This window comes from Pongo abelii, chromosome 11 (assembly GCF_028885655.2).
Source record: "Pongo abelii isolate AG06213 chromosome 11, NHGRI_mPonAbe1-v2.0_pri, whole genome shotgun sequence".
Classification (NCBI taxonomy): domain Eukaryota; kingdom Metazoa; phylum Chordata; class Mammalia; order Primates; family Hominidae; genus Pongo; species Pongo abelii.
The window spans coordinates 2,212,017-2,284,105 of NC_071996.2; positions in this window are offsets into that span (position 1 = coordinate 2,212,017).

The following is a 72,089-nucleotide window of genomic DNA, read 5'->3' on the forward strand; positions in this document are numbered from 1 at the left end:
AAAAGTGGGCGAAGGACATGAACAGACACTCCTCCAAAGAAGACATTTATGCAGCCAAAAAACACATGAAAAAATGCTCACCATCACTGGCCATCAGAGGAATGCAAATCAAAACCACAATGAGATACCATCTCACACCAGTTAGAATGGCAATCATTAAAAAGTCAGGAAACAACAGGTGCTGGAGAGGATGTGGAGAAATAGGAACACTTTTACACTGTTGGTGGGACTGTAAACTAGTTCAACCCTTGTGGAAGTCACTGTGGCTATTCCTCAGGGATCTAGAACAAGAAATTCCATTTGACCCAGCCATCCCATTACTGGGTATATACCCAAAGGACTATAAATCATGCTGCTATGAAGACACATGCAGACGTATGTTTATTGCGGCATTATACACAATAGCAAAGACTTGGAAGCAACCCAAATGTCCAACAACGATAGACTGGATTAAGAAAAGGTGGCACATACACACCATGGAATACCAGGCAGCCATAAAAAATGATGAGTTCATATACTTTGTAGGGACATGGATGAAATTGGAAATCATCGTTCTCAGTAAACTATCGCAAGAACGAAAAGCCAAACACCACATATTCTCACTCATAGGTCAGAATTGAACAATGAGAACACATGGACACAGGAAGGGGAACATCACACTTCGGGGACTGTTGTGGGGTGGGGCGAGGGGCGAGGGACAGCATTGGGAGATATACCTAATGCTAGATGACGAGTTGGTGGGTACAGCGCACCAGCATGGCACATGTATACACATGTAGCTTACCTGCAAATTGCGCACATGTACCATAGAGCCTAAAGTATAATAATAATAATAATAATAATAATAATAATAATAATGATAAAAAGAAAAAAAGTTAAAAAAAAAAGAAAGGGATAAATTCCTCGACACATACACTCTCCCATGACTAAACCAGGAAGAAGTTGAATCTCTGAATAGACTAATAGCAGGAGCTGAAATTGTGGCAATAAACAATAGCTTACCAACCAAAAAGAGTCCAGGATCAGATGGGTTCACAGCCGAATTCTACCAGAGGTCCAAGGAGGAACTGGAACCATTACTTCAGAAACTATTCCAATCAATAGAAAAAGAGGGAATCCTTCCTAACTCATTTTATGAGGCCAGCATCATGCTGCTACCAAAGCTGGGCAGAGACACAACCAAAAAAGAGAATTTTAGACCAATATCCTTGATGAATATTGATGCAAAAATCCTCAATAAATTACTGGCAAACCGAATCCAGCAGCACATCAGACAGCTTATCCACCATGATCAAGTGGGCTTCATCCCTGGGATGCAAGGCTGGTTCAATATACGCAAATCAATAAATGTAATCCAGCATATAAACAGAACCAAAGTCAAAAACCACATGATTATCTCAATACGTGAAGAAAAGGACTTTGACAAAATTCAACAACCCTTCATGCTAAAAACTCTCAATAAATTAGGTATTGATGGGTCGTATCTCAAAATAATAAGTGCTATTTATGACAAACCCACAGCCAATATCATACTGAATGGGCAAAAACTGGAAGCATTCACTTTGAAAACTGGCACAAGACAGGGATGCAATCTCTCACCACTTCTATTCAACATAGTGTTGGAAGTTCTGGCCAGGGCAATTAGGCAAGAGAAGGAAATCAAGGGTATTCAATTAGGAAAAAAGGAAGTCAAATTGTCCCTGTTTGCAGATGACGTGATAGTATATCTAGAAAACCCCATTGTCTCAGCCCAAAATCTCCTTAAGCTGATAAGCAACTTCAGCAAAGTCTCAGGATACAAAATCAATGGACAAAAATCACAAGCATTCTTATACATCAATAACAGACAAACAGAGAGCCAAATCATGAGTGAACTCCCATTCACAATTGCTTCAAAGAGAATAAAATACCTAGGAATCCAACTTACAAGGGATGTGAAGGACCTCTTCAAGGAGAAAACTACAAACCACTGCTCAAGGAAATAAAAGAGGATACAAACAAATGGAAGAACATTCCATGCTCATGGGTAGGAAGAATCAATATCATGAAAATGGCCATCCTTCCCAAGGTAATTTACAGATTCAATGCCATCCCCATCAAGTTACCAATGACTTTCTGCACAGAATTGGAAAAAACTACTTTAAAGTTCATATGGAACCAAAAAAGAGCCCGCATGACCAAGTCAATCCTAAGCCAAAAGAACAAAGCTGGAGGCATCACGCTACCTGACTTCAAACTATACTACAAGGCTACAGTAACCAAAACAGCATGGTACTGGTACCAAACAGAGATCTAGATCAATGGAACAGAACAGAGCCGTCAGAAATAATGAAACATATCTACAACAATCTGATCTTTGACAAACTTGACAAAAACAAGAAATGGAGAAAGGATTCCCTATTTAATAAATGGTGCTGGGAAAACTGGCTAGCCACATGTAGAAAGCTGAAACTGGATCCCTTCCTTACACCTTATACAAAAATCAACTCAAGATGGATTAAAGACTTAAACGTTAGACCTAAAACCATAAAAACCATAGAAGAAAACCTAGGCAATACCACTCAGGACATAGGCATGGGCAAGGACTTCATGTCTAAAACACCAAAAGCAATGGCCACAAAAGCCAAAATTGACAAATGGGATCTAATTAAACTAAAGAGCTTCTGCACAGCAAAGGAAACTACCATCAGAGTGAACAGGCAACCTACAAAATGGGAGAAAATTTTCGCAACCTACTCATCTGACAAAGGGATAATATCCAGAATCTACAATGAACTCCAACAAATTTACAAGAAAACACCAAACAACCCCATCAAAAAGTGGGCGAAGGACATGAACAGACACTCCTCCAAAGAAGACATTTATGCAGCCAAAAAACACATGAAAAAATGCTCACCATCACTGGCCATCAGAGAAATGCAAATCAAAACCACAATGAGATACCATCTCACACCAGTTAGAATGGCAATCATTAAAAAGTCATGAAACAACAGGTGCTGGAGAGGATGTGGAGAAATAGGAACACTTTTACACTGTTGGTGGGACTATAAACTAGTTCAACCCTTGTGGAAGTCACTGTGGCGATTCCTCAGGGATCTAGAACTAGAAATTCCATTTGACCCAGCCATCCCATTACTGGGTATATACCCAAAGGACTATAAATCATGCTGCTATGAAGACACATGCAGACGTATGTTTATTGCGGCATTATACCCAATAGCAAAGACTTGGAAGCAACCCAAATGTCCAACAACGATAGACTGGATTAAGAAAAGGTGGCACATATACACCATGGAATACCAGGCAGCCATAAAAAATGATGAGTTCATATCCTTTGTAGGGACATGGATGAAATTGGAAATCATCGTTCTCAGTAAACTATCGCAAGAACGAAAAGCCAAACACCACATATTCTCACTCATAGGTGAGAATTGAACAATGAGAACACATGGACACAGGAAGGGGAACATCACACTTCGGGGACTGTTGTGGGGTGGGGCGAGGGGCGAGGGACAGCATTGGGAGATATACCTAATGCTAGATGACGAGTTGGTGGGTGCAGCGCACCAGCATGGCACATGTATACACATGTAGCTTACCTGCAAGTTGCGCACATGTACCATGGAGCCTAAAGTATAATAATAATAATAATAATAATAATAATAATGATAAAAAGAAAAAAAATTAAAAAAAAAAGGAAGGGATAAATTCCTCGACACATACACTCTCCCATGCCTAAACCAGGAAGAAATTGAATCTCTGAGTAGACTAATAACAGGAGCTGAAGTTGTGGCAATAATCAATAGCTTACCAACCAAAAAGAGTCCAGGATCAGATGGGTTCACAGCCGAATTCTACCAGAGGTCCAAGGAGGAACTGGAACCATTACTTCAGAAACTATTCCAATCAATAGAAAAAGAGGGAATCCTTCCTAACTCATTTTATGAGGCCAGCATCATGCTGATACCAAAGCTGGGCAGAGACACAACCAAAAAAGAGAATTTTAGACCAATATCCTTGATGAATATTGATGCAAAAATCCTCAATAAATTACCAGCAAACCGAATCCAGCAGCACATCAGACAGCTTATCCACCATGATCAAGTGGGCTTCATCCCTGAGATGCAAGGCTGGTTCAATATACGCAAATCAATAAATGTAATCCAGCATATAAACAGAACCAAAGTCAAAAACCACATGATTATCTCAATACGTGAAGAAAAGGACTTTGACAAAATTCAACAACCCTTCATGCTAAAAACTCTCAATAAATTAGGTATTGATGGGTCGTATCTCAAAATAATAAGAGCTATTTATGACAAACCCACAGCCAATATCATACTGAATGGGAAAAACTGGAAGCATTCACTTTGAAAACTGGCACAAGACAGGGATGCCCTCTCTCACCACTTCTATTCAACATAGTGTTGGAAGTTCTGGCCAGGGCAATTAGGCAAGAGAAGGAAATCAAGGGTATTCAATTAGGAAAAAAGGAAGTCAAATTGTCCCTGTTTGCAGATGACGTGATAGTATATCTAGAAAACCCCATTGTCTCAGCCCAAAATCTCCTTAAGCTGATAAGCAACTTCAGCAAAGTCTCAGGATACAAAATCAATGGACAAAAATCACAAGCATTCTTATACATCAATAACAGACAAACAGAGAGCCAAATCATGAGTGAACTCCCATTCACAATTGCTTCAAAGAGAATAAAATACCCAGGAATGCAACTAACAAGGGATGTGAAGGACCTCTTCAAGGAGAAAACTACAAACCACTGCTCAAGGAAATAAAAGAGGATACAAACAAATGGAAGAACATTCCATGCTCATGGGTAGGAAGAATCAATATCATGAAAATGGCCATCCTTCCCAAGGTAATTTACAGATTCAATGCCATCCCCATCAAGTTACCAATGACTTTCTTCACGGAATTGGAAAAAACTACTTTAAAGTTCATATGGAACCAAAAAAGAGCCCGCATCACCAAGTCAATCCTAAGCCAAAAGAACAAAGCTGGAGGCATCACGCTACCTGACTTCAAACTATACTACAAGGCTACAGTAACCAAAACAGCATGGTACTGGTACCAAACAGAGATCTAGATCAATGGAACAGAACAGAGCCGTCAGAAATAATGCCACATATCTACAACAATCTGATCTTTGACAAACTTGACAAAAACAAGAAATGGAGAAAGGATTCCCTATTTAATAAATGGTGCTGGGAAAACTGGCTAGCCACATGTAGAAAGCTGAAACTGGATCCCTTCCTTACACCTTATACAAAAATCAACTCAAGATGGATTAAAGACTTAAACGTTAGACCTAAAACCATAAAAACCCTAGAAGAAAACCTAGGCAATACCATTCAGGACATAGGCATGGGCAAGGACTTCATGTCTAAAACACCAAAAGCAATGGCCACAAAAGCCAAAATTGACAAATGGGATCTAATTAAACTAAAGAGCTTCTGCACAGCAAAGGAAACTACCATCAGAGTGAACAGGCAACCTACAAAATGGGAGAAAATTTTCGCAACCTACTCATCTGACAAAGGGATAATATCCAGAATCTACAATGAACTCCAACAAATTTACAAGAAAACAGCAAACAACCCCATCAAAAAGTGGGCGAAGGACATGAACAGACACCCCTCCAAAGAAGACATTTATGCAGCCAAAAAACACATGAAAAAATGCTCACCATCACTGGCCATCAGAGAAATGCAAATCAAAACCACAATGAGATACCATCTCACACCAGTTAGAATGGCAATCATTAAAAAGTCAGGAAACAACAGGTGCTGGAGAGGATGTGGAGAAATAGGAACACTTTTACACTGTTGGTGGGACTGTAAACTAGTTCAACCCTTGTGGAAGTCACTGTGGCGATTCCTCAGGGATCTAGAACTAGAAATTCCATTTGACCCAGCCATCCCATTACTGGGTATATACCCAAAGGACTATAAATCATGCTGCTATGAAGACACATGCACACGTATGTTTATTGCGGCATTATACCCAATAGCAAAGACTTGGAAGCAACCCAAATGTCCAACAACGATAGACTGGATTAAGAAAAGGTGGCACATATACACCATGGAATACCAGGCAGCCATAAAAAATGATGAGTTCATATCCTTTGTAGGGACATGGATGAAATTGGAAATCATCGTTCTCAGTAAACTATCGCAAGAACGAAAAGCCAAACACCACATATTCTCACTCATAGGTGAGAATTGAACAATGAGAACACATGGACACAGGAAGGGGAACATCACACTTCGGGGACTGTTGTGGGGTGGGGCGAGGGGCGAGGGACAGCATTGGGAGATATACCTAATGCTAGATGACGAGTTGGTGGGTGCAGCGCACCAGCATGGCACATGTATACACATGTAGCTTACCTGCAAGTTGCGCACATGTACCATGGAGCCTAAAGTATAATAATAATAATAATAATAATAATAATAATAATGATAAAAAGAAAAAAAATTAAAAAAAAAGAAAGGGATAAATTCCTCGACACATACACTCTCCCATGCCTAAATCAGGAAGAAGTTGAATCTCTGAGTAGACTAATAACAGGAGCTGAAATTGTGGCAATAATCAATAGCTTACCAACCAAAAAGAGTCCAGGATCAGATGGGTTCACAGCCGAATTCTACCAGAGGTCCAAGGAGGAACTGGAACCATTAATTCAGAAACTATTCCAATCAATAGAAAAAGAGGGAATCCTTCCTAACTCATTTTATGAGGCCAGCATCATGCTGCTACCAAAGCTTGGCAGAGACACAACCAAAAAAGAGAATTTTAGACCAATATCCTTGATGAATATTGATGCAAAAATCCTCAATTAATTACTGGCAAACCGAATCCAGCAGCACATCAGACAGCTTATCCACCATGATCAAGTGGGCTTCATCCCTGGGATGCAAGGCTGGTTCAATGTATGCAAATCAATAAATGTAATCCAGCATATAAACAGAACCAAAGTCAAAAACCACATGATTATCTCAATAAGTGAAGAAAAGGACTTTGACAAAATTCAACAACCCTTCATGCTAAAAACTCTCAATAAATTAGGTATTGATGGGTCGTATCTCAAAATAATAAGAGCTATTTATGACAAACCCACAGCCAATATCATACTGAATGGGCAAAAACTGGAAGCATTCACTTTGAAAACTGGCACAAGACAGGGATGCCCTCTCTCACCACTTCTATTCAACATAGCGTTGGAAGTTCTGGCCAGGGCAATTAGGCAAGAGAAGGAAATCAAGGGTATTCAATTAGGAAAAAAGGAAGTCAAATTGTCCCTGTTTGCAGATGACGTGATAGTATATCTAGAAAACCCCATTGTCTCAGCCCAAAATCTCCTTAAGCTGATAAGCAACTTCAGCAAAGTCTCAGGATACAAAATCAATGGACAAAAATCACAAGCATTCTTATACATCAATAACAGACAAACAGAGAGCCAAATCATGAGTGAACTCCCATTCACAATTGCTTCAAAGAGAATAAAATACCTAGGAATCCAACTTACAAGGGATGTGAAGGACTTCTTCAAGGAGAAAACTACAAACCACTGCTCAAGGAAATAAAAGAGGATACAAACAAATGGAAGAACATTCCATTCTCATGGGTAGGAAGAATCAATATGATGAAAATGGCCATCCTTCCCAAGGTAATTTACAGATTCAATGCCATCCCCATCAAGTTACCAATGACTTTCTTCACGGAATTGGAAAAAACTACTTTAAAATTCATATGGAACCAAAAAAGAGCCCGCATCACCAAGTCAATCCTAAGCCAAAAGAACAAAGCTGGAGGCATCACGCTACCTGACTTCAAACTATACTACAAGGCTACAGTAACCAAAACAGCATGGTACTGGTACCAAACAGAGATCTAGATCAATGGAACAGAACAGAGCCGTCAGAAATAATGCCACATATCTACAACAATCTGATCTTTGACAAACTTGACAAAAACAAGAAATGGAGAAAGGATTCCCTATTTAATAAATGGTGCTGGGAAAACTGGCTAGCCACATGTAGAAAGCTGAAACTGGATCCCTTCCTTACACCTTATACAAAAATCAACTCAAGATGGATTAAAGACTTAAACGTTAGACCTAAAACCATAAAAACCATAGAAGAAAACCTAGGCAATACCACTCAGGACATAGGCATGGGCAAGGACTTCATGTCTAAAACACCAAAAGCAATGGCCACAAAAGCCAAAATTGACAAATGGGATCTAATTAAACTAAAGAGCTTCTGCACAGCAAAGGAAACTACCATCAGAGTGAACAGGCAACCTACAAAATGGGAGAAAATTTTCGCAACCTACTCATCTGACAAAGGGATAATATCCAGAATCTACAATGAACTCCAACAAATTTACAAGAAAACACCAAACAACCCCATCAAAAAGACGGCGAAGGACATGAACAGACACTCCTCCAAAGAAGACATTTATGCAGCCAAAAAACACATGAAAAAATGCTCACCATCACTGGCCATCAGAGAAATGCAAATCAAAACCACAATGAGATACCATCTCACACCAGTTAGAATGGCAATCATTAAAAAGTCAGGAAACAACAGGTGCTGGAGAGGATGTGGAGAAATAGGAACACTTTTACACTGTTGGTGGGACTGTAAACTAGTTCAACCCTTGTGGAAGTCACTGTGGCGATTCCTCAGGGATCTAGAACTAGAAATTCCATTTGACCCAGCCATCCCATTACTGGGTATATACCCAAAGGACTATAAATCATGCTGCTATGAAGACACATGCAGACGTATGTTTATTGCGGCATTATACCCAATAGCAAAGACTTGGAAGCAACCCAAATGTCCAACAACGATAGACTGGATTAAGAAAAGGTGGCACATATACACCATGGAATACCAGGCAGCCATAAAAAATGATGAGTTCATATCCTTTGTAGGGACATGGATGAAATTGGAAATCATCGTTCTCAGTAAACTATCGCAAGAACGAAAAGCCAAACACCACATATTCTCACTCATAGGTGAGAATTGAACAATGAGAACACATGGACACAGGAAGGGGAACATCACACTTCGGGGACTGTTGTGGGGTGGGGCGAGGGGCGAGGGACAGCATTGGGAGATATACCTAATGCTAGATGACGAGTTGGTGGGTGCAGCGCACCAGCATGGCACATGTATACACATGTAGCTTACCTGCAAGTTGCGCACATGTACCATGGAGCCTAAAGTATAATAATAATAATAATAATAATAATAATAATAATAATGATAAAAAGAAAAAAAATTAAAAAAAAAAGGAAGGGATAAATTCCTCGACACATACACTCTCCCATGCCTAAACCAGGAAGAAATTGAATCTCTGAGTAGACTAATAACAGGAGCTGAAGTTGTGGCAATAATCAATAGCTTACCAACCAAAAAGAGTCCAGGATCAGATGGGTTCACAGCCGAATTCTACCAGAGGTCCAAGGAGGAACTGGAACCATTACTTCAGAAACTATTCCAATCAATAGAAAAAGAGGGAATCCTTCCTAACTCATTTTATGAGGCCAGCATCATGCTGATACCAAAGCTGGGCAGAGACACAGCCAAAAAAGAGAATTTTAGACCAATATCCTTGATGAATATTGATGCAAAAATCCTCAATAAATTACCAGCAAACCGAATCCAGCAGCACATCAGACAGCTTATCCACCATGATCAAGTGGGCTTCATCCCTGAGATGCAAGGCTGGTTCAATATACGCAAATCAATAAATGTAATCCAGCATATAAACAGAACCAAAGTCAAAAACCACATGATTATCTCAATACGTGAAGAAAAGGACTTTGACAAAATTCAACAACCCTTCATGCTAAAAACTCTCAATAAATTAGGTATTGATGGGTCGTATCTCAAAATAATAAGAGCTATTTATGACAAACCCACAGCCAATATCATACTGAATGGGCAAAAACTGGAAGCATTCACTTTGAAAACTGGCACAAGACAGGGATGCCCTCTCTCACCACTTCTATTCAACATAGTGTTGGAAGTTCTGGCCAGGGCAATTAGGCAAGAGAAGGAAATCAAGGGTATTCAATTAGGAAAAAAGGAAGCCAAATTGTCCCTCTTTGCAGATGACGTGATAGTATATCTAGAAAACCCCATTGTCTCAGCCCAAACTCTCCTTAAGCTGATAAGCAACTTCAGCAAAGTCTCAGGATACAAAATCAATGGACAAAAATCACAAGCATTCTTATACATCAATAACAGACAAACAGAGAGCCAAATCATGAGTGAACTCCCATTCACAATTGCTTCAAAGAGAATAAAATACCTAGGAATCCAACTTACAAGGGATGTGAAGGACCTCTTCAAGGAGAAAACTACAAACCACTGCTCAAGGAAATAAAAGAGGATACAAACAAATGGAAGAACATTCCATGCTCATGGGTAGGAAGAATCAATATCATGAAAATGGCCATCCTTCCCAAGGTAATTTACAGATTCAATGCCATCCCCATCAAGTTACCAATGACTTTCTGCACGGAATTGGAAAAAACTACTTTAAAGTTCATATGGAACCAAAAAAGAGCCCGCATCACCAAGTCAATCCTAAGCCAAAAGAACAAAGCTGGAGGCATCACGCTACCTGACTTCAAACTATACTACAAGTCTACAGTAACCAAAACAGCATGGTACTGGTACCAAACAGAGATCTAGATCAATGGAACAGAACAGAGCCGTCAGAAATAATGCCACATGTCTACAACAATCTGATCTTTGACAAACTTGACAAAAACAAGAAATGGAGAAAGGATTCCCTATTTAATAAATGGTGCTGGGAAAACTGGCTAGCCACATGTAGAAAGCTGAAACTGGATCCCTTCCTTACACCTTATACAAAAATCAACTCAAGATGGATTAAAGACTTACACGTTAGACCTAAAACCATAAAAACCCTAGAAGAAAACCTAGGCAATACCATTCAGGACATAGGCATGGGCAAGGACTTCATGTCTAAAACACCAAAAGCAATGGCCACAAAAGCCAAAATTGACAAATGGGATCTGATTAAACTAAAGAGCTTCTGCACAGCAAAGGAAACTACCATCAGAGTGAACAGGCAACCTACAAAATGGGAGAAAATTTTCGCAACCTACTCGTCTGACAAAGGGATAATATCCAGAATCTACAAAGAACTCCAACAAATTTACAAGAAAACACCAAACAACCCCATCAAAAAGTGGGCGAAGGACATGAACAGACACTCCTCCAAAGAAGACATTTATGCAGCCAAAAAACACATGAAAAAATGCTCACCATCACTGGCCATCAGAGAAATGCAAATCAAAACCACAATGAGATACCATCTCACACCAGTTAGAATGGCAATCATTAAAAAGTCAGGAAACAACAGGTGCTGGAGAGGATGTGGAGAAATAGGAACACTTTTACAGTGTTGGTGGGACTGTAAACTAGTTCAACCCTTTTGGAAGTCACTGTGGCGATTCCTCAGGGATCTAGAACTAGAAATTCCATTTGACCCAGCCATCCCATTACTGGGTATATACCCAAAGGACTATAAATCATGCTGCTATGAAGACACATGCAGACGTATGTTTATTGCGGCATTATACCCAATAGCAAAGACTTGGAAGCAACCCAAATGTCCAACAACGATAGACTGGATTAAGAAAACGTGGCACATATACACCATGGAATACCAGGCAGCCATAAAAAATGATGAGTTCATATCCTTTGTAGGGACATGGATGAAATTGGAAATCATCATTCTCAGTAAACTATCGCAAGAACGAAAAGCCAAACACCACATATTCTCACTCATAGGTGAGAATTGAACAATGAGAACACATGGACACAGGAAGGGGAACATCACACTTCGGGGACTGTTGTGGGGTGGGGCGAGGGGCGAGGGACAGCATTGGGAGATATACCTAATGCTAGATGACGAGTTGGTGGGTGCAGCGCACCAGCATGGCACATGTATACACATGTAGCTTACCTGCAAGTTGCGCACATGTACCATAGAGCCTAAAGTATAATAATAATAATAATAATAATAATAATAATGATAAAAAGAAAAAAAATTAAAAAAAAGAAAGGGATAAATTCCTCGACACATACACTCTACCATGCCTAAACCAGGAAGAAATTGAATCTCTGAGTAGACTAATAACAGGAGCTGAAGTTGTGGCAATAATCAATAGCTTACCAACCAAAAAGAGTCCAGGATCAGATGGGTTCACAGCCGAATTCTACCAGAGGTCCAAGGAGGAACTGGAACCACTACTTCAGAAACTATTCCAATCAATAGAAAAAGAGGGAATCCTTCCTAACTCATTTTATGAGGCCAGCATCATGCTGATACCAAAGCTGGGCAGAGACACAACCAAAAAAGAGAATTTTAGACCAATATCCTTGATGAATATTGATGCAAATATCCTCAATAAATTACTGGCAAACCGAATCCAGCAGCACATCAGACAGCTTATCCACCATGATCAAGTGGGCTTCATCCCTGGGATGCAAGGCTGGTTCAATATACGCAAATCAATAAATGTAATCCAGCATATAAACAGAACCAAAGTCAAAAACCACATGATTATCTCAATACGTGAAGAAAAGGACTTTGACAAAATTCAACAACCATTCATGCTAAAAACTCTCAATAAATTAGGTATTGATGGGTCGTATCTCAAAATAATAAGAGCTATTTATGACAACCCCACAGCCAATATCATACTGAATGGGCAAAAACTGGAAGCATTCACTTTGAAAACTGGCACAAGACAGGGATGCCCTCTCTCACCACTTCTATTCAACATAGTGTTGGAAGTTCTGGCCAGGGCAATTAGGCAAGAGAAGGAAATCAAGGGTATTCAATTAGGAAAAAAGGAAGCCAAATTGTCCCTGTTTGCAGATGACGTGATAGTATATCTAGAAAACCCCATTGTCTCAGCCCAAAATCTCCTTAAGCTGATAAGCAACTTCAGCAAGTCTCAGGATACAAAATCAATGGACAAAAATCACAAGCATTCTTATACATCAATAACAGACAAACAGAGAGCCAAATCATGAGTGAACTCCCATTCACAATTGCTTCAAAGAGAATAAAATACCTAGGAATCCAACTTACAAGGGATGTGAAGGACCTCTTCAAGGAGAAAACTACAAACCACTGCTCAAGGAAATAAAACAGGATACAAACAAATGGAAGAACATTCCATGCTCATGGGAAGGAAGAATCAATATCATGAAAATGGCCATCCTTCCCAAGGTAATTTACAGATTCAATTCCATCCCCATCAAGTTACCAATGACTTTCTGCACAGAATTGGAAAAAACTACTTTAAAGTTCATATGGAACCAAAAAAGAGCCCGCATGACCAAGTCAATCCTAAGCCAAAAGAACAAAGCTGGAGGCATCACGCTACCTGACTTCAAACTATACTACAAGGCTACAGTAACCAAAACAGCATGGTACTGGTACCAAACAGAGATCTAGATCAATGGAACAGAACAGAGCCGTCAGAAATAATGCCACATGTCTACAACAATCTGATCTTTGACAAACTTGACAAAAACAAGAAATGGAGAAAGGATTCCCTATTTAATAAATGGTGCTGGGAAAACTGGCTAGCCACATGTAGAAAGCTGAAACTGGATCCCTTCCTTACACCTTATACAAAAATCAACTCAAGATGGATTAAAGACTTAAACGTTAGACCTAAAACCATAAAAACCCTAGAAGAAAACCTAGGCAATGCCATTCAGGACATAGGCATGGGCAAGGACTTCATGTCTAAAACACCAAAAGCAATGGCCACAAAAGCCAAAATTGACAAATGGGATCTAATTAAACTAAAGAGCTTCTGCACAGCAAAGGAAACTACCATCAGAGTGAACAGGCAACCTACAAAATGGGAGAAAATTTTCGCAACCTACTCATCTGACAAAGGGATAATATCCAGAATCTACAATGAACTCCAACAAATTTACAAGAAAACACCAAACAACCCCATCAAAAAGTGGGCGAAAGACATGAACAGACACTCCTCCAAAGAAGACATTTATGCAACCCAAAAACACATGAAAAAATGCTCACCATCACTGGCCATCAGAGAAATGCAAATCAAAACCACAATGAGATACCATCTCACACCAGTTAGAATGGCAATCATTAAAAAGTCAGGAAACAACAGGTGCTGGAGAGGATGTGGAGAAATAGGAACACTTTTACACTGTTGGTGGGACTGTAAACTAGTTCAACCCTTGTGGAAGTCACTGTGGCGATTCCTCAGGGATCTAGAACTAGAAATTCCATTTGACCCAGCCATCCCATTACTGGGTATATACCCAAAGGACTATGAATCATGCTGCTATAAAGACACATGCACACGTATGTTTATTGCGGCATTATACCCAATAGCAAAGACTTGGAAGCAACCCAAATGTCCAACAACGATAGACTGGATTAAGAAAAGGTGGCACATATACACCATGGAATACCAGGCAGCCATAAAAAATGATGAGTTCGTATCCTTTGTAGGGACATGGATGAAATTGGAAATCCTCGTTCTCAGTAAACTATCGCAAGAACGAAAAGCCAAACACCACATATTCTCACTCATAGGTGAGAATTGAACAATGAGAACACATGGACACAGGAAGGGGAACATCACACTTCAGGGACTGTTGTGGGGTGGGGCGAGGGGTGAGGGACAGCATTGGGAGATATACCTAATGCTAGATGACGAGTTGGTGGGTGCAGCGAACCAGCATGGCACATGTATACATATGTAGCTTACCTGCAAGTTGCGCACATGTACGATAGAGCCTAAAGTATAATAAAAATAATAATAATAATAATAATGATAAAAAGAAAAAAAATTAAGAAAAATAGAAAGGGATAAATTCATCGACACATACACTCTCCCATGACTAAACCAGGAAGAAGTTGAATCTCTGAATAGACTAATAACAGGAGCTGAAATTGTGGCAATAATCAATAGCTTACCAACCAAAAAGAGTCCAGGATTAGATGGGTTCACAGCCGAATTCTACCAGAGGTCCAAGGGGGAACTGGAACCATTACTTCAGAAACTATTCCAATCAATAGAAAAAGAGGGAATCCTTCCTGACTCATTTTATGAGGCCAGCATCATGCTGCTACAAAAGCTGGGCAGAGACACAACCAAAAAAGAGAATTTTAGACCAATATCCTTGATGAATATTGATGCAAAAATCCTCAATAAATTACTGGCAAACCGAATCCAGCAGCACAACAGACAGCTTATCCACCATGATCAAGTGGGCTTCATCCCTGAGATGCAAGGCTGGTTCAATATACGCAAATCAATAAATGTAATCCAGCATATAAACAGAACCAAAGTCAAAAACCACATGATTATCTCAATACGTGAAGAAAAGGCCTTTGACAAAATTCAACAACCCTTCATGCTAAAAACTCTCAATAAATTAGGTATTGATGGGTCGTATCTCAAAATAATAAGAGCTATTTATGACAAACCCACAGCCAATATCATACTGAATGGGCAAAAACTGGAAGCATTCACTTTGAAAACTGGCACAAGACAGGGATGCCCTCTCTCACCACTTCTATTCAACATAGTGTTGGAAGTTCTGGCCAGGGCAATTAGGCAAGAGAAGGAAATCAAGGGTATTCAATTAGGAAAAAAGGAAGCCAAATTGTCCCTGTTTGCAGATGACGTGATAGTATATCTAGAAAACCCCATTGTCTCAGCCGAAAATCTCCTTAAGCTGATAAGCAACTTCAGCAAAGTCTCAGGATAGAAAATCAAAGGACAAAATTCACAAGCATTCTTATACATCAATAACAGACAAACAGAGAGCCAAATCATGAGTGAACTCCCATTCACAATTGCTTCAAAGAGAATAAAATACCTAGGAATCCAACTTCCAAGGGATGTGAAGGACCTCTTCAAGGAGAAAACTACAAACCACTGCTCAAGGAAATAAAAGAGGATACAAACAAATGGAAGAACATTCCATGCTCATGGGTAGGAAGAATCAATATCATGAAAATGGCCATCCTTCCCAAGGTAATTTACAGATTCAATGCCATCCCCATCAAGTTACCAATGACTTTCTGCACAGAATTGGAAAAAACTACTTTAAAGTTCATATGGAACCAAAAAAGAGCCCGCATCACCAAGTCAATCCTAAGCCAAAAGAACAAAGCTGGAGGCATCACGCTACCTGACTTCAAACTATACTACAAGGCTACAGTAACCAAAACAGCATGGTACTGGTACCAAACAGAGATATAGATCAATGGAACAGAACAGAGCCGTCAGAAATAATGCCACATATCTACAACAATCTGATCTTTGACAAACTTGACAAAAACAAGAAATGGAGAAAGATTCCCTATTTAATAAATGGTGCTGGGAAAACTGGCTAGCCACATGTAGAAAGCTGAAACTGGATCCCTTCCTTACACCTTATACAAAAATCAACTCAAGATGGATTAAAGACTTAAACGTTAGACCTAAAACCATAAAAACCCTAGAAGAAAACCTAGGCAATGCCATTCAGGACATAGGCATGGGCAAGGACTTCATGTCTAAAACACCAAAAGCAATGGCCACAAAAGCCAAAATTGACAAATGGGATCTAATTAAACTAAAGAGCTTCTGCACAGCAAAGGAAACTACCATCAGAGTGAACAGGCAACCTACAAAATGGGAGAAAATTTTCGCAACCTACTCATCTGAGAAAGGGATAATATCCAGAATCTACAATGAACTCCAACAAATTTACATGAAAACACAAAACAACCCCATCAAAAAGTGGGCGAAGGACATGAACAGACACTCCTCCAAAGAAGACATTTATGCAGCCAAAAAACACATGAAAAAATGCTCACCATCACTGGCCATCAGAGGAATGCAAATCAAAACCACAATGAGATACCATCTCACACCAGTTAGAATGGCAATCATTAAAAAGTCAGGAAACAACAGGTGCTGGAGAGGATGTGGAGAAATAGGAACACTTTTACACTGTTGGTGGGACTGTAAACTAGTTCAACCCTTGTGGAAGTCACTGTGGCTATTCCTCAGGGATCTAGAACAAGAAATTCCATTTGACCCAGCCATCCCATTACTGGGTATATACCCAAAGGACTATAAATCATGCTGCTATGAAGACACATGCAGACGTATGTTTATTGCGGCATTATACACAATAGCAAAGACTTGGAAGCAACCCAAATGTCCAACAACGATAGACTGGATTAAGAAAAGGTGGCACATACACACCATGGAATACCAGGCAGCCATAAAAAATGATGAGTTCATATACTTTGTAGGGACATGGATGAAATTGGAAATCATCGTTCTCAGTAAACTATCGCAAGAACGAAAAGCCAAACACCACATATTCTCACTCATAGGTCAGAATTGAACAATGAGAACACATGGACACAGGAAGGGGAACATCACACTTCGGGGACTGTTGTGGGGTGGGGCGAGGGGCGAGGGACAGCATTGGGAGATATACCTAATGCTAGATGACGAGTTGGTGGGTACAGCGCACCAGCATGGCACATGTATACACATGTAGCTTACCTGCAAATTGCGCACATGTACCATAGAGCCTAAAGTATAATAATAATAATAATAATAATAATAATAATAATAATGATAAAAAGAAAAAAAGTTAAAAAAAAAAGAAAGGGATAAATTCCTCGACACATACACTCTCCCATGACTAAACCAGGAAGAAGTTGAATCTCTGAATAGACTAATAGCAGGAGCTGAAATTGTGGCAATAAACAATAGCTTACCAACCAAAAAGAGTCCAGGATCAGATGGGTTCACAGCCGAATTCTACCAGAGGTCCAAGGAGGAACTGGAACCATTACTTCAGAAACTATTCCAATCAATAGAAAAAGAGGGAATCCTTCCTAACTCATTTTATGAGGCCAGCATCATGCTGCTACCAAAGCTGGGCAGAGACACAACCAAAAAAGAGAATTTTAGACCAATATCCTTGATGAATATTGATGCAAAAATCCTCAATAAATTACTGGCAAACCGAATCCAGCAGCACATCAGACAGCTTATCCACCATGATCAAGTGGGCTTCATCCCTGGGATGCAAGGCTGGTTCAATATACGCAAATCAATAAATGTAATCCAGCATATAAACAGAACCAAAGTCAAAAACCACATGATTATCTCAATACGTGAAGAAAAGGACTTTGACAAAATTCAACAACCCTTCATGCTAAAAACTCTCAATAAATTAGGTATTGATGGGTCGTATCTCAAAATAATAAGTGCTATTTATGACAAACCCACAGCCAATATCATACTGAATGGGCAAAAACTGGAAGCATTCACTTTGAAAACTGGCACAAGACAGGGATGCAATCTCTCACCACTTCTATTCAACATAGTGTTGGAAGTTCTGGCCAGGGCAATTAGGCAAGAGAAGGAAATCAAGGGTATTCAATTAGGAAAAAAGGAAGTCAAATTGTCCCTGTTTGCAGATGACGTGATAGTATATCTAGAAAACCCCATTGTCTCAGCCCAAAATCTCCTTAAGCTGATAAGCAACTTCAGCAAAGTCTCAGGATACAAAATCAATGGACAAAAATCACAAGCATTCTTATACATCAATAACAGACAAACAGAGAGCCAAATCATGAGTGAACTCCCATTCACAATTGCTTCAAAGAGAATAAAATACCTAGGAATCCAACTTACAAGGGATGTGAAGGACCTCTTCAAGGAGAAAACTACAAACCACTGCTCAAGGAAATAAAAGAGGATACAAACAAATGGAAGAACATTCCATGCTCATGGGTAGGAAGAATCAATATCATGAAAATGGCCATCCTTCCCAAGGTAATTTACAGATTCAATGCCATCCCCATCAAGTTACCAATGACTTTCTGCACAGAATTGGAAAAAACTACTTTAAAGTTCATATGGAACCAAAAAAGAGCCCGCATGACCAAGTCAATCCTAAGCCAAAAGAACAAAGCTGGAGGCATCACGCTACCTGACTTCAAACTATACTACAAGGCTACAGTAACCAAAACAGCATGGTACTGGTACCAAACAGAGATCTAGATCAATGGAACAGAACAGAGCCGTCAGAAATAATGCCACATATCTACAACAATCTGATCTTTGACAAACTTGACAAAAACAAGAAATGGAGAAAGGATTCCCTATTTAATAAATGGTGCTGGGAAAACTGGCTAGCCACATGTAGAAAGCTGAAACTGGATCCCTTCCTTACACCTTATACAAAAATCAACTCAAGATGGATTAAAGACTTAAACGTTAGACCTAAAACCATAAAAACCATAGAAGAAAACCTAGGCAATACCACTCAGGACATAGGCATGGGCAAGGACTTCATGTCTAAAACACCAAAAGCAATGGCCACAAAAGCCAAAATTGACAAATGGGATCTAATTAAACTAAAGAGCTTCTGCACAGCAAAGGAAACTACCATCAGAGTGAACAGGCAACCTACAAAATGGGAGAAAATTTTCGCAACCTACTCATCTGACAAAGGGATAATATCCAGAATCTACAATGAACTCCAACAAATTTACAAGAAAACACCAAACAACCCCATCAAAAAGTGGGCGAAGGACATGAACAGACACTCCTCCAAAGAAGACATTTATGCAGCCAAAAAACACATGAAAAAATGCTCACCATCACTGGCCATCAGAGAAATGCAAATCAAAACCACAATGAGATACCATCTCACACCAGTTAGAATGGCAATCATTAAAAAGTCAGGAAACAACAGGTGCTGGAGAGGATGTGGAGAAATAGGAACACTTTTACACTGTTGGTGGGACTATAAACTAGTTCAACCCTTGTGGAAGTCACTGTGGCGATTCCTCAGGGATCTAGAACTAGAAATTCCATTTGACCCAGCCATCCCATTACTGGGTATATACCCAAAGGACTATAAATCATGCTGCTATGAAGACACATGCAGACGTATGTTTATTGCGGCATTATACCCAATAGCAAAGACTTGGAAGCAACCCAAATGTCCAACAACGATAGACTGGATTAAGAAAAGGTGGCACATATACACCATGGAATACCAGGCAGCCATAAAAAATGATGAGTTCATATCCTTTGTAGGGACATGGATGAAATTGGAAATCATCGTTCTCAGTAAACTATCGCAAGAACGAAAAGCCAAACACCACATATTCTCACTCATAGGTGAGAATTGAACAATGAGAACACATGGACACAGGAAGGGGAACATCACACTTCGGGGACTGTTGTGGGGTGGGGCGAGGGGCGAGGGACAGCATTGGGAGATATACCTAATGCTAGATGACGAGTTGGTGGGTGCAGCGCACCAGCATGGCACATGTATACACATGTAGCTTACCTGCAAGTTGCGCACATGTACCATGGAGCCTAAAGTATAATAATAATAATAATAATAATAATAATAATGATAAAAAGAAAAAAAATTAAAAAAAAAAGGAAGGGATAAATTCCTCGACACATACACTCTCCCATGCCTAAACCAGGAAGAAATTGAATCTCTGAGTAGACTAATAACAGGAGCTGAAGTTGTGGCAATAATCAATAGCTTACCAACCAAAAAGAGTCCAGGATCAGATGGGTTCACAGCCGAATTCTACCAGAGGTCCAAGGAGGAACTGGAACCATTACTTCAGAAACTATTCCAATCAATAGAAAAAGAGGGAATCCTTCCTAACTCATTTTATGAGGCCAGCATCATGCTGATACCAAAGCTGGGCAGAGACACAACCAAAAAAGAGAATTTTAGACCAATATCCTTGATGAATATTGATGCAAAAATCCTCAATAAATTACCAGCAAACCGAATCCAGCAGCACATCAGACAGCTTATCCACCATGATCAAGTGGGCTTCATCCCTGAGATGCAAGGCTGGTTCAATATACGCAAATCAATAAATGTAATCCAGCATATAAACAGAACCAAAGTCAAAAACCACATGATTATCTCAATACGTGAAGAAAAGGACTTTGACAAAATTCAACAACCCTTCATGCTAAAAACTCTCAATAAATTAGGTATTGATGGGTCGTATCTCAAAATAATAAGAGCTATTTATGACAAACCCACAGCCAATATCATACTGAATGGGAAAAACTGGAAGCATTCACTTTGAAAACTGGCACAAGACAGGGATGCCCTCTCTCACCACTTCTATTCAACATAGTGTTGGAAGTTCTGGCCAGGGCAATTAGGCAAGAGAAGGAAATCAAGGGTATTCAATTAGGAAAAAAGGAAGTCAAATTGTCCCTGTTTGCAGATGACGTGATAGTATATCTAGAAAACCCCATTGTCTCAGCCCAAAATCTCCTTAAGCTGATAAGCAACTTCAGCAAAGTCTCAGGATACAAAATCAATGGACAAAAATCACAAGCATTCTTATACATCAATAACAGACAAACAGAGAGCCAAATCATGAGTGAACTCCCATTCACAATTGCTTCAAAGAGAATAAAATACCCAGGAATGCAACTAACAAGGGATGTGAAGGACCTCTTCAAGGAGAAAACTACAAACCACTGCTCAAGGAAATAAAAGAGGATACAAACAAATGGAAGAACATTCCATGCTCATGGGTAGGAAGAATCAATATCATGAAAATGGCCATCCTTCCCAAGGTAATTTACAGATTCAATGCCATCCCCATCAAGTTACCAATGACTTTCTTCACGGAATTGGAAAAAACTACTTTAAAGTTCATATGGAACCAAAAAAGAGCCCGCATCACCAAGTCAATCCTAAGCCAAAAGAACAAAGCTGGAGGCATCACGCTACCTGACTTCAAACTATACTACAAGGCTACAGTAACCAAAACAGCATGGTACTGGTACCAAACAGAGATCTAGATCAATGGAACAGAACAGAGCCGTCAGAAATAATGCCACATATCTACAACAATCTGATCTTTGACAAACTTGACAAAAACAAGAAATGGAGAAAGGATTCCCTATTTAATAAATGGTGCTGGGAAAACTGGCTAGCCACATGTAGAAAGCTGAAACTGGATCCCTTCCTTACACCTTATACAAAAATCAACTCAAGATGGATTAAAGACTTAAACGTTAGACCTAAAACCATAAAAACCCTAGAAGAAAACCTAGGCAATACCATTCAGGACATAGGCATGGGCAAGGACTTCATGTCTAAAACACCAAAAGCAATGGCCACAAAAGCCAAAATTGACAAATGGGATCTAATTAAACTAAAGAGCTTCTGCACAGCAAAGGAAACTACCATCAGAGTGAACAGGCAACCTACAAAATGGGAGAAAATTTTCGCAACCTACTCATCTGACAAAGGGATAATATCCAGAATCTACAATGAACTCCAACAAATTTACAAGAAAACAGCAAACAACCCCATCAAAAAGTGGGCGAAGGACATGAACAGACACCCCTCCAAAGAAGACATTTATGCAGACAAAAAACACATGAAAAAATGCTCACCATCACTGGCCATCAGAGAAATGCAAATCAAAACCACAATGAGATACCATCTCACACCAGTTAGAATGGCAATCATTAAAAAGTCAGGAAACAACAGGTGCTGGAGAGGATGTGGAGAAATAGGAACACTTTTACACTGTTGGTGGGACTGTAAACTAGTTCAACCCTTGTGGAAGTCACTGTGGCGATTCCTCAGGGATCTAGAACTAGAAATTCCATTTGACCCAGCCATCCCATTACTGGGTATATACCCAAAGGACTATAAATCATGCTGCTATGAAGACACATGCACACGTATGTTTATTGCGGCATTATACCCAATAGCAAAGACTTGGAAGCAACCCAAATGTCCAACAACGATAGACTGGATTAAGAAAAGGTGGCACATATACACCATGGAATACCAGGCAGCCATAAAAAATGATGAGTTCATATCCTTTGTAGGGACATGGATGAAATTGGAAATCATCGTTCTCAGTAAACTATCGCAAGAACGAAAAGCCAAACACCACATATTCTCACTCATAGGTGAGAATTGAACAATGAGAACACATGGACACAGGAAGGGGAACATCACACTTCGGGGACTGTTGTGGGGTGGGGCGAGGGGCGAGGGACAGCATTGGGAGATATACCTAATGCTAGATGACGAGTTGGTGGGTGCAGCGCACCAGCATGGCACATGTATACACATGTAGCTTACCTGCAAGTTGCGCACATGTACCATGGAGCCTAAAGTATAATAATAATAATAATAATAATAATAATAATAATGATAAAAAGAAAAAAAATTAAAAAAAAAGAAAGGGATAAATTCCTCGACACATACACTCTCCCATGCCTAAATCAGGAAGAAGTTGAATCTCTGAGTAGACTAATAACAGGAGCTGAAATTGTGGCAATAATCAATAGCTTACCAACCAAAAAGAGTCCAGGATCAGATGGGTTCACAGCCGAATTCTACCAGAGGTCCAAGGAGGAACTGGAACCATTAATTCAGAAACTATTCCAATCAATAGAAAAAGAGGGAATCCTTCCTAACTCATTTTATGAGGCCAGCATCATGCTGCTACCAAAGCTTGGCAGAGACACAACCAAAAAAGAGAATTTTAGACCAATATCCTTGATGAATATTGATGCAAAAATCCTCAATTAATTACTGGCAAACCGAATCCAGCAGCACATCAGACAGCTTATCCACCATGATCAAGTGGGCTTCATCCCTGGGATGCAAGGCTGGTTCAATGTATGCAAATCAATAAATGTAATCCAGCATATAAACAGAACCAAAGTCAAAAACCACATGATTATCTCAATAAGTGAAGAAAAGGACTTTGACAAAATTCAACAACCCTTCATGCTAAAAACTCTCAATAAATTAGGTATTGATGGGTCGTATCTCAAAATAATAAGAGCTATTTATGACAAACCCACAGCCAATATCATACTGAATGGGCAAAAACTGGAAGCATTCACTTTGAAAACTGGCACAAGACAGGGATGCCCTCTCTCACCACTTCTATTCAACATAGCGTTGGAAGTTCTGGCCAGGGCAATTAGGCAAGAGAAGGAAATCAAGGGTATTCAATTAGGAAAAAAGGAAGTCAAATTGTCCCTGTTTGCAGATGACGTGATAGTATATCTAGAAAACCCCATTGTCTCAGCCCAAAATCTCCTTAAGCTGATAAGCAACTTCAGCAAAGTCTCAGGATACAAAATCAATGGACAAAAATCACAAGCATTCTTATACATCAATAACAGACAAACAGAGAGCCAAATCATGAGTGAACTCCCATTCACAATTGCTTCAAAGAGAATAAAATACCTAGGAATCCAACTTACAAGGGATGTGAAGGACTTCTTCAAGGAGAAAACTACAAACCACTGCTCAAGGAAATAAAAGAGGATACAAACAAATGGAAGAACATTCCATTCTCATGGGTAGGAAGAATCAATATGATGAAAATGGCCATCCTTCCCAAGGTAATTTACAGATTCAATGCCATCCCCATCAAGTTACCAATGACTTTCTTCACGGAATTGGAAAAAACTACTTTAAAATTCATATGGAACCAAAAAAGAGCCCGCATCACCAAGTCAATCCTAAGCCAAAAGAACAAAGCTGGAGGCATCACGCTACCTGACTTCAAACTATACTACAAGGCTACAGTAACCAAAACAGCATGGTACTGGTACCAAACAGAGATCTAGATCAATGGAACAGAACAGAGCCGTCAGAAATAATGCCACATATCTACAACAATCTGATCTTTGACAAACTTGACAAAAACAAGAAATGGAGAAAGGATTCCCTATTTAATAAATGGTGCTGGGAAAACTGGCTAGCCACATGTAGAAAGCTGAAACTGGATCCCTTCCTTACACCTTATACAAAAATCAACTCAAGATGGATTAAAGACTTAAACGTTAGACCTAAAACCATAAAAACCATAGAAGAAAACCTAGGCAATACCACTCAGGACATAGGCATGGGCAAGGACTTCATGTCTAAAACACCAAAAGCAATGGCCACAAAAGCCAAAATTGACAAATGGGATCTAATTAAACTAAAGAGCTTCTGCACAGCAAAGGAAACTACCATCAGAGTGAACAGGCAACCTACAAAATGGGAGAAAATTTTCGCAACCTACTCATCTGACAAAGGGATAATATCCAGAATCTACAATGAACTCCAACAAATTTACAAGAAAACACCAAACAACCCCATCAAAAAGACGGCGAAGGACATGAACAGACACTCCTCCAAAGAAGACATTTATGCAGCCAAAAAACACATGAAAAAATGCTCACCATCACTGGCCATCAGAGAAATGCAAATCAAAACCACAATGAGATACCATCTCACACCAGTTAGAATGGCAATCATTAAAAAGTCAGGAAACAACAGGTGCTGGAGAGGATGTGGAGAAATAGGAACACTTTTACACTGTTGGTGGGACTGTAAACTAGTTCAACCCTTGTGGAAGTCACTGTGGCGATTCCTCAGGGATCTAGAACTAGAAATTCCATTTGACCCAGCCATCCCATTACTGGGTATATACCCAAAGGACTATAAATCATGCTGCTATGAAGACACATGCAGACGTATGTTTATTGCGGCATTATACCCAATAGCAAAGACTTGGAAGCAACCCAAATGTCCAACAACGATAGACTGGATTAAGAAAAGGTGGCACATATACACCATGGAATACCAGGCAGCCATAAAAAATGATGAGTTCATATCCTTTGTAGGGACATGGATGAAATTGGAAATCATCGTTCTCAGTAAACTATCGCAAGAACGAAAAGCCAAACACCACATATTCTCACTCATAGGTGAGAATTGAACAATGAGAACACATGGACACAGGAAGGGGAACATCACACTTCGGGGACTGTTGTGGGGTGGGGCGAGGGGCGAGGGACAGCATTGGGAGATATACCTAATGCTAGATGACGAGTTGGTGGGTGCAGCGCACCAGCATGGCACATGTATACACATGTAGCTTACCTGCAAGTTGCGCACATGTACCATGGAGCCTAAAGTATAATAATAATAATAATAATAATAATAATAATAATAATGATAAAAAGAAAAAAAATTAAAAAAAAAAGGAAGGGATAAATTCCTCGACACATACACTCTCCCATGCCTAAACCAGGAAGAAATTGAATCTCTGAGTAGACTAATAACAGGAGCTGAAGTTGTGGCAATAATCAATAGCTTACCAACCAAAAAGAGTCCAGGATCAGATGGGTTCACAGCCGAATTCTACCAGAGGTCCAAGGAGGAACTGGAACCATTACTTCAGAAACTATTCCAATCAATAGAAAAAGAGGGAATCCTTCCTAACTCATTTTATGAGGCCAGCATCATGCTGATACCAAAGCTGGGCAGAGACACAGCCAAAAAAGAGAATTTTAGACCAATATCCTTGATGAATATTGATGCAAAAATCCTCAATAAATTACCAGCAAACCGAATCCAGCAGCACATCAGACAGCTTATCCACCATGATCAAGTGGGCTTCATCCCTGAGATGCAAGGCTGGTTCAATATACGCAAATCAATAAATGTAATCCAGCATATAAACAGAACCAAAGTCAAAAACCACATGATTATCTCAATACGTGAAGAAAAGGACTTTGACAAAATTCAACAACCCTTCATGCTAAAAACTCTCAATAAATTAGGTATTGATGGGTCGTATCTCAAAATAATAAGAGCTATTTATGACAAACCCACAGCCAATATCATACTGAATGGGCAAAAACTGGAAGCATTCACTTTGAAAACTGGCACAAGACAGGGATGCCCTCTCTCACCACTTCTATTCAACATAGTGTTGGAAGTTCTGGCCAGGGCAATTAGGCAAGAGAAGGAAATCAAGGGTATTCAATTAGGAAAAAAGGAAGCCAAATTGTCCCTGTTTGCAGATGACGTGATAGTATATCTAGAAAACCCCATTGTCTCAGCCCAAACTCTCCTTAAGCTGATAAGCAACTTCAGCAAAGTCTCAGGATACAAAATCAATGGACAAAAATCACAAGCATTCTTATACATCAATAACAGACAAACAGAGAGCCAAATCATGAGTGAACTCCCATTCACAATTGCTTCAAAGAGAATAAAATACCTAGGAATCCAACTTACAAGGGATGTGAAGGACCTCTTCAAGGAGAAAACTACAAACCACTGCTCAAGGAAATAAAAGAGGATACAAACAAATGGAAGAACATTCCATGCTCATGGGTAGGAAGAATCAATATCATGAAAATGGCCATCCTTCCCAAGGTAATTTACAGATTCAATGCCATCCCCATCAAGTTACCAATGACTTTCTGCACGGAATTGGAAAAAACTACTTTAAAGTTCATATGGAACCAAAAAAGAGCCCGCATCACCAAGTCAATCCTAAGCCAAAAGAACAAAGCTGGAGGCATCACGCTACCTGACTTCAAACTATACTACAAGTCTACAGTAACCAAAACAGCATGGTACTGGTACCAAACAGAGATCTAGATCAATGGAACAGAACAGAGCCGTCAGAAATAATGCCACATGTCTACAACAATCTGATCTTTGACAAACTTGACAAAAACAAGAAATGGAGAAAGGATTCCCTATTTAATAAATGGTGCTGGGAAAACTGGCTAGCCACATGTAGAAAGCTGAAACTGGATCCCTTCCTTACACCTTATACAAAAATCAACTCAAGATGGATTAAAGACTTACACGTTAGACCTAAAACCATAAAAACCCTAGAAGAAAACCTAGGCAATACCATTCAGGACATAGGCATGGGCAAGGACTTCATGTCTAAAACACCAAAAGCAATGGCCACAAAAGCCAAAATTGACAAATGGGATCTGATTAAACTAAATAGCTTCTGCACAGCAAAGGAAACTACCATCAGAGTGAACAGGCAACCTACAAAATGGGAGAAAATTTTCGCAACCTACTCGTCTGACAAAGGGATAATATCCAGAATCTACAAAGAACTCCAACAAATTTACAAGAAAACACCAAACAACCCCATCAAAAAGTGGGCGAAGGACATGAACAGACACTCCTCCAAAGAAGACATTTATGCAGCCAAAAAACACATGAAAAAATGCTCACCATCACTGGCCATCAGAGAAATGCAAATCAAAACCACAATGAGATACCATCTCACACCAGTTAGAATGGCAATCATTAAAAAGTCAGGAAACAACAGGTGCTGGAGAGGATGTGGAGAAATAGGAACACTTTTACAGTGTTGGTGGGACTGTAAACTAGTTCAACCCTTTTGGAAGTCACTGTGGCGATTCCTCAGGGATCTAGAACTAGAAATTCCATTTGACCCAGCCATCCCATTACTGGGTATATACCCAAAGGACTATAAATCATGCTGCTATGAAGACACATGCAGACGTATGTTTATTGCGGCATTATACCCAATAGCAAAGACTTGGAAGCAACCCAAATGTCCAACAACGATAGACTGGATTAAGAAAACGTGGCACATATACACCATGGAATACCAGGCAGCCATAAAAAATGATGAGTTCATATCCTTTGTAGGGACATGGATGAAATTGGAAATCATCATTCTCAGTAAACTATCGCAAGAACGAAAAGCCAAACACCACATATTCTCACTCATAGGTGAGAATTGAACAATGAGAACACATGGACACAGGAAGGGGAACATCACACTTCGGGGACTGTTGTGGGGTGGGGCGAGGGGCGAGGGACAGCATTGGGAGATATACCTAATGCTAGATGACGAGTTGGTGGGTGCAGCGCACCAGCATGGCACATGTATACACATGTAGCTTACCTGCAAGTTGCGCACATGTACCATAGAGCCTAAAGTATAATAATAATAATAATAATAATAATAATGATAAAAAGAAAAAAAATTAAAAAAAAGAAAGGGATAAATTCCTCGACACATACACTCTACCATGCCTAAACCAGGAAGAAATTGAATCTCTGAGTAGACTAATAACAGGAGCTGAAGTTGTGGCAATTATCAATAGCTTACCAACCTAAAAGAGTCCAGGATCAGATGGGTTCACAGCCGAATTCTACCAGAGGTCCAAGGAGGAACTGGAACCATTACTTCAGACACTATTCCAATCAATAGAAAAAGAGGGAATCCTTCCTGACTCATTTTATGAGGCCAGCATCATGCTGTTACCAAAGCTGGGCAGAGACACAACCAAAAAAGAGAATTTTAGACCAATATCCTTGATGAATATTGATGCAAAAATCCTCAATAAATTATTGGCAAACCGAATCCAGCAGCACATCAGACAGCTTATCCACCATGATCAAGTGGGCTTCATCCCTGGGATGCAAGGCTGGTTCAATATATGCAAATCAGTAAATGTAATCCAGCATATAAACAGAACCAAAGCAAAAACCACATGATTATCTCAATACGTCAAGAAAAGGCCTTTGACAAAATTCAACAACCCTTCATGCTAAAAACTCTCAATAAATTAGGTATTGATGGGTCGTATCTCAAAATAATAAGAGCTATTTATGAGAAACCCACAGCCAATATCATACTGAATGGGCAAAAACTGGAAGCATTCACTTTGAAAACTGGCACAAGACAGGCATGCCCTCTCTCACCACTTCTATTCAACATAGTGTTGGAAGTTCTGGCCAGGGCAATTAGGCAAGAGAAGGAAATCAAGGGTATTCAATTAGGAAAAAAGGAAGTCAAATTCTCCCTGTTTGCAGATGACGTGATAGTATATCTAGAAAACCCCATTGTCTCAGCCCAAAATCTCCTTAAGCTGATAAGCAACTTCAGCAAAGTCTCAGGATACAAAATCAATGGACAAAAATCACAAGCATTCTTATACATCAATAACAGACAAACAGAGAGCCAAATCATGAGTGAACTCCCATTCACAATTGCTTCAAAGAGAATAAAATACCTAGGAATCCAACTTACAAGGGATGTGAAGGACCTCTTCAAGGAGAAAACTACAAACCACTGCTCAAGGAAATAAAAGAGGATACAAACAAATGGAAGAACATTCCATGCTCATGGGTAGGAAGAATCAATATCATGAAAATGGCCATCCTTCCCAAGGTAATTTACAGATTCAATGCCCTCCCCATCAAGTTACCAATGACTTTCTGCACAGAATTGGAAAAAACTACTTTAAAGTTCATATGGAACCAAAAAAGAGCCCGCATCACCAAGTCAATCCTAAGCCAAAAGAACAAAGCTGGAGGCATCACGCTACCTGACTTCAAACTATACTACAAGGCTACAGTAACCAAAACAGCATGGTACTGGTACCAAAACAGAGATCTAGATCAATGGAACAGAACAGAGCCGTCAGAAATAATGCCACATATCTACAACTATCTGATCTTTGACAAACCTGACAAAAACAAGAAATGGAGAAAGGATTCCCTATTTAATAAATGGTGCTTGGAAAACTGGCTAGCCACATGTAGAAAGCTGAAACTGGATCCCTTCCTTACACCTTATACAAAAATCAACTCAAGATGGATTAAAGACTTAAACGTTAGACCTAAAACCATAAAAACCCTAGAAGAAAACCTAGGCAATACCATTCAGGACATAGGCATGGGCAAGGACTTCATGTCTGAAACACCAAAAGCAATGGCAACAAAAGTCAAAATTCACAAACGGGATCTAATTAAACTAAAGAGTTTCTGCACAGCAAAGGAAACTACCATCAGAGTGAACAGGCAACCTACAAAATGGGAGAAAATTTTCGCAACCTACTCATCTGACAAAGGGCTAATATCCAGAATCTACAATGAACTCCAACAAATTTACAAGAAAACACCAAACAACCCCATCAAAAAGTGGGTGAAGGACATGAACAGACGCTCCTCCAAAGAAGACATTTATGCAGCCAAAAAACACATGAAAAAATGCTCACCATCACTGGCCATCAGAGAAATGCAAATCAAAACCACAATGAGATACCATCTCACACCAGTTAGAATGGCAATCATTAAAAAGTCAGGAAACAACAGGTGCTGGAGAGGATGTGGAGAAATAGGAACACTTTTACACTGTTGGTGGGACTTTAAACTAGTTCAACCCTTGTGGAAGTCACTGTGGCGATTCCTCAGGGATCTAGAACTAGAAATTCCATTTGACCCAGCCATCCCATTACTGGGTATATACCCAAAGTTCTATAAATCATGCTGCTATAAAGACACATGCACACGTATGTTTATTGCGGCATTATACACAATAGCAAAGACTTGGAACCAACCCAAATGTCCAACAATGATAGACTGGATTAAGAAAATGTGGCACATATACACCATGGAATACTAGGCAGCCATAAAAAATGATGAGTTCATATCCATTGTAGGGACATGGATGAAATTGGAAATCATCGTTCTCAGTAAACTATCGCAAGGACAAAAAACCAAACACCACATATTCTCACTCATAGGTGGGAATTGAACAATGAGAACACATGGATACAAGAAGGGGAACATCACACTTCGGGGACTGTTGTGGGGTGGGGGGAGGGGCGAGGGACAGCATTGGGAGATATACCTAACGCTAGATGACGAGTTGGTGGGTGCAGCGCACCAGCATGGCACATGTATACACATGTAGCTTACCTGCACGTTGCGTACATGTACCATAGAGCCTAAAGTATAATAATAATAATAATAATAATAATGATAAAAAGAAAAAAAATTAAAAAAAAAAGAAAGGGATAAATTCCTCGACACATACACTCTCCCATGACTAAACCAGGAAGAAGTTGAATCTCTGAATAGACTAATAACAGGAGCTGAAATTGTGGCAATAATCAATAGCTTACCAACCAAAAAGAGTCCAGGATCAGATGGGTTCACAGCCGAATTCTACCAGAGGTCCAAGGAGGAACTGGAACCATTACTTCAGAAACTATTCCAATCAATAGAAAAAGAGGGAATCCTTCCTAACTCATTTTATGAGGCCAGCATCATGCTGCTACCAAAGCTGGGCAGAGACACAACCAAAAAAGAGAATTTTAGACCAATATCCTTGATGAATATTGATGCAAAAATCCTCAATAAATTACTGGCAAACCGAATCCAGCAGCACATCAGACAGCTTATCCACCATGATCAAGTGGGCTTCATCCCTGGGATGCAAGGCTGGTTCAATATACGCAAATCAATAAATGTAATCCAGCATATAAACAGAACCAAAGTCAAAAACCACATGATTATCTCAATACGTGAAGAAAAGGACTTTGACAAAATTCAACAACCCTTCATGCTAAAAACTCTCAATAAATTAGGTATTGATGGGTCGTATCTCAAAATAATAAGAGCTATTTATGAGAAACCCACAGCCAATATCATACTGAATGGGCAAAAACTGGAAGCATTCACTTTGAAAACTGGCACAAGACAGGGATGCCCTCTCTCACCACTTCTATTCAACATAGTGTTGGAAGTTCTGGCCAGGGCAATTAGGCAAGAGAAGGAAATCAAGGGTATTCAATTAGGAAAAAAGGAAGTCAAATTGTCCCTGTTTGCAGATGACGTGATAGTATATCTAGAAAACCCCATTGTCTCAGCCCAAAATCTCCTTAAGCTGATAAGCAACTTCAGCAAAGTCTCAGGATACAAAATCAATGGACAAAAATCACAAGCATTCTTATACATCAATAACAGACAAACAGAGAGCCAAATCATGAGTGAACTCCCATTCACAATTGCTTCAAAGAGAATAAAATACCTAGGAATCCAACTTACAAGGGATGTGAAGGACTTCTTCAAGGAGAAAACTACAAACCACTGCTCAAGGAAATAAAAGAGGATACAAACAAATGGAAGAACATTCCATTCTCATGGGTAGGAAGAATCAATATGATGAAAATGGCCATCCTTCCCAAGGTAATTTACAGATTCAATGCCATCCCCATCAAGTTACCAATGACTTTCTTCACGGAATTGGAAAAAACTACTTTAAAATTCATATGGAACCAAAAAAGAGCCCGCATCACCAAGTCAATCCTAAGCCAAAAGAACAAAGCTGGAGGCATCACGCTACCTGACTTCAAACTATACTACAAGGCTACAGTAACCAAAACAGCATGGTACTGGTACCAAACAGAGATCTAGATCAATGGAACAGAACAGAGCCGTCAGAAATAATGCCACATATCTACAACAATCTGATCTTTGACAAACTTGACAAAAACAAGAAATGGAGAAAGGATTCCCTATTTAATAAATGGTGCTGGGAAAACTGGCTAGCCACATGTAGAAAGCTGAAACTGGATCCCTTCCTTACACCTTATACAAAAATCAACTCAAGATGGATTAAAGACTTAAACGTTAGACCTAAAACCATAAAAACCATAGAAGAAAACCTAGGCAATACCACTCAGGACATAGGCATGGGCAAGGACTTCATGTCTAAAACACCAAAAGCAATGGCCACAAAAGCCAAAATTGACAAATGGGATCTAATTAAACTAAAGAGCTTCTGCACAGCAAAGGAAACTACCATCAGAGTGAACAGGCAACCTACAAAATGGGAGAAAATTTTCGCAACCTACTCATCTGACAAAGGGATAATATCCAGAATCTACAATGAACTCCAACAAATTTACAAGAAAACACCAAACAACCCCATCAAAAAGACGGCGAAGGACATGAACAGACACTCCTCCAAAGAAGACATTTATGCAGCCAAAAAACACATGAAAAAATGCTCACCATCACTGGCCATCAGAGAAATGCAAATCAAAACCACAATGAGATACCATCTCACACCAGTTAGAATGGCAATCATTAAAAAGTCAGGAAACAACAGGTGCTGGAGAGGATGTGGAGAAATAGGAACACTTTTACACTGTTGGTGGGACTGTAAACTAGTTCAACCCTTGTGGAAGTCACTGTGGCGATTCCTCAGGGATCTAGAACTAGAAATTCCATTTGACCCAGCCATCCCATTACTGGGTATATACCCAAAGGACTATAAATCATGCTGCTATGAAGACACATGCAGACGTATGTTTATTGCGGCATTATACCCAATAGCAAAGACTTGGAAGCAACCCAAATGTCCAACAACGATAGACTGGATTAAGAAAAGGTGGCACATATACACCATGGAATACCAGGCAGCCATAAAAAATGATGAGTTCATATCCTTTGTAGGGACATGGATGAAATTGGAAATCATCGTTCTCAGTAAACTATCGCAAGAACGAAAAGCCAAACACCACATATTCTCACTCATAGGTGAGAATTGAACAATGAGAACACATGGACACAGGAAGGGGAACATCACACTTCGGGGACTGTTGTGGGGTGGGGCGAGGGGCGAGGGACAGCATTGGGAGATATACCTAATGCTAGATGACGAGTTGGTGGGTGCAGCGCACCAGCATGGCACATGTATACACATGTAGCTTACCTGCAAGTTGCGCACATGTACCATGGAGCCTAAAGTATAATAATAATAATAATAATAATAATAATAATAATAATGATAAAAAGAAAAAAAATTAAAAAAAAAAGGAAGGGATAAATTCCTCGACACATACACTCTCCCATGCCTAAACCAGGAAGAAATTGAATCTCTGAGTAGACTAATAACAGGAGCTGAAGTTGTGGCAATAATCAATAGCTTACCAACCAAAAAGAGTCCAGGATCAGATGGGTTCACAGCCGAATTCTACCAGAGGTCCAAGGAGGAACTGGAACCATTACTTCAGAAACTATTCCAATCAATAGAAAAAGAGGGAATCCTTCCTAACTCATTTTATGAGGCCAGCATCATGCTGATACCAAAGCTGGGCAGAGACACAGCCAAAAAAGAGAATTTTAGACCAATATCCTTGATGAATATTGATGCAAAAATCCTCAATAAATTACCAGCAAACCGAATCCAGCAGCACATCAGACAGCTTATCCACCATGATCAAGTGGGCTTCATCCCTGAGATGCAAGGCTGGTTCAATATACGCAAATCAATAAATGTAATCCAGCATATAAACAGAACCAAAGTCAAAAACCACATGATTATCTCAATACGTGAAGAAAAGGACTTTGACAAAATTCAACAACCCTTCATGCTAAAAACTCTCAATAAATTAGGTATTGATGGGTCGTATCTCAAAATAATAAGAGCTATTTATGACAAACCCACAGCCAATATCATACTGAATGGGCAAAAACTGGAAGCATTCACTTTGAAAACTGGCACAAGACAGGGATGCCCTCTCTCACCACTTCTATTCAACATAGTGTTGGAAGTTCTGGCCAGGGCAATTAGGCAAGAGAAGGAAATCAAGGGTATTCAATTAGGAAAAAAGGAAGCCAAATTGTCCCTGTTTGCAGATGACGTGATAGTATATCTAGAAAACCCCATTGTCTCAGCCCAAACTCTCCTTAAGCTGATAAGCAACTTCAGCAAAGTCTCAGGATACAAAATCAATGGACAAAAATCACAAGCATTCTTATACATCAATAACAGACAAACAGAGAGCCAAATCATGAGTGAACTCCCATTCACAATTGCTTCAAAGAGAATAAAATACCTAGGAATCCAACTTACAAGGGATGTGAAGGACCTCTTCAAGGAGAAAACTACAAACCACTGCTCAAGGAAATAAAAGAGGATACAAACAAATGGAAGAACATTCCATGCTCATGGGTAGGAAGAATCAATATCATGAAAATGGCCATCCTTCCCAAGGTAATTTACAGATTCAATGCCATCCCCATCAAGTTACCAATGACTTTCTGCACGGAATTGGAAAAAACTACTTTAAAGTTCATATGGAACCAAAAAAGAGCCCGCATCACCAAGTCAATCCTAAGCCAAAAGAACAAAGCTGGAGGCATCACGCTACCTGACTTCAAACTATACTACAAGTCTACAGTAACCAAAACAGCATGGTACTGGTACCAAACAGAGATCTAGATCAATGGAACAGAACAGAGCCGTCAGAAATAATGCCACATGTCTACAACAATCTGATCTTTGACAAACTTGACAAAAACAAGAAATGGAGAAAGGATTCCCTATTTAATAAATGGTGCTGGGAAAACTGGCTAGCCACATGTAGAAAGCTGAAACTGGATCCCTTCCTTACACCTTATACAAAAATCAACTCAAGATGGATTAAAGACTTACACGTTAGACCTAAAACCATAAAAACCCTAGAAGAAAACCTAGGCAATACCATTCAGGACATAGGCATGGGCAAGGACTTCATGTCTAAAACACCAAAAGCAATGGCCACAAAAGCCAAAATTGACAAATGGGATCTGATTAAACTAAATAGCTTCTGCACAGCAAAGGAAACTACCATCAGAGTGAACAGGCAACCTACAAAATGGGAGAAAATTTTCGCAACCTACTCGTCTGACAAAGGGATAATATCCAGAATCTACAAAGAACTCCAACAAATTTACAAGAAAACACCAAACAACCCCATCAAAAAGTGGGCGAAGGACATGAACAGACACTCCTCCAAAGAAGACATTTATGCAGCCAAAAAACACATGAAAAAATGCTCACCATCACTGGCCATCAGAGAAATGCAAATCAAAACCACAATGAGATACCATCTCACACCAGTTAGAATGGCAATCATTAAAAAGTCAGGAAACAACAGGTGCTGGAGAGGATGTGGAGAAATAGGAACACTTTTACAGTGTTGGTGGGACTGTAAACTAGTTCAACCCTTTTGGAAGTCACTGTGGCGATTCCTCAGGGATCTAGAACTAGAAATTCCATTTGACCCAGCCATCCCATTACTGGGTATATACCCAAAGGACTATAAATCATGCTGCTATGAAGACACATGCAGACGTATGTTTATTGCGGCATTATACCCAATAGCAAAGACTTGGAAGCAACCCAAATGTCCAACAACGATAGACTGGATTAAGAAAACGTGGCACATATACACCATGGAATACCAGGCAGCCATAAAAAATGATGAGTTCATATCCTTTGTAGGGACATGGATGAAATTGGAAATCATCATTCTCAGTAAACTATCGCAAGAACGAAAAGCCAAACACCACATATTCTCACTCATAGGTGAGAATTGAACAATGAGAACACATGGACACAGGAAGGGGAACATCACACTTCGGGGACTGTTGTGGGGTGGGGCGAGGGGCGAGGGACAGCATTGGGAGATATACCTAATGCTAGATGACGAGTTGGTGGGTGCAGCGCACCAGCATGGCACATGTATACACATGTAGCTTACCTGCAAGTTGCGCACATGTACCATAGAGCCTAAAGTATAATAATAATAATAATAATAATAATAATGATAAAAAGAAAAAAAATTAAAAAAAAGAAAGGGATAAATTCCTCGACACATACACTCTACCATGCCTAAACCAGGAAGAAATTGAATCTCTGAGTAGACTAATAACAGGAGCTGAAGTTGTGGCAATTATCAATAGCTTACCAACCTAAAAGAGTCCAGGATCAGATGGGTTCACAGCCGAATTCTACCAGAGGTCCAAGGAGGAACTGGAACCATTACTTCAGACACTATTCCAATCAATAGAAAAAGAGGGAATCCTTCCTGACTCATTTTATGAGGCCAGCATCATGCTGTTACCAAAGCTGGGCAGAGACACAACCAAAAAAGAGAATTTTAGACCAATATCCTTGATGAATATTGATGCAAAAATCCTCAATAAATTATTGGCAAACCGAATCCAGCAGCACATCAGACAGCTTATCCACCATGATCAAGTGGGCTTCATCCCTGGGATGCAAGGCTGGTTCAATATATGCAAATCAGTAAATGTAATCCAGCATATAAACAGAACCAAAGCAAAAACCACATGATTATCTCAATACGTCAAGAAAAGGCCTTTGACAAAATTCAACAACCCTTCATGCTAAAAACTCTCAATAAATTAGGTATTGATGGGTCGTATCTCAAAATAATAAGAGCTATTTATGAGAAACCCACAGCCAATATCATACTGAATGGGCAAAAACTGGAAGCATTCACTTTGAAAACTGGCACAAGACAGGCATGCCCTCTCTCACCACTTCTATTCAACATAGTGTTGGAAGTTCTGGCCAGGGCAATTAGGCAAGAGAAGGAAATCAAGGGTATTCAATTAGGAAAAAAGGAAGTCAAATTCTCCCTGTTTGCAGATGACGTGATAGTATATCTAGAAAACCCCATTGTCTCAGCCCAAAATCTCCTTAAGCTGATAAGCAACTTCAGCAAAGTCTCAGGATACAAAATCAATGGACAAAAATCACAAGCATTCTTATACATCAATAACAGACAAACAGAGAGCCAAATCATGAGTGAACTCCCATTCACAATTGCTTCAAAGAGAATAAAATACCTAGGAATCCAACTTACAAGGGATGTGAAGGACCTCTTCAAGGAGAAAACTACAAACCACTGCTCAAGGAAATAAAAGAGGATACAAACAAATGGAAGAACATTCCATGCTCATGGGTAGGAAGAATCAATATCATGAAAATGGCCATCCTTCCCAAGGTAATTTACAGATTCAATGCCCTCCCCATCAAGTTACCAATGACTTTCTGCACAGAATTGGAAAAAACTACTTTAAAGTTCATATGGAACCAAAAAAGAGCCCGCATCACCAAGTCAATCCTAAGCCAAAAGAACAAAGCTGGAGGCATCACGCTACCTGACTTCAAACTATACTACAAGGCTACAGTAACCAAAACAGCATGGTACTGGTACCAAAACAGAGATCTAGATCAATGGAACAGAACAGAGCCGTCAGAAATAATGCCACATATCTACAACTATCTGATCTTTGACAAACCTGACAAAAACAAGAAATGGAGAAAGGATTCCCTATTTAATAAATGGTGCTTGGAAAACTGGCTAGCCACATGTAGAAAGCTGAAACTGGATCCCTTCCTTACACCTTATACAAAAATCAACTCAAGATGGATTAAAGACTTAAACGTTAGACCTAAAACCATAAAAACCCTAGAAGAAAACCTAGGCAATACCATTCAGGACATAGGCATGGGCAAGGACTTCATGTCTGAAACACCAAAAGCAATGGCAACAAAAGTCAAAATTCACAAACGGGATCTAATTAAACTAAAGAGTTTCTGCACAGCAAAGGAAACTACCATCAGAGTGAACAGGCAACCTACAAAATGGGAGAAAATTTTCGCAACCTACTCATCTGACAAAGGGCTAATATCCAGAATCTACAATGAACTCCAACAAATTTACAAGAAAACACCAAACAACCCCATCAAAAAGTGGGTGAAGGACATGAACAGACGCTCCTCCAAAGAAGACATTTATGCAGCCAAAAAACACATGAAAAAATGCTCACCATCACTGGCCATCAGAGAAATGCAAATCAAAACCACAATGAGATACCATCTCACACCAGTTAGAATGGCAATCATTAAAAAGTCAGGAAACAACAGGTGCTGGAGAGGATGTGGAGAAATAGGAACACTTTTACACTGTTGGTGGGACTTTAAACTAGTTCAACCCTTGTGGAAGTCACTGTGGCGATTCCTCAGGGATCTAGAACTAGAAATTCCATTTGACCCAGCCATCCCATTACTGGGTATATACCCAAAGTTCTATAAATCATGCTGCTATAAAGACACATGCACACGTATGTTTATTGCGGCATTATACACAATAGCAAAGACTTGGAACCAACCCAAATGTCCAACAATGATAGACTGGATTAAGAAAATGTGGCACATATACACCATGGAATACTAGGCAGCCATAAAAAATGATGAGTTCATATCCATTGTAGGGACATGGATGAAATTGGAAATCATCGTTCTCAGTAAACTATCGCAAGGACAAAAAACCAAACACCACATATTCTCACTCATAGGTGGGAATTGAACAATGAGAACACATGGATACAAGAAGGGGAACATCACACTTCGGGGACTGTTGTGGGGTGGGGGGAGGGGCGAGGGACAGCATTGGGAGATATACCTAACGCTAGATGACGAGTTGGTGGGTGCAGCGCACCAGCATGGCACATGTATACACATGTAGCTTACCTGCACGTTGCGTACATGTACCATAGAGCCTAAAGTATAATAATAATAATAATAATAATAATGATAAAAAGAAAAAAAATTAAAAAAAAAAGAAAGGGATAAATTCCTCGACACATACACTCTCCCATGACTAAACCAGGAAGAAGTTGAATCTCTGAATAGACTAATAACAGGAGCTGAAATTGTGGCAATAATCAATAGCTTACCAACCAAAAAGAGTCCAGGATCAGATGGGTTCACAGCCGAATTCTACCAGAGGTCCAAGGAGGAACTGGAACCATTACTTCAGAAACTATTCCAATCAATAGAAAAAGAGGGAATCCTTCCTAACTCATTTTATGAGGCCAGCATCATGCTGCTACCAAAGCTGGGCAGAGACACAACCAAAAAAGAGAATTTTAGACCAATATCCTTGATGAATATTGATGCAAAAATCCTCAATAAATTACTGGCAAACCGAATCCAGCAGCACATCAGACAGCTTATCCACCATGATCAAGTGGGCTTCATCCCTGGGATGCAAGGCTGGTTCAATATACGCAAATCAATAAATGTAATCCAGCATATAAACAGAACCAAAGTCAAAAACCACATGATTATCTCAATACGTGAAGAAAAGGACTTTGACAAAATTCAACAACCCTTCATGCTAAAAACTCTCAATAAATTAGGTATTGATGGGTCGTATCTCAAAATAATAAGAGCTATTTATGAGAAACCCACAGCCAATATCATACTGAATGGGCAAAAACTGGAAGCATTCACTTTGAAAACTGGCACAAGACAGGGATGCCCTCTCTCACCACTTCTATTCAACATAGTGTTGGAAGTTCTGGCCAGGGCAATTAGGCAAGAGAAGGAAATCAAGGGTATTCAATTAGGAAAAAAGGAAGTCAAATTCTCCCTGTTTGCAGATGACGTGATAGTATATCTAGAAAACCCCATTGTCTCAGCCCAAAATCTCCTTAAGCTGATAAGCAACTTCAGCAAAGTCTCAGGATACAAAATCAATGGACAAAAATCACAAGCATTCTTATACATCAATAACAGACAAACAGAGAGCCAAATCATGAGTGAACTCCCATTCACAATTGCTTCAAAGAGAATAAAATACCTAGGAATCCAACTTACAAGGGATGTGAAGGACCTCTTCAAGGAGAAAACTACAAACCACTGCTCAAGGAAATAAAAGAGGATACAAACAAATGGAAGAACATTCCATGATCATGGGTAGGAAGAATCAATATCATGAAAATGGCCATCGTTCCCAAGGTAATTTACAGATTCAATGCCATCCCCATCAAGTTACCAATGACTTTCTGCACAGAATTGGAAAAAACTACTTTAAAGTTCATATGGAACCAAAAAAGAGCCCGCATCACCAAGTCAATCCTAAGCCAAAAGAACAAAGCTGGAGGCATCATGCTACCTGACTTCAAACTATACTACAAGGCTACAGTAACCAAAACAGCATGGTACTGGTACCAAACAGAGATCTATATCAATGGAACAGAACAGAGCCGTCAGAAATAATGCCACATATCTACAACAATCTGATCTTTGACAAACTTGACAAAAACAAGAAATGGAGAAAGGATTCCCTATTTAATAAATGGTGCTGGGAAAACTGGCTAGCCACATGTAGAAAGCTGAAACTGGATCCCTTCCATACACCTTATACAAAAATCAACTCAAGATGGATTAAAGAGTTAAACGTTAGACCTAAAACCATAAAAACCCTAGAAGAAAACCTAGGCAATACCATTCAGGACATAGGCATGGGCAAGGACTTCATGTCTAAAACACCAAAAGCAATGGCCACAAAAGCCAAAATTGACAAATGGGATCTAATTAAACTAAAGAGCTTCTGCACAGCAAAGGAAACTACCATCAGAGTGAACAGGCAACCTACAAAATGGGAGAAAATTTTCACAACCTACTCATCTGACAAAGGGATAATATCCAGAATCTACTATGAACTCCAACAAATTTACAAGAAAACACCAAACAACCCCATCAAAAAGTGGGCGAAGGACATGAACAGACACCCCTCCAAAGAAGACATTTATGCAGCCAAAAAACACATGAAAAAATGCTCACCATCACTGGCCATCAGAGAAATGCAAATCAAAACCACAATGAGATACCATCTCACACCAGTTAGAATGGCAATCATTCAAAAGTCAGGAAACAACAGGTGCTGGAGAGGATGTGGAGAAATAGGAACACTTTTACACTGTTGGTGGGACTGTAAACTAGTTCAACCCTTGTGGAAGTCACTGTGGCGATTCCTCAGGGATCTAGAACTAGAAATTCCATTTGACCCAGCCATCCCATTACTGGGTATATACCCAAAGGACTATAAATCATGCTGCTATGAAGACACATGCAGACGTATGTTTATTGCGGCATTATACCCAATAGCAAAGACTTGGAAGCAACCCAAATGTCCAACAACGATAGACTGGATTAAGAAAAGGTGGCACATATACACCATGGAATACCAGGCAGCCATAAAAATTGATGAGTTCATATCCTTTGTAGGGACATGGATGAAATTGGAAACCATCGTTCTCAGTAAACTATCGCAAGAACGAAAAGCCAAACACCACATATTCTCACTCATAGGTGAGAATTGAACAATGAGAACACATGGACACAGGAAGGGGAACATCACACTTCGGGGACTGTTGTGGGGTGGGGCGAGGGGCGAGGGACAGCATTGGGAGATATACCTAATGCTAGATGACGAGTTGGTGGGTGCAGCGCACCAGCATGGCACATGTATACACATGTAGCTTACCTGCAAGTTGCGCACATGTACCATAGAGCCTAAAGTATAATAATAATAATAATAATAATAATAATAATAATGATAAAAAGAAAAAAAATTAAAAAAAATAGAAAGGGATAAAATCCTCGACACATACACTCTCCCATGACTAAACCAGGAAGAAGTTGAATCTCTGAGTAGACTAATGACAGGAGCTGAAACTCTGGCAATAATCAATAGCTTACCAACCAAAAAGAGTCCAGGATCAGATGGGTTCACAGCCGAATTCTACCAGAGGTCCAAGGAGGAACTGGAACCATTACTTCAGAAACTATTCCAATCAATAGAAAAAGAGGGAATCCTTCCTAACTCATTTTATGAGGCCAGCATCATGCTGCTACCAAAGCTGGGCAGAGACACAACCAAAAAAGAGAATTTTAGACCAATACCCTTGATGAATATTGATGCAAAAATCCTCAATAAATTACTGGCAAACCGAATCCAGCAGCACATCAGACAGCTTATCCACCATGATCAAGGGGGCTTCATCCCTGGGATGCAAGGCTGGTTCAATATACGCAAATCAATAAATGTAATCCAGCATATAAACAGAACCAAAGTCAAACACCACATGATTATCTCAATACGTGAAGAATAGGACTTTGACAAAATTCAACAACCCTTCATGCTAAAAACTCTCAATAAATTAGGTATTGATGGGTCGTATCTCAAAATAATAAGAGCTATTTATGAGAAACCCACAGCCAATATCATACTGAATGGGCAAAAACTGGAAGCATTCACTTTGAAAACTGGCACAAGACAGGGATGCCCTCTCTCACCACTTCTATTCAACATAGTGTTGGAAGTTCTGGCCAGGGCAATTAGGCAAGAGAAGGAAATCAAGGGTATTCAATTAGGAAAAAAGGAAGTCAAATTGTCCCTGTTTGCAGATGACGTGATAGTATATCTAGAAAACCCCATTGTCTCAGCCCAAAATCCCCTTAAGCTGATAAGCAACTTCAGCAAAGTCTCAGGATACAAAATCAATGGACAAAAATCACAAGCATTCTTATACATCAATAACAGACAAACAGAGAGCCAAATCATGAGTGAACTCCCATTCACAATTGCTTCAAAGAGAATAAAATACCTAGGAATCCAACTTACAAGTGATGTGAAGGACCACTTCAAGGAGAAAACTACAAACCACTGCTCAAGGAAATAAAAGAGGATACAAACAAATGGAACAACATTCCATGCTCATGGGTAGGAAGAATCAATATCATGAATATGGCCATCCTTCCCAAGGTAATTTACAGATTCAATGCCCTCCCCATCAAGTTACCAATGACTTTCTGCACAGAATTGGAAAAAACTACTTTAAAGTTCATATGGAACCAAAAAAGAGCCCGCATCACCAAGTCAATCCTAAGCCAAAAGAACAAAGCTGGAGGCATCACGCTACCTGACTTCAAACTATACTACAAGGCTACAGTAACCAAAACAGCATGGTACTGGTACCAAACAGAGTTCTAGATCAATGGAACAGAACAGAGCCGTCAGAAATAATGCCACATATCTACAACAATCTGATTTTTGACAAACTTGACAAAAACAAGAAATGGAGAAAGGATTCCCTATTTAATAAATGGTGCTGGGAAAACTGGCTAGCCACATGTAGAAAGCTGAAACTGGATCCCTTCCTTACAACTTATACAAAAATCAACTCAAGATGGATTAAAGACTTACACGTTAGACCTAAAACCATAAAAACCCTAGAAGAAAACCTAGGCAATACCATTCAGGACATAGGCATGGGCAAGGAGTTCATGTCTAAAACACCAAAAGCAATGGCAACAAAAGCCAAAATTGACAAATGGGATCTAATTAAACTAAAGAGCTTCTGCACAGCAAAGGAAACTACCATCAGAGTGAACAGGCAACCTACAAAATGGGAGAAAATTTTCGCAACCTACTCATCTGACAAAGGGCTAATATCCAGAATCTACAATGAACTCCAACAAATTTACAAGAAAACACCAAACAACCCCATCAAAAAGTGGGCGAAGGACATGAACAGACACTCCTCCCAAGAAGACATTCATGCAGCCAAAAAACACATGAAAAAATGCTCACCATCACTGGCCATCAGAGAAATGCAAATCAAAACCACAATGAGATACCATCTCACACCAGTTAGAATGGCAATCATTCAAAAGTCAGGAAACAACAGGTGCTGGAGAGGATGTGGAGAAATAGGAACACTTTTACACTGTTGGTGGGACTGTAAACTAGTTCAACCCTTGTGGAAGTCACTGTGGCGATTCCTCAGGGATCTAGAACTAGAAATTCCATTTGACCCAGCCATCCCATTACTGGGTATATACCCAAAGGACTATAAATCATGCTGCTATAAAGACACATGCACACGTATGTTTATTGCGGCATTATACACAATAGCAAAGACTTGGAACCAACCCAAATGTCCAACAATGATAGACTGGATTAAGAAAATGTGGCACATATACACCATGGAATACTAGGCAGCCATAAAAAATGATGAGTTCATATCCTTTGTAGGGACATGGATGAAATTGGAAATCATCGTTCTCAGTAAACTATCGCAAGAACAAAAAACCAAACACCACATATTCTCACTCATAGGTGGGAATTGAACAATGAGAACACATGGATACAAGAAGGGGAACATCACACTTCGGGGACTGTTGTGGGGTGGGGGGAGGGGCGAGGGACAGCATTGGGAGATATACCTAACGCTAGATGACGAGTTGGTGGGTGCAGCGCACCAGCATGGCACATGTATACACATGTAGCTTACCTGCACGTTGCGCACATGTACCATAGAGCCTAAAGTATAATAATAATAATAATAATAATAATAATGATAAAAAGAAAAAAAATTAAAAAAAAAAGAAAGGGATAAATTCCTCGACACATACACTCTCCCATGACTAAACCAGGAAGAAGTTGAATCTCTGAATAGACTAATAACAGGAGCTGAAATTGTGGCAATAATCAATAGCTTACCAACCAAAAAGAGTCCAGGATCAGATGGGTTCACAGCCGAATTCTACCAGAGGTCCAAGGAGGAACTGGAACCATTACTTCAGAAACTATTCCAATCAATAGAAAAAGAGGGAATCCTTCCTAACTCATTTTATGAGGCCAGCATCATGCTGCTACCAAAGCTGGGCAGCGACACAACCAAAAAAGAGAATTTTAGACCAATATCCTTGATGAATATTGATGCAAAAATCCTCAATAAATTACTGGCAAACCGAATCCAGCAGCACATCAGACAGCTTATCCACCATGATCAAGTGGGCTTCATCCCTGGGATGCAAGGCTGGTTCAATATACGCAAATCAATAAATGTAATCCAGCATATAAACAGAACCAAAGTCAAAAACCACATGATTATCTCAATACGTGAAGAAAAGGACTTTGACAAAATTCAACAACCCTTCATGCTAAAAACTCTCAATAAATTAGGTATTGATGGGTCGTATCTCAAAATAATAAGAGCTATTTATGAGAAACCCACAGCCAATATCATACTGAATGGGCAAAAACTGGAAGCATTCACTTTGAAAACTGGCACAAGACAGGGATGCCCTCTCTCACCACTTCTATTCAACATAGTGTTGGAAGTTCTGGCCAGGGCAATTAGGCAAGAGAAGGAAATCAAGGGTATTCAATTAGGAAAAAAGGAAGTCAAATTGTCCCTGTTTGCAGATGACGTGATAGTATATCTAGAAAACCCCATTGTCTCAGCCCAAAATCTCCTTAAGCTGATAAGCAACTTCAGCAAAGTCTCAGGATACAAAATCAATGGACAAAAATCACAAGCATTCTTATACATCAATAACAGACAAACAGAGAGCCAAATCATGAGTGAACTCCCATTCACAATTGCTTCAAAGAGAATAAAATACCTAGGAATCCAACTTCCAAGGGATGTGAAGGACCTCTTCAAGGAGAAAACTACAAACCACTGCTCAAGGAAATAAAAGAGGATACAAACAAATGGAAGAATATTCCATGCTCATGGGTAGGAAGAATCAATATCATGAAAATGGCCATCCTTCCCAAGGTAATTTACAGATTCAATGCCATCCCCATCAAGTTACCAATGACTTTCTGCACAGAATTGGAAAAAACTACTTTAAAGTTCATATGGAACCAAAAAAGAGCCCGCATCACCAAGTCAATCCTAAGCCAAAAGAACAAAGCTGGAGGCATCATGCTACCTGACTTCAAACTATACTACAAGGCTACAGTAACCAAAACAGCATGGTACTGGTACCAAACAGAGATCTAGATCAATGGAACAGAACAGAGCCGTCAGAAATAATGCCACATATCTACAACAATCTGATCTTTGACAAACTTGACAAAAACAAGAAATGGAGAAAGGATTCCCTATTTAATAAATGGTGCTGGGAAAACTGGCTAGCCACATGTAGAAAGCTGAAACTGGATCCCTTCCTTACACCTTATACAAAAATCAACTCAAGATGGATTAAAGACTTAAACGTTAGACCTAAAACCATAAAAACCCTAGAAGAAAACCTAGGCAATACCATTCAGGACATAGGCATGGGCAAGGACTTCATGTCTAAAACACCAAAAGCAATGGCAACAAAAGCCAAAATTGACAAATGGGATCTAATTAAACTAAAGAGCTTCTGCACAGCAAAGGAAACTACCATCAGAGTGAACAGGCAACCTACAAAATGGGAGAAAATTTTCGCAACCTACTCATCTGACAAAGGGCTAATATCCAGAATCTACAATGAACTCCAACAAATTTACAAGAAAACACCAAACAACCCCATCAAAAAGTGGGCGAAGGACATGAACAGACACTCCTCCAAAGAAGACATTCATGCAGCCAAAAAACACATGAAAAAATGCTCACCATCACTGGCCATCAGAGAAATGCAAATCAAAACCACAATGAGATACCATCTCACACCAGTTAGAATGGCAATCATTCAAAAGTCAGGAAACAACAGGTGCTGGAGAGGATGTGGAGAAATAGGAACACTTTTACACTGTTGGTGGGACTGTAAACTAGTTCAACCCTTGTGGAAGTCACTGTGGCGATTCCTCAGGGATCTAGAACTAGAAATTCCATTTGACCCAGCCATCCCATTACTGGGTATATACCCAAAGGACTATAAATCATGCTGCTATAAAGACACATGCACACGTATGTTTATTGCGGCATTATACACAATAGCAAAGACTTGGAACCAACCCAAATGTCCAACAATGATAGACTGGATTAAGAAAATGTGGCACATATACACCATGGAATACTAGGCAGCCATAAAAAATGATGAGTTCATATCCTTTGTAGGGACATGGATGAAATTGGAAATCATCGTTCTCAGTAAACTATCGCAAGAACAAAAAACCAAACACCACATATTCTCACTCATAGGTGGGAATTGAACAATGAGAACACATGGATACAAGAAGGGGAACATCACACTTCGGGGACTGTTGTGGGGTGGGGGGAGGGGCAAGGGACAACATTGGGAGATATACCTAACGCTAGATGACGAGTTGGTGGGTGCAGCGCACCAGCATGGCACATGTATACACATGTAGCTTACCTGCACGTTGCGCACATGTACCATAGAGCCTAAAGTATAATAATAATAATAATAATAATAATAATAATGATAAAAAGAAAAAAAATTAAAAAAAAAAGAAAGGGATAAATTCCTCGACACATACACTCTCCCATGACTAAACCAGGAAGAAGTTGAATCTCTGAATAGACTAATAACAGGAACTGAAATTGTGGCAATAATCAATAGCTTACCAACCAAAAAGAGTCCAGGATCAGATGGGTTCACAGCCGAATTCTACCAGAGGTCCAAGGAGGAACTGGAACCATTACTTCAGAAACTATTCCAATCAATAGAAAAAGAGGGAATCCTTCCTGACTCATTTTATGAGGCCAGCATCATGCTGATACCAAAGCTGGGCAGAGACACAACCAAAAAAGAGAATTTTAGACCAATATCCTTGATGAATATTGATGCAAAAATCCTCAATAAATTATTGGCAAACCGAATCCAGCAGCACATCAGACAGCTTATCCACCATGATCAAGTGGGCTTCATCCCTGGGATGCAAGGCTGGTTCAATATATGCAAATCAGTAAATGTAATCCAGCATATAAACAGAACCAAAGCAAAAACCACATGATTATCTCAATACGTCAAGAAAAGGCCTTTGACAAAATTCAACAACCCTTCATGCTAAAAACTCTCAATAAATTAGGTATTGATGGGTCGTATCTCAAAATAATAAGAGCTATTTATGACAAACCCACAGCCAATATCATACTGAATGGGCAAAAACTGGAAGCATTCACTTTGAAAACTGGCACAAGACAGGCATGCCCTCTCTCACCACTTCTATTCAACATAGTGTTGGAAGTTCTGGCCAGGGCAATTAGGCAAGAGAAGGAAATCAAGGGTATTCAATTAGGAAAAAAGGAAGTCAAATTCTCCCTGTTTGCAGATGACGTGATAGTATATCTAGAAAACCCCATTGTCTCAGCCCAAAATCTCCTTAAGCTGATAAGCAACTTCAGCAAAGTCTCAGGATACAAAATCAATGGACAAAAATCACAAGCATTCTTATACATCAATAACAGACAAACAGAGAGCCAAATCATGAGTGAACTCCCATTCACAATTGCTTCAAAGAGAATAAAATACCTAGGAATCCAACTTACAAGGGATGTGAAGGACCTCTTCAAGGAGAAAACTACAAACCACTGCTCAAGGAAATAAAAGAGGATACAAACAAATGGAAGAACATTCCATGCTCATGGGTAGGAAGAATCAATATCATGAAAATGGCCATCCTTCCCAAGGTAATTTACAGATTCAATGCCCTCCCCATCAAGTTACCAATGACTTTCTGCACAGAATTGGAAAAAACTACTTTAAAGTTCATATGGAACCAAAAAAGAGCCCGCATCACCAAGTCAATCCTAAGCCAAAAGAACAAAGCTGGAGGCATCACGCTACCTGACTTCAAACTATACTACAAGGCTACAGTAACCAAAACAGCATGGTACTGGTACCAAAACAGAGATCTAGATCAATGGAACAGAACAGAGCCGTCAGAAATAATGCCACATATCTACAACTATCTGATCTTTGACAAACCTGACAAAAACAAGAAATGGAGAAAGGATTCCCTATTTAATAAATGGTGCTGGGAAAACTGGCTAGCCACATGTAGAAAGCTGAAACTGGATCCCTTCCTTACACCTTATACAAAAATCAACTCAAGATGGATTAAAGACTTAAACGTTAGACCTAAAACCATAAAAACCCTAGAAGAAAACCTAGGCAATACCATTCAGGACATAGGCATGGGCAAGGACTTCATGTCTGAAACACCAAAAGCAATGGCAACAAAAGTCAAAATTCACAAACGGGATCTAATTAAACTAAAGAGCTTCTGCACAGCAAAGGAAACTACCATCAGAGTGAACAGGCAACCTACAAAATGGGAGAAAATTTTCGCAACCTACTCATCTGACAAAGGGCTAATATCCAGAATCTACAATGAACTCCAACAAATTTACAAGAAAACACCAAACAACCCCATCAAAAAGTGGGCGAAGGACATGAACAGACGCTCCTCCAAAGAAGACATTTATGCAGCCAAAAAACACATGAAAAAATGCTCACCATCACTGGCCATCAGAGAAATGCAAACCAAAACCACAATGAGATACCATCTCACAACAGTTAGAATGGCAATCATTAAAAAGTCAGGAAACAACAGGTGCTGGAGAGGATGTGGAGAAATAGGAACACTTTTACACTGTTGGTGGGACTTTAAACTAGTTCAACCCTTGTGGAAGTCACTGTGGCGATTCCTCAGGGATCTAGAACTAGAAATTCCATTTGACCCAGCCATCCCATTACTGGGTATATACCCAAAGGACTATAAATCATGCTGCTATAAAGACACATGCACACGTATGTTTATTGCGGCATTATACACAATAGCAAAGACTTGGAACCAACCCAAATGTCCAACAATGATAGACTGGATTAAGAAAATGTGGCACATATACACCATGGAATACTAGGCAGCCATAAAAAATGATGAGTTCATATCCATTGTAGGGACATGGATGAAATTGGAAATCATCGTTCTCAGTAAACTATCGCAAGGACAAAAAACCAAACACCACATATTCTCACTCATAGGTGGGAATTGAACAATGAGAACACATGGATACAAGAAGGGGAACATCACACTTCGGGGACTGTTGTGGGGTGGGGGGAGGGGCGAGGGACGGCATTGGGAGATATACCTAATGCTAGATGACGAGTTGGTTGGTGCAGCGAACCAGCATGGCACATGTATACACATGTAGCTTACATGCATGTTGCGCACATGTACCATAGAGCCTAAAGTATAATAATAACAATAATAATAATAACAATAATAATAATGATAAAAAGAAAAAAAATTAAAAAAAATAGAAAGGGATAAAATCCTCGACACATACACTCTCCCATGACTAAACCAGGAAGAAGTTGAATCTCTGAGTAGACTAATGACAGGAGCTGAAACTCTGGCAATAATCAATAGCTTACCAACCAAAAAGAGTCCAGGATCAGATGGGTTCACAGCCGAATTCTACCAGAGGTCCAAGGAGGAACTGGAACCATTACTTCAGAAACTATTCCAATCAATAGAAAACGAGGGAATCCTTCCTAACTCATTTTATGAGGCCAGCATCATGCTGCTACCAAAGCTGGGCAGAGACACAACCAAAAAAGAGAATTTTAGACCAATACCCTTGATGAATATTGATGCAAAAATCCTCAATAAATTACTGGCAAACCGAATCCAGCAGCACATCAGACAGCTTATCCACCATGATCAAGTGGGCTTCATCCCTGGGATGCAAGGCTGGTTCAATATACGCAAATCAATAAATGTAATCCAGCATATAAACAGAACCAAAGTCAAACACCACATGATTATCTCAATACGTGAAGAAAAGGACTTTGACAAAATTCAACAACCCTTCATGCTAAAAACTCTCAATAAATTAGGTATTGATGGGTCGTATCTCAAAATAATAAGAGCTATTTATGACAAACCCACAGCCAATATCATACTGAATGGGCAAAAACTGGTAGCATTCACTTTGAAAACTGGCACAAGACAGGCATGCCCTCTCTCACCACTTCTATTCAACATAGTGTTGGAAGTTCTGGCCAGGGCAATTAGGCAAGAGAAGGAAATCAAGGGTATTCAATTAGGAAAAAAGGAAGTCAAATTCTCCCTGTTTGCAGATGACGTGATAGTATATCTAGAAAACCCCATTGTCTCAGCCCAAAATCTCCTTAAGCTGATAAGCAACTTCAGCAAAGTCTCAGGATACAAAATCAATGGACAAAAATCACAAGCATTCTTATACATCAATAACAGACAAACAGAGAGCCAAATCATGAGTGAACTCCCATTCACAATTGCTTCAAAGAGAATAAAATACCTAGGAATCCAACTTACAAGGGATGTGAAGGACCTCTTCAAGGAGAAAACTACAAACCACTGCTCAAGGAAATAAAAGAGGATACAAACAAATGGAAGAACATTCCATGCTCATGGGTAGGAAGAATCAATATCATGAAAATGGCCATCCTTCCCAAGGTAATTTACAGATTCAATGCCCTCCCCATCAAGTTACCAATGACTTTCTGCACAGAATTGGAAAAAACTACTTTAAAGTTCATATGGAACCAAAAAAGAGCCCGCATCACCAAGTCAATCCTAAGCCAAAAGAACAAAGCTGGAGGCATCACGCTACCTGACTTCAAACTATACTACAAGGCTACAGTAACCAAAACAGCATGGTACTGGTACCAAAACAGAGATCTAGATCAATGGAACAGAACAGAGCCGTCAGAAATAATGCCACATATCTACAACTATCTGATCTTTGACAAACCTGACAAAAATAAGAAATGGAGAAAGGATTCCCTATTTAATAAATGGTGCTGGGAAAACTGGCTAGCCACATGTAGAAAGCTGAAACTGGATCCCTTCCTTACACCTTATACAAAAATCAACTCAAGATGGATTAAAGACTTAAACGTTAGACCTAAAACCGTAAAAACCCTAGAAGAAAACCTAGGCAATACCATTCAGGACATAGGCATGGGCAAGGACTTCATGTCTGAAACACCAAAAGCAATGGCAACAAAAGTCAAAATTCACAAACGGGATCTAATTAAACTAAAGAGCTTCTGCACAGCAAAGGAAACTACCATCAGAGTGAACAGGCAACCTACAAAATGGGAGAAAATTTTCGCAACCTACTCATCTGACAAAGGGCTAATATCCAGAATCTACAATGAACTCCAACAAATTTACAAGAAAACACCAAACAACCCCATCAAAAAGTGGGCGAAGGACATGAACAGACGCTCCTCCAAAGAAGACATTTATGCAGCCAAAAAACACATGAAAAAATGCTCACCATCACTGGCCATCAGAGAAATGCAAATCAAAACCACAATGAGATACCATCTCACAACAGTTAGAATGGCAATCATTAAAAAGTCAGGAAACAACAGGTGCTGGAGAGGATGTGGAGAAATAGGAACACTTTTACACTGTTGGTGGGACTTTAAACTAGTTCAACCCTTGTGGAAGTCACTGTGGCGATTCCTCAGGGATCTAGAACTAGAAATTCCATTTGACCCAGCCATCCCATTACTGGGTATATACCCAAAGGACTATAAATCATGCTGCTATAAAGACACATGCACACGTATGTTTATTGCGGCATTATACACAATAGCAAAGACTTGGAACCAACCCAAATGTCCAACAATGATAGACTGGATTAAGAAAATGTGGCACATATACACCATGGAATACTAGGCAGCCATAAAAAATGATGAGTTCATATCCATTGTAGGGACATGGATGAAATTGGAAATCATCGTTCTCAGTAAACTATCGCAAGGACAAAAAACCAAACACCACATATTCTCACTCATAGGTGGGAATTCAACAATGAGAACACATGGATACAAGAAGGGGAACATCACACTTTGGGGACTGTTGTGGGGTGGGGGGAGGGGCGAGGGACGGCATTGGGAGATATACCTAATGCTAGATGACGAGTTGGTTGGTGCAGCGAACCAGCATGGCACATGTATACACATGTAGCTTACATGCATGTTGCGCACATGTACCATAGAGCCTAAAGTATAATAATAACAATAATAATAATAACAATAATAATAATGATAAAAAGAAAAAAAATTAAAAAAAATAGAAAGGGATAAAATCCTCGACACATACACTCTCCCATGACTAAACCAGGAAGAAGTTGAATCTCTGAGTAGACTAATGACAGGAGCTGAAACTCTGGCAATAATCAATAGCTTACCAACCAAAAAGAGTCCAGGATCAGATGGGTTCACAGCCGAATTCTACCAGAGGTCCAAGGAGGAACTGGAACCATTACTTCAGAAACTATTCCAATCAATAGAAAACGAGGGAATCCTTCCTAACTCATTTTATGAGGCCAGCATCATGCTGCTACCAAAGCTGGGCAGAGACACAACCAAAAAAGAGAATTTTAGACCAATACCCTTGATGAATATTGATGCAAAAATCCTCAATAAATTACTGGCAAACCGAATCCAGCAGCACATCAGACAGCTTATCCACCATGATCAAGTGGGCTTCATCCCTGGGATGCAAGGCTGGTTCAATATACGCAAATCAATAAATGTAATCCAGCATATAAACAGAACCAAAGTCAAACACCACATGATTATCTCAATACGTGAAGAAAAGGACTTTGACAAAATTCAACAACCCTTCATGCTAAAAACTCTCAATAAATTAGGTATTGATGGGTCGTATCTCAAAATAATAAGAGCTATTTATGAAAAACCCACAGCCAATATCATACAGAATGGGCAAAAACTGGAAGCATTCACTTTGAAAACTGGCACAAGACAGGGATGCCCTCTCTCACCACTTCTATTCAACATAGTGTTGGAAGTTCTGGCCAGGGCAATTAGGCAAGAGAAGGAAATCAAGGGTATTCAATTAGGAAAAAAAGAAGTCAAATTGTCCCTGTTTGCAGATGACGTGATAGTATATCTAGAAAACCCCATTGTCTCAGCCCAAAATCTCCTTAAGCTGATAAGCAACTTCAGCAAAGTCTCAGGATACAAAATCAATGGACAAAAATCACAAGCATTCTTATACATCAATAACAGACAAACAGAGAGCCAAATCATGAGTGAACTCCCATTCACAATTGCTTCAAAGAGAATAAAATACCTAGGTATCCAACTTACAAGTGATGTGAAGGACCACTTCAAGGAGAAAACTACAAACCACTGCTCAAGGAAATAAAAGAGGATACAAACAAATGGAACAACATTGATGCTCATGGGTAGGAAGAATAAATATCATGAATATGGCCATCCTTCCCAAGGTAATTTACAGATTCAATGCCCTCCCCATCAAGTTACCAATGACTTTCTGCACAGAATTGGAAAAAACTACTTTAAAGTTCATATGGAACCAAAAAAGAGCCCGCATCACCAAGTCAATCCTAAGCCAAAAGAACAAAGCTGGAGGCATCACGCTACCTGACTTCAAACTATACTACAAGGCTACAGTAACCAAAACAGCATGGTACTGGTACCAAACAGAGATCTAGATCAATGGAACAGAACAGAGCCGTCAGAAATAATGCCACATATCTACAACAATCTGATCTTTGACAAACTTGACAAAAACAAGAAATGGAGAAAGGATTCCCTATTTAATAAATGGTGCTGGGAAAACTGGCTAGCCACATGTAGAAAGCTGAAACTGGATCCCTTCCTTACAACTTATACAAAAATCAACTCAAGATGGATTAAAGACTTACACGTTAGACCTAGAACCATAAAAACCCTAGAAGAAAACCTAGGCAATACCATTCAGGACATAGGCATGGGCAAGGAGTTCATGTCTAAAACACCAAAAGCAATGGCAACAAAAGCCAAAATTGACAAATGGGATCTAATTAAACTAAAGAGCTTCTGCACAGCAAAGGAAACTACCATCAGAGTGAACAGGCAACCTACAAAATGGGAGAAAATTTTCGCAACCTACTCATCTGACAAAGGGCTAATATCCAGAATCTACAATGAACTCCAACAAATTTACAAGAAAACACCAAACAACCCCATCAAAAAGTGGGCGAAGGACATGAACAGACACTCCTCCAAAGAAGACATTCATGCAGCCAAAAAACACATGAAAAAATGCTCACCATCACTGGCCATCAGAGAAATGCAAATCAAAACCACAATGAGATACCATCTCACACCAGTTAGAATGGCAATCATTCAAAAGTCAGGAAACAACAGGTGCTGGAGAGGATGTGGAGAAATAGGAACACTTTTACACTGTTGGTGGGACTGTAAACTAGTTCAACCCTTGTGGAAGTCACTGTGGCGATTCCTCAGGGATCTAGAACTAGAAATTCCATTTGACCCAGCCATCCCATTACTGGGTATATACCCAAAGGACTATAAATCATGCTGCTATAAAGACACATGCACACGTATGTTTATTGCGGCATTATACACAATAGCAAAGACTTGGAACCAACCCAAATGTCCAACAATGATAGACTGGATTAAGAAAATGTGGCACATATACACCATGGAATACTAGGCAGCCATAAAAAATGATGAGTTCATATCCTTTGTAGGGACATGGATGAAATTGGAAATCATCGTTCTCAGTAAACTATCGCAAGAACAAAAAACCAAACACCACATATTCTCACTCATAGGTGGGAATTGAACAATGAGAACACATGGATACAAGAAGGGGAACATCACACTTCGGGGACTGTTGTGGGGTGGGGGGAGGGGCGAGGGACAACATTGGGAGATATACCTAACGCTAGATGACGAGTTGGTGGGTGCAGCGCACCAGCATGGCACATGTATACACATGTAGCTTACCTGCACGTTGCGCACATGTACCATAGAGCCTAAAGTATAATAATAATAATAATAATAATAATAATGATAAAAAGAAAAAAAATTAAAAAAAAAAGAAAGGGATAAATTCCTCGACACATACACTCTCCCATGACTAAACCAGGAAGAAGTTGAATCTCTGAATAGACTAATAACAGGAGCTGAAATTGTGGCAATAATCAATAGCTTACCAACCAAAAAGAGTCCAGGATCAGATGGGTTCACAGCCGAATTCTACCAGAGGTCCAAGGAGGAACTGGAACCATTACTTCAGAAACTATTCCAATCAATAGAAAAAGAGGGAATCCTTCCTAACTCATTTTATGAGGCCAGCATCATGCTGCTACCAAAGCTGGGCAGCGACACAACCAAAAAAGAGAATTTTAGACCAATATCCTTGATGAATATTGATGCAAAAATCCTCAATAAATTACTGGCAAACCGAATCCAGCAGCACATCAGACAGCTTATCCACCATGATCAAGTGGGCTTCATCCCTGGGATGCAAGGCTGGTTCAATATACGCAAATCAATAAATGTAATCCAGCATATAAACAGAACCAAAGTCAAAAACCACATGATTATCTCAATACGTGAAGAAAAGGACTTTGACAAAATTCAACAACCCTTCATGCTAAAAACTCTCAATAAATTAGGTATTGATGGGTCGTATCTCAAAATAATAAGAGCTATTTATGAGAAACCCACAGCCAATATCATACTGAATGGGCAAAAACTGGAAGCATTCACTTTGAAAACTGGCAGAAGACAGGGATGCCCTCTCTCACCACTTCTATTCAACATAGTGTTGGAAGTTCTGGCCAGGGCAATTAGGCAAGAGAAGGAAATCAAGGGTATTCAATTAGGAAAAAAGGAAGTCAAATTCTCCGTGTTTGCAGATGACGTGATACTATATCTAGAAAACCCCATTTTCTCAGCCCAAAATCTCCTTAAGCTGATAAGCAACTTCAGCAAAGTCTCAGGATACAAAATCAATGGACAAAAATCACAAGCATTCTTATACATCAATAACAGACAAACAGAGAGCCAAATCATGAGTGAACTCCCATTCACAATTGCTTCAAAGAGAATAAAATACCTAGGAATCCAACTTCCAAGGGATGTGAAGGACCTCTTCAAGGAGAAAACTACAAACCACTGCTCAAGGAAATAAAAGAGGATACAAACAAATGGAAGAACATTCCATGCTCATGGGTAGGAAGAATCAATATCATGAAAATGGCCATCCTTCCCAAGGTAATTTACAGATTCAATGCCATCCCCATCAAGTTACCAATGACTTTCTGCACAGAATTGGAAAAAACTACTTTAAAGTTCATATGGAACCAAAAAAGAGCCCGCATCACCAAGTCAATCCTAAGCCAAAAGAACAAAGCTGGAGGCATCATGCTACCTGACTTCAAACTATACTACAAGGCTACAGTAACCAAAACAACATGGTACTGGTACCAAACAGAGATCTAGATCAATGGAACAGAACAGAGCCGTCAGAAATAATGCCACATATCTACAACAATCTGATCTTTGACAAACTTGACAAAAACAAGAAATGGAGAAAGGATTCCCTATTTAATAAATGGTGCTGGGAAAACTGGCTAGCCACATGTAGAAAGCTGAAACTGGATCCCTTCCTTACACCTTATACAAAAATCAACTCAAGATGGATTAAAGACTTAAACGTTAGACCTAAAACCATAAAAACCCTAGAAGAAAACCTAGGCAATACCATTCAGGACATAGGCATGGGCAAGGACTTCATGTCTAAAACACCAAAAGCAATGGCAACAAAAGCCAAAATTGACAAATGGGATCTAATTAAACTAAAGAGCTTCTGCACAGCAAAGGAAACTACCATCAGAGTGAACAGGCAACCTACAAAATGGGAGAAAATTTTCGCAACCTACTCATCTGACAAAGGGCTAATATCCAGAATCTACAATGAACTCCAACAAATTTACAAGAAAACACCAAACAACCCCATCAAAAAGTGGGCGAAGGACATGAACAGACACTCCTCCAAAGAAGACATTTATGCAGCCAAAAAACACATGAAAAAATGCTCACCATCACTGGCCATCAGAGGAATGCAAATCAAAACCACAATGAGATACCATCTCACACCAGTTGGAATGGCAATCATTAAAAAGTCAGGAAACAACAGGTGCTGGAGAGGATGTGGAGAAATAGGAACACTTTTACACTGTTGGTGGGACTGTAAACTAGTTCAACCCTTGTGGAAGTCACTGTGGCGATTCCTCAGGGATCTAGTACTAGAAATTCCATTTGACCCAGCCATCCCATTACTGGGTATATACCCAAAGGACTATAAATCATGCTGCTATAAAGACACATGCACACGTATGTTTACTGCAGCATTATACACAATAGCAAAGACTTGGAACCAACACAAATGTCCAACAATGATAGACTGGATTAAGAAAATGTGGCACATATACACCATGGAATACTAGGCAGCCATAAAAAATGATGAGTTCATATCCTTTGTAGGGACATGGATGAAATTGGAAATCATCGTTCTCAGTAAACTATCGCAAGAACAAAAAACGAAACATCACATATTCTCACTCATAGGTGAGAATTGAACAATGAGAACACATGGACACAGGAAAGGGAACATCATACTTCGGGGACTGTTGTGGGTTGGCTGGAGGGGCGAGGGAAAGCATTGGGAGATATACCTAATGCTAGATGACGAGTTGGTGGGTGCAGCGCACCAGCATGGCACATGTATACATATGTAGCTCACCTGCACGTTGCGCTCATGTACCATGGAGCCTAAAGTATAATATTAATAATAACAATGGTGATAATAATAATGATGAAAAGAAAAAAAATTTCAAAAAAAAGAAAGGGATAAGTTCCTCGACACATACACTCTCCCATGACTAAACCAGGAGGAAGTTGAATCTCTGAATAGACTAATAACAGGAGCTGAAATTGTGGCAATTATCAATAGCTTACCAACCTAAAAGAGTCCAGGATCAGATGGGTTCACAGCCGAATTCTACCAGAGGTCCAAGGAGGAACTGGAACCATTACTTCAGAAACTATTCCAATCAATAGAAAAAGAGGGAATCCTTCCTGACTCATTTTATGAGGCCAGCATCATGCTGATACCAAAGCTGGGCAGAGACACAACCAAAAAAAAGAATTTTAGACCAATATCCTTGATGAATATTGATGCAAAAATCCTCAATAAATTATTGGCAAACCGAATCCAGCAGCACATCAGACAGCTTATCCACCATGATCAAGTGGGCTTCATCCCTGGGATGCAAGGCTGGTTCAATATATGCAAATCAGTAAATGTAATCCAGCATATAAACAGAACCAAAGCAAAAACCACATGATTATCTCAATACGTCAAGAAAAGGCCTTTGACAAAATTCAACAACCCTTCATGCTAAAAACTCTCAATAAATTAGGTATTGATGGGTCGTATCTCAAAATAATAAGAGCTATTTATGACAAACCCACAGCCAATATCATACTGAATGGGCAAAAACTGGAAGCATTCACTTTGAAAACTGGCACAAGACAGGCATGCCCTCTCTCACCACTTCTATTCAACATAGTGTTGGAAGTTCTGGCCAGGGCAATTAGGCAAGAGAAGGAAATCAAGGGTATTCAATTAGGAAAAAAGGAAGTCAAATTCTCCCTGTTTGCAGATGACGTGATAGTATATCTAGAAAACCCCATTGTCTCAGCCCAAAATCTCCTTAAGCTGATAAGCAACTTCAGCAAAGTCTCAGGATACAAAATCAATGGACAAAAATCACAAGCATTCTTATACATCAATAACAGACAAACAGAGAGCCAAATCATGAGTGAACTCCCATTCACAATTGCTTCAAAGAGAATAAAATACCTAGGAATCCAACTTACAAGGGATGTGAAGGACCTCTTCAAGGAGAAAACTACAAACCACTGCTCAAGGAAATAAAAGAGGATACAAACAAATGGAAGAACATTCCATGCTCATGGGTAGGAAGAATCAATATCATGAAAATGGCCATCCTTCCCAAGGTAATTTACAGATTCAATGCCCTCCCCATCAAGTTACCAATGACTTTCTGCACAGAATTGGAAAAAACTACTTTAAAGTTCATATGGAACCAAAAAAGAGCCCGCATCACCAAGTCAATCCTAAGCCAAAAGAACAAAGCTGGAGGCATCACGCTACCTGACTTCAAACTATACTACAAGGCTACAGTAACCAAAACAGCATGGTACTGGTACCAAAACAGAGATCTAGATCAATGGAACAGAACAGAGCCGTCAGAAATAATGCCACATATCTACAACTATCTGATCTTTGACAAACCTGACAAAAACAAGAAATGGAGAAAGGATTCCCTATTTAATAAATGGTGCTGGGAAAACTGGCTAGCCACATGTAGAAAGCTGAAACTGGATCCCTTCCTTACACCTTATACAAAAATCAACTCAAGATGGATTAAAGACTTAAACGTTAGACCTAAAACCATAAAAACCCTAGAAGAAAACCTAGGCAATACCATTCAGGACATAGGCATGGGCAAGGACTTCATGTCTGAAACACCAAAAGCAATGGCAACAAAAGTCAAAATTCACAAACGGGATCTAATTAAACTAAAGAGCTTCTGCACAGCAAAGGAAACTACCATCAGAGTGAACAGGCAACCTACAAAATGGGAGAAAATTTTCGCAACCTACTCATCTGACAAAGGGCTAATATCCAGAATCTACAATGAACTCCAACAAATTTACAAGAAAACACCAAACAACCCCATCAAAAAGTGGGCGAAGGACATGAACAGACGCTCCTCCAAAGAAGACATTTATGCAGCCAAAAAACACATGAAAAAATGCTCACCATCACTGGCCATCAGAGAAATGCAAATCAAAACCACAATGAGATACCATCTCACACCAGTTAGAATGGCAATCATTAAAAAGTCAGGAAACAACAGGTGCTGGAGAGGATGTGGAGAAATAGGAACACTTTTACACTGTTGGTGGGACTGTAAACTAGTTCAACACTTGTGAAAGTCACTGTGGCGATTCCTCAGGGATCTAGAACTAGAAATTCCATTTGACCCAGCCATCCCATTACTGGGTAGATACCCAAAGGACTATAAATCATGCTGCTATAAAGACACATGCACACGTATGTTTATTGCGGCATTATACACAATAGCAAAGACTTGGAACCAACCCAAATGTCCAACAATGATAGACTGGATTAAGAAAATGTGGCACATATACACCATGGAATACTAGGCAGCCATAAAAAATGATGAGTTCATATCATTTGTAGGGACATGGATGAAATTGGAAATCATCGTTCTCTGTAAACTATCGCAAGAACAAAAAACCAAACACCACATCTTCTCACTCATAGGTGGGAATTGAACAATGAGAACACGTGGACACAAGAAGGGGAACATCACACTTCGGGGACTGTTGTGGGGTGTGGGGAGGGGCGAGGGACAGCATTGGGAGATATACCTAATGCTAGATGACGAGTTGGTGGGTGCAGCGCACCAGCATGGCACATGTATACACATGTAGCTTACCTGCACGTTGCGCACATGTGCCATGGAGCCTAAAGTATAATAATAATAATAATAATAATAATAATGATAATATTAATGATAAAAAGAAAAAAAATTAAAAAAAAAAGAAAGGGATAAATTCCTCGACACATACACTCTCCCATGACTAAACCAGGAAGAAGTTGAATCTCTGAATAGACTAATAACAGGAGCTGAAATTGTGGCAATAATCAATAGCTTACCAACCAAAAAGAGTCCAGGATCAGATGGGTTCACAGCCGAATTCTACCAGAGGTCCAAGGAGGAACTGGAACCATTACTTCAGAAACTATTCCAATCAATAGAAAAAGAGGGATTCCTTCCTAACTCATTTTATGAGGCCAGCATCATGCTGATACCAAAGCTGGGCAGAGACACAATCAAAAAAGAGAATTTTAGACCAATATCCTTGATGAATATTGATGCAAAAATCCTCAATAAATTACTGGCAAACCGAATCCAGCAGCACATCAGACAGCTTATCCACCATGATCAAGTGGGCTTCATCCCTGGGATGCAAGTCTGGTTCAATATACGCAAATCAATAAATGTAATCCAGCATATAAACAGAACCAAAGTCAAAAACCATATGATTATCTCAATACGTGAAGAAAAGGCCTTTGACAAAATTCAACAACCCTTCATGCTAAAAACTCTCAATAAATTGGGTATTGATGGGTCGTATCTCTAAATAATAAGAGCTACTTATGACAAACCCACAGCGAATATCATACTGAATGGGCAAAAACTGGAAGCATTCACTTTGAAAACTGGCACAAGACAGGGATGCCCTCTCTCACCACTTCTATTCAACATAGTGTTGGAAGTTCTGGCCAGGGCAATTAGGCAAGAGAAGGAAATCAAGGGTATTCAATTAGGAAAAAAGGAAGTCAAATTGTCCCCGTTTGCAGATGACGTGATAGTATATATAGAAAACCCCATTGTCTCAGCCCAAAATCTCCTTAACTGATAAGCAACTTCAGCAAAGTCTCAGGATACAAAATCAATGGACAAAAATCACAAGCATTCTTATACATCAATAACAGACAAACAGAGAGCCAAATCATGAGTGAACTCCCATTCACAATTGCTTCAAAGAGAATAAAATACCTAGGAATCCAACTTCCAAGGGATGTGAAGGACCTCTTCAAGGAGAAAACTACAAACCACTGCTCAAGGAAATAAAAGAGGATACAAACAAATGGAAGAACATTCCATGCTCATGGGTAGGAAGAATCAATATCATGAAAATGGCCATCCTTCCCAAGGTAATTTACAGATTCAATGCCATCCCCATCAAGTTACCAATGACTTCCTTCACGGAATTGGAAAAAACTACTTTAAAATTCATATGGAACCAAAAAAGAGCCCGCAACACCAAGTCAATCCTAAGCCAAAAGAACAAAGCTGGAGGCATCACGCTACCTGACTTCAAACTATACTACAAGGCTACAGTAACCAAAACAACATGGTACTGGTACCAAACAGAGATATAGATCAATGGAACAGAACAGAGCCGTCAGAAATAATGCCACATATCTACAACAATCTGATCTTTGACAAACTTGACAAAAACAAGAAATGGAGAAAGGATTCCCTATTTAATAAATGGTGCTGGGAAAACTGGCTAGCCACATGTAGAAAGCTGAAACTGGATCCCTTCCTTACACCTTATACAAAAATCAACTCAAGATGGATTAAAGACTTAAACGTTAGACCTAAAACCATAAAAACCCTAGAAGAAAACCTAGGCAATACCATTCAGGACATAGGCATGGGCAAGGACTTCATGTCTAAAACACCAAAAGCAATGGCAACAAAAGCCAAAATTGACAAATGGGATCTAATTAAACTAAAGAGCTTCTGCACAGCAAAGGAAACTACCATCAGAGTGAACAGGCAACCTACAAAGTGGGAGAAAATTTTCGCAACCTACTCATCTGACAAAGGGCTAATATCCAGAATCTACAATGAACTCCAACAAATTTACAAGAAAATACCAAACAACCCCATCAAAAAGTGGGCGAAGGACATGAACAGACACTCCTCCAAAGAAGACATTTATGCAGCCAAAAAACACATGAAAAAATGCTCACCATCACTGGCCATCAGAGAAATGCAAATCAAAACCACAATGAGATACCATCTCACACCAGTTAGAATGGCAATCATTAAAAAGTCAGGAAACAACAGGTGCTGGAGAGGATGTGGAGAAATAGGAACGCTTTTACACTGTTGGTGGGACTGTAAACTAGTTCAACCCTTGTGGAAGTCACTGTGGCGATTCCTCAGGGATCTAGAACTAGAAATTCCATTTGACCCAGCCATCCCATTACTGGGTATATACCCAAAGGACTATAAATCATGCTGCTATAAAGACACATGCACACGTATATTTATTGCGGCATTATACACAATAGCAAAGACTTGGAACCAACCCAAATGTCCAACAATGATAGACTGGATTAAGAAAATGTGGCACATATACACCATGGAATACTAGGCAGCCATAAAAAATGACGAGTTCATATCCTTTGTAGGGACATGGATGAAATTGGAAATCATCGTTCTCAGTAAACTATCGCAAGAACAAAAAACCAAACACCACATCTTCTCACTCATAGGTGGGAATTGAACAATGAGAACACGTGGACACAAGAAGGGGAACATCACACTTCGGGGACTGTTGTGGGGTGGGGGGAGGGGCGAGGGACGGCATTGGGAGATATACCTAATGCTAGATGACGAGTTGGTGGGTGCAGCGCACCAGCATGGCACATGTATACACATGTAGCTTACCTGCACGTTGCGCACATGTACCATAGAGCCTAAAGTATAATAATAATAATAATAATAATAATAATGATAAAAAGAAAAAAAATTAAAAAAAAAGAAAGGGATAAATTCCTCGACACATAGACTCTCCCATGATTAAACCAGGAAGAAGTTGAATCTCTGAATACACTAATAACAGGAGCTGCAATTGTGGCAATAATCAATAGCTTACTAACCAAAAAGAGTCCAGGATCAGATGGGTTCACAGCCGAATTCTACCAGAGGTCCAAGGAGGAACTGGAACCATTACTTCAGAAACTATTCCAATCAATAGAAAAAGAGGGATTCCTTCCTAACTCATTTTATGAGGCCAGCATCATGCTGATACCAAAGCTGGGCAGAGACACAATCAAAAAAGAGAATTTTAGAACAATATCCTTGATGAATATTGATGCAAAAATCCTCAATAAATTACTGGCAAACAGAATCCAGCAGCACATCAGAGAGCTTATCCACCATGATCAAGTGGGCTTCATCCCTGGGATGCAAGTCTGGTTCAATATACGCAAATCAATAAATGTAATCCAGCATATAAACAGAACCAAAGTCAAAAACCACATGATTATCTCAATACGTGAAGAAAAGGCCTTTGACAAAATTCAACAACCCTTCATGCTAAAAACTCTCAATAAATTGGGTATTGATGGGTCGTATCTCTAAATAATAAGAGCTACTTATGACAAACCCACAGCGAATATCATACTGAATGGGCAAAAACTGGAAGCATTCACTTTGAAAACTGGCACAAGACAGGGATGCCCTCTCTCACCACTTCTATTCAACATATTGTTGGAAGTTCTGGCCAGGGCAATTAGGCAAGAGAAGGAAATCAAGGGTATTCAATTAGGAAAAAAGGAAGTCAAATGGTCCCTGTTTGCAGATGACGTGATAGTATATCTAGAAAACCCCATTGTCTCAGCCCAAAATCTCCTTAAGCTGATAAGCAACTTCAGCAAAGTCTCAGGATACAAAATCAATGGACAAAAATCACAAGCATTCTTATACATCAATAACAGACAAACAGAGAGCCAAATCATGAGTGAACTCCCATTCACAATTGCTTCAAAGAGAATAAAATACCTAGGAATCCAACTTCCAAGGGATGTGAAGGACCTCTTCAAGGAGAAAACTACAAACCACTTCTCAAGGACATAAAGAGGATACAAACAAATGGAAGAACATTCCATGCTCATGGGTAGGAAGAATCAATATCATGAAAATGGCCATCCTTCCCAAGGTAATTTACAGATTCAATGCCATCCCCATCAAGTTACCAATGACTTCCTTCACGGAATTGGAAAAAACTACTTTAAAATTCATATGGAACCAAAAAAGAGCCCGCAACACCAAGTCAATCCTAAGCCAAAAGAACAAAGCTGGAGGCATCACGCTACCTGACTTCAAACTATACTACAAGGCTACAGTAACCAAAACAACATGGTACTGGTACCAAACAGAGATATAGATCAATGGAACAGAACAGAGCCGTCAGAAATAATGCCACATATCTACAACAATCTGATCTTTGACAAACTTGACAAAAACAAGAAATGGAGAAAGGATTCCCTATTTAATAAATGGTGCTGGGAAAACTGGCTAGCCACATGTAGAAAGCTGAAACTGGATCCCTTCCTTACACCTTATACAAAAATCAACTCAAGATGGATTAAAGACTTAAACGTTAGACCTAAAACCATAAAAACCCTAGAAGAAAACCTAGGCAATACCATTCAGGACATAGGCATGGGCAAGGACTTCATGTCTAAAACACCAAAAGCAATGGCAACAAAAGCCAAAATTGACAAATGGGATCTAATTAAACTAAAGAGCTTCTGCACAGCAAAGGAAACTACCATCAGAGTGAACAGGCAACCTACAAAGTGGGAGAAAATTTTCGCAACCTACTCATCTGACAAAGGGCTAATATCCAGAATCTACAATGAACTCCAACAAATTTACAAGAAAATACCAAACAACCCCATCAAAAAGTGGGCCAAGGACATGAACAGACACTCCTCCAAAGAAGACATTTATGCAGCCAAAAAACACATGAAAAAATGCTCACCATCACTGGCCATCAGAGAAATGCAAATCAAAACCACAATGAGATACCATCTCACACCAGTTAGAATGGCAATCATTAAAAAGTCAGGAAACAACAGGTGCTGGAGAGGATGTGGAGAAATAGGAACACTTTTACACTGTTGGTGGGACTGTAAACTAGTTCAACACTTGTGAAAGTCACTGTGGCGATTCCTCAGGGATCTAGAACTAGAAATTCCATTTGACCCAGCCATCCCATTACTGGGTAGATCCCCAAAGGACTATAAATCATGCTGCTATAAAGACACATGCACACGTATGTTTATTGCGGCATTATACACAATAGCAAAGACTTGGAACCAACCCAAATGTCCAACAATGATAGACTGGATTAAGAAAATGTGGCACATATACACCATGGAATACTAGGCAGCCATAAAAAATGATGAGTTCATATCATTTGTAGGGACATGGATGAAATTGGAAATCATCGTTCTCAGTAAACTATCGCAAGAACAAAAAACCAAACACCACATCTTCTCACTCATAGGTGGGAATTGAACAATGAGAACACGTGGACACAAGAAGGGGAACATCACACTTCGGGGACTGTTGTGGGGTGTGGGGAGGGGCGAGGGACAGCATTGGGAGATATACCTAATGCTAGATGACGAGTTGGTGGGTGCAGCGCACCAGCATGGCACATGTATACACATGTAGCTTACCTGCACGTTGCGCACATGTACCATGGAGCCTAAAGTATAATAATAATAATAATAATAATAATAATAATAATAATAATATTAATGATAAAAAGAAAAAAAATTAAAAAAAAAAGAAAGGGATAAATTCCTCGACACATACACTCTCCCATGACTAAACCAGGAAGAAGTTGAATCTCTGAATAGACTAATAACAGGAGCTGAAATTGTGGCAATAATCAATAGCTTACCAACCAAAAAGAGTCCAGGATCAGATGGGTTCACAGCCGAATTCTACCAGAGGTCCAAGGAGGAACTGGAACCATTACTTCAGAAACTATTCCAATCAATAGAAAAAGAGGGATTCCTTCCTAACTCATTTTATGAGGCCAGCATCATGCTGATACCAAAGCTGGGCAGAGACACAATCAAAAAAGAGAATTTTAGACCAATATCCTTGATGAATATTGATGCAAAAATCCTCAATAAATTACTGGCAAACCGAATCCAGCAGCACATCAGACAGCTTATCCACCATGATCAAGTGGGCTTCATCCCTGGGATGCAAGTCTGGTTCAATATACGCAAATCAATAAATGTAATCCAGCATATAAACAGAACCAAAGTCAAAAACCATATGATTATCTCAATACGTGAAGAAAAGGCCTTTGACAAAATTCAACAACCCTTCATGCTAAAAACTCTCAATAAATTGGGTATTGATGGGTCGTATCTCTAAATAATAAGAGCTACTTATGACAAACCCACAGCGAATATCATACTGAATGGGCAAAAACTGGAAGCATTCACTTTGAAAACTGGCACAAGACAGGGATGCCCTCTCTCACCACTTCTATTCAACATAGTGTTGGAAGTTCTGGCCAGGGCAATTAGGCAAGAGAAGGAAATCAAGGGTATTCAATTAGGAAAAAAGGAAGTCAAATTGTCCCTGTTTGCAGATGACGTGATAGTATATATAGAAAACCCCATTGTCTCAGCCCAAAATCTCCTTAACTGATAAGCAACTTCAGCAAAGTCTCAGGATACAAAATCAATGGACAAAAATCACAAGCATTCTTATACATCAATAACAGACAAACAGAGAGCCAAATCATGAGTGAACTCCCATTCACAATTGCTTCAAAGAGAATAAAATACCTAGGAATCCAACTTCCAAGGGATGTGAAGGACCTCTTCAAGGAGAAAACTACAAACCACTGCTCAAGGAAATAAAAGAGGATACAAACAAATGGAAGAACATTCCATGCTCATGGGTAGGAAGAATCAATATCATGAAAGTGGCCATCCTTCCCAAGGTAATTTACAGATTCAATGCCATCCCCATCAAGTTACCAATGACTTTCTTCACAGAAATGGAAAAAACTACTTTAAATTTCATATGGAACCAAAAAAGAGCCCGCATCACCAAGTCAATCCTAAGCCAAAAGAACAAAGCTGGAGGCATCACGCTACCTGACTTCAAACTATATTACAAGGCTACAGTAACCAAAACAGCATGGTACTGGGACCAAAACAGAGATCTAGATCAATGGAACAGAACAGAGCCGTCAGAAATAATGCCACATATCTACAACAATCTGATCTTTGACAAACCTGACAAAAACAAGAAATGGAGAAAGGATACCCTATTTAATAAATGGTGCTGGGAAAACTGGCTAGCCACATGTAGAAAGCTGAAACTGGATCACTTCCTTACACCTTATACAAAAATCAACTCAAGATGGATTAAAGACTTAAACGTTAGACCTAAAACCATAAAAACCCTAGAAGAAAACCTAGGCAATACCATTCAGGACATAGGCATGGGCAAGGACTTCATGTCTAAAACACCAAAAGCAATGGCAACAAAAGCCAAAATTCACAAATGGGATCTAATTAAACTAAAGAGCTTCTGCACAGCAAAGGAAACTACCATCAGAGTGAACAGGCAACCTACAAAATGGGAGAAAATTTTCGCAACCTACTCATCTGACAAAGGGCTAATATCCAGAATCTACAATGAACTCCAACAAATTTACAAGAAAACACCAAACAACCCCATCAAAAAGTGGGTGAAGGACATGAACAGACGCTCCTCAAAAGAAGACATTTATGCAGCCAAAAAACACATGAAAAAATGCTCACCATCACTGGCCATCAGAGAAATGCAAATCAAAACCACAATGAGATACCATCTCACACCAGTTAGAATGGCAATCATTAAAAAGTCAGGAAACAACAGGTGCTGGAGAGGATGTGGAGAAATAGGAACACTTTTACACTGTTGGTGGGACTGTAAACTAGTTCAACCCTTGTGGAAGTCACTGTGGCGATTCCTCAGGGATCTAGAACTAGAAATTCCATTTGACCCAGCCATCCCATTACTGGGTATATACCCAAAGGACTGTAAATCATGCTGCTATAAAGACACATGCACACGTATGTTTATTGCGGCATTCTACACAATAGCAAAGACTTGGAACCAACCCAAATGTCCAACAATGATAGACTGGATTAAGAAAATGTGGCACATATACACCATGGAATACTATGCAGCCATAAAAAATGATGAGTTCATATCCTTTGTAGGGACATGGATGAAATTGGAAATCATCGTTCTCAGTAAACTATCGCAAGAACAAAAAACCAAACACCACATATTCTCACTCATAGGTGAGAATTGAACAATGAGAACACATGGACACAGGAAGGGGAACATCACACTTCGGGGACTGCTGTGGGGTGGCTGGAGGGGCGAGGGACAGAATTGGGAGATATACCTAATGCTAGATGACGAGTTGGTGGGTGCAGCGCACCAGCATGGCACATGTATACATATGTAGCTCACCTGCACGTTGCGTTCATGTACCATAGAGCCTAAAGTATAATATTAATAATAATAATCATAATAATAATAATAATGATGAAAAGAAAAAAAATTATAAAAAAAGAAAGGGATAAGTTCCTCGACACACACACTATCCCATGACTAAACCAGGAAGAAGTTGAATCTCTGAATAGACTAATAACAGGAGCTGAAATTGTGGCAATAATCAATAGCTTACCAACCAAAAGAGTCCAGGATCAGATGGGTTCACAGCCGAATTCTACCAGAGGTCCAAGGAGGAACTGGAACCATTACTTCAGAAACTATTCCAATCAATAGAAAACGAGGGAATCCTTCCTAACTCATTTTATGAGGCCAGCATCATGCTGCTACCAAAGCTGGGCAGAGACACAACCAAAAAAGAGAATTTTAGACCAATATCCTTGATGAATATTGATGCAAAAATCCTCAATAAATTACTGGCAAACCGAATCCAGCAGCACATCAGACAGCTTATCCACCATGATCAAGTGGGCTTCATCCCTGGGATGCAAGGCTGGTTCAATATACGCAAATCAATAAATGTAATCCAGCATATAAACAGAACCAAAGTCAAAAACCACATGATTATCTCAATACGTGAAGAAAAGGACTTTGACAAAATTCAACAACCCTTCATGCTAAAAACTCTCAATAAATTAGGTATTGATGGGTCGTATCTCAAAATAATAAGAGCTATTTATGAGAAACCCACAGCCAATATCACACTGAATGGGCAAAAACTGGAAGCATTCACTTTGAAAACTGGCACAAGACAGGGATGCCCTCTCTCACCACTTGTATTCAACATAGTGTTGGAAGTTCTGGCCAGGGCAATTAGGCAAGAGAAGGAAATCAAGGGTATTCAATTAGGAAAAAAGGAAGTCAAATTGTCCCTGTTTGCAGATGACGTGATAGTATATCTAGAAAACCCCATTGTCTCAGCCCAAAATCTCCTTAAGCTGATAAGCAACTTCAGCAAAGTCTCAGGATACAAAATCAATGGACAAAAATCACAAGCATTCTTAT